Genomic DNA, 70,065 nt, shown 5'->3' with positions numbered 1-70,065 from the left:
CTGACGCATGTTGCACTCTATGGACTCTTTCCAATCATTCCTTTGGTCACTGTGTATAATTACTACCTGTATTTATTATTTTGCCAGTTAATTTATTCTTTCATCACTGTATATTTATTGAGAACATAGTTTATAAAAGGAAAACTGGCAGTGCTATAATAGAGAGAAATATATAAAAACTGCGTTCAAATACTTATAACCTAGAAAATAAAGCTAAAATTAAAGAAGTAATTTAATATAAGGCCTAAAAAAACACAGTAAGAGGAAAGAAACCTGACCCAAATATGTCAGGGAAGATTTATTGAAGGTGATTCTTGAATTAGGTCTCAAATGACAAATATGAGCTGGATGGGAACAAAGGGCTGTATTGGGCATTCTGTGCTGATTGACTCCCAGACAAGTGCAGGAAGATATTACAAGTCTGAGTGCAAATGAATACAATTCGCCAAAACTAGGATAGGGTGGCTCTTCAGATGGTATTGAGGTGCAGACTGAATAGAAATAGGCCAGAATTGTTTTGAGGAGGGCACCTTTTGGGATGAGCACTGGGTGTTGTATGGAAACCAATTTGACAGTAAATTTCATATATTGAAAAAAAAAGAGCTTGAAAAAAAAAAAAGAAATAGACCAGAATTTCTGAATGAACTTATGTATAAATATAAAGAACTCCCTCTTCATCTTAGAAGATGCAAGATAGTAATTTTAATAAAAAGTAAACAATATATTGTAAACAGACCTATATTATATTGCTGTCAAACTAGAACCAATGTAAAGAATGGACTAAAGTTTGGCAAAAGAGAAGGCATGGAAATCATTTTGAAGGCTATTGTAGTATTTTTTTTTAACGTTTATTTATTTTTGAGACAGAGAGAGACAGAGCATGAATGGGGGAGGGTCAGAGAGAGGGAGACACAGAATCTGAAACAGGGTCCAGGCTCTGAGCTGTCAGCACAGAGCCCGACGCGGGGCTCGAACCCACGGACCATGAGATCATGACCTGAGCCGAAGTCGGCCGCTTAACCGACTGAGCCACCCAGGCACCCCTGTAGTATTTTTTTAAGTGGATGAAAGTAAAATGTGGGATAATAAAGGATAAATGGATATAAATGTTGTATATAGAGAAAAAAATACTGGTTCATGATCATATGGTAGGAATGAGTTATTTGGTAGATTTTGGTTTCATCTATTGAAACAAACAAAAAGCAAAAATTCAGAAGGACCTCAGGAATAGTTTGTGAAACTAGCAGGTAAGAATAATTCAGTTTTTTTAAGGATAAATCTGAAGCATGTGTGTCCAGGGACTAGTGTATATTGGGTTCCATAGAGAGTTGTCAAAAGGGAAATTATTCCTAGAAAATTGGAAGGATAGCTAATGGAGCAAGGAGACAGAGAAAACATTTCTTAAAAAAAATAAAACTAGCAATAACCAAAAAAACACATGGCATGTTATAAGAAGAGTGAAAGAGCTTTAGTACTCAGGGCTCAGGTACCCAGCAGATGGAATGTGCTGTAGGGAACATAAGAGGCAGAGTTTATCAGGAACTGGAGAAGATGAGGTATTCTACTAGGAACCCTAAAGACTGATTACTTAGCAACATGATGGCCACCCAATTCCAGTTACTTTAGGCACTAAACATCAAAATACTTTTTTCACTTAGCATATCTGATGTCAACCTTCCTCCAAAATTCACGTGGCCCCCAACATATCTTGTTCCACTAATACAATTACAGTTCATAGTTTTCTCTGACAGACTTAATAAAGTAAGTAATTCCCTAACCACCTACAGTGATCACAGGAGCTTTTCCACTCTGAAACCATCTTCCTTCCATTTTCAGAAAGATAACAATGAAGAGCAGAACTGCTTTACATATCCTCATCTTGTGATTTATATATTATTCTATTTATAACATATTAGGTGACTAGTCTTAATATACTTCCCTCATTGTCCTAGCTCATCATGTTACAGTCTTCTCCTGGTCTCCTTTAACATCACTTAAACAATAATTGTCATCACCTTGGCATTTGTGCACACTTATTTTATTCTTCCTTTATACCTTCCCTTAAATCTTTCAATATCCTCAGAGACTTCATCCTGCCCAAGTATGCCAAGTCCTCCCTCTTAGATCACTTTCTCCTACTGCCTCATTTTAAAGACTCCTCTCACTTCAGATATTCATAATCCATCTTCCATAAATGGGTCTATTGGATGTAGATACAGGCACCCTGCTCTCAAGTAGCTACTCCTCTAGAGTCAGAAGAAGACTGATGACAGCTGTCATTCACTACCTCTATCACTTTGGACACATTACTAACTTCTCTGAGCACAAAACAAAACAAACAAAAAACTAGGAACTGTATTGCCTTACTTCAGAAAGTACTCAAGAAAATGTATCTAAAACGCTTGGCACAGAATCTGAGACCTTTGAGCTTAAGTGAAGAAAAAGTGTTAAGACCTTTGGGAGATACTTTGGGCTAAATGAAGCAAAATGTTAAGGGAGGTGCTGAAGTAGTGACAATCTTAAGCATATCAGCCAAATATAACAGTGACCCAAAGGCAGGTGTGACCGAGGGTGCCCAAGTTACCACTTATAAAGATATTACTCCTCAGGGTTTCTCTTGAGAATTATTTTGCCTAATTCATTTTTTCGCTCATAATATTGTTAATTGTGTGAGATACATGTGAGAATAAGATAGAAGAGATACACAAACCACCATGAGCATTATCATCATTTTAACATAATTTTTAGTTAATATTAATTTTTTTAGAGAACAGAGATTTCAGTACATGGGTTCCCATTATGTGCATTCTCTACACCTACAGATGAGTTTACAGTCCCAGGGCTCTTCTGAGCAGCCTTGAGGATGATACTCTGGCTCATTTTGGGGAAATGATACTCTGTACCTCTGACCTATCCTAAAACGGTGAATTCACACGTACAATGGCCAGTCTTACCTCTTGACTTGCTCTCCTACTTCCTGGATTCTTCAAATACATTAGGTACTAATCTGCCCATTTCTCTCACTTCAGAAGCCTTACTTTAGACATACCTTCAAGTGTAAACAGCCATTCACCCTGTTACAGATTTGCTGGGCTCCAGTCTGCCAGACCTGCGGACTTGTTGCAGGTAGACCAAGCCACTGAATATGGACATAAGAGAAGAATAAAAAAAACACAATAGATCTGAAGGGAGATAGTTCTTCAAGGAAGCATAGATGTCTGGGGTGAGGCATCCATTTCTCCCTCAGCAACTCCAGACCCAAGATAACATGTTTGCTTTCAGCATCTTTGACTCTGTCCAGCAAGCGCTTTATTAGCACTACACTTCTGGGCTTTGACTACTCCAAGCTGCACTCCCTTTCTTCACTAGCCATCCTCTCAGGGCCAATTTCTTTTCTTAATGCAAACTTCAGGGAGGATAATGTCACTGGAGCTTTTGTTCCTGCTCAGAGAAGGGAGATGATTGTGCCAAATTCCCAAACTGGGAGTTCAGATTTGGCAGCAATTGAGGCAGTATCCCTGGGATAATCTGATGGGAAAAACAATGGACTTGGTCAGAATAATGTACTAAAAAAAAGCCTGTGCTTTGAATAACCAGAGACAGCAGTTACTAGTTGTTGAATGGTGGGAAAATCACAGTAGTCCTCCCACTTTGAAACCCACTTTGTTGAGCCTCTGTGAGGAGTGCGAAAACTTGTGTGTAGAGTGTAAATTTATTATAACAATAAAGAGCTATGAGATTCATATATGGCAGTCCATAATACTTAACGCTTTTACCAGCAATCTGATAGAAGGGTAGACATCCTACTCTCTTCATCCAGCAAAATGTCCTATTTACTCTGGCCCACAAATCTGCCTCTGAACAATCCTGAGCTATTATATTAAATGGTAAAGACAAAAGTGTGGTAGAATACAAAAAGAGCTACACACCTATGTCCTCACTATCTAGCAAAGAAATGAAGGTCCTATTGTAAAAGGAGTTTTATCTGTTCATTCCAAAATTACATGAGCAGTAGACATGAGAGTAGAGGATGGGTTTGCCCAATTTCCACTGCTGTTCACCTTCACTACTAGGAAAGTCACCTCAGTTACGCTGGTGCCATCACCTGAGACCAATTTGGTTTTTCTTTTGATCATAACTCATAATGTATCTACCAACATTTCTCTATTCACAGAGTAAACTACCTCTCAGAATACATCATTTTGTTCCCATTATCTTCAATGTCAGATCAATTCAAGTAATTTCCAATAAAATCTCAATGGAGGGCAACATGACTTCATGCTGGTTTTTAGGGATGCCGTAGCTGCATCCAAATATATTCTTTATACTGCCCCATGAAATTCCACTTTTCCAAAATCTGATTTTTTGGTATCTTACTGCTCTAAAATGTTAGTGCCTATATAAGATTTTCCTAAAATGTACAATAAACCTCTATATGAATAGAATTAATGATCAAACAAATAAATAAAGTAAGCCTCAGTCAATTACGCTTGGGGCAAACGGCACATAATAAAATGTTGGTTACCAGGGGCTGGGAGAGGAGGAGGGTGTGGATAGGATAGATAATATTAAGGATACAAACCTGTTATTAGAGTAAATAGGATCTATAGGTCTTAATGCACAGTAGAGTGAATATAGACAACAATATTGTATCACAATCATCAAACTTGCTGAAAAGACTAGATCTTAATTATTTCAACTACACAAAAGGAATCATAATTATGTGATGTGATAAGGATACTATTACTACAATGAAAGTCATATTACATATATTAGTCATCAATATATTGTAATATGTAATCAACATGTTACAGAAAATGTCATGTCAAATATAATTATACAATGTTATATATCATATATATATACATATATACATATATAGTTAAGTTTATTTATTTTAAGAGAACGAGAATGGGAGGGGCAGAGAGAGGGGGAGAGATAGAGAATCCTCAGCAGGCTGTGCACTGTCTGCGCAGAACCCAACATGGGGTTCGAACTCACAAACTGTGAGATCATGACCTGAGCCTAAAGCAAGGTTTGGATGCTTAATAGACTGAGCCATCCAGGCACCCCTTTTTTTGTTAAATATATTTTTTAAAAAAGCAAACAGCATAAGGAACCCTGTACATTGTCATACCATTGCATGTAAACATTTATATTGTATGCCAATATTTCAGAGAAATCCAGCACTGACAAACCTATTTAACATAGTTTAACCCAGCCTTCTCCAGACACATTTTATCCAGACAGCACTTATTAAGATCTGAAATTTGTGTTCTGCAGAATTCAGTTGAGAATGGAAGTTGACAGAATCATTGATTTAAGGGAGTAATTCTCAACAAGAAGGAATTTTTTCCTAACAGGGAATATTTGACAATGTCTGGGGGCTTTTTTAGGGGTCAAAACTGTGGAAATGTTAATGATATCTAGCTTGTAGATGCTAGGGGATGCTTTAAAAACATCCTTCGATGAGGCAGGAGAGGCTTTAAAAACAAAGAATGTCCAATGTCAATAGTGCCAACATTGAAAACCCCTGTTTTAAGCAGGAGGCAGGTGGAAGAAAAGAGGGGGCAACAAACTAAACTAAAAATCAATATTCTGTGTGTAGTCTCAAGGTGACATAAAGGCAAATAGCACGGGCTCCAGAACCATGACTGGAAAGGTCATGGATTGGAGATCCAGAGGTCCTTATCTTTGAATCCCAGTTCCAGCACTTACGGACTATGTACCTAGGGGACATTGCTTAGCCATTTTGCCCCTGTTTCCTTATGTATACAAGGAGTTCATAAGATTTTTTTCTATCTCCTATGTTTTTTTTAATGTTCAATGAATTAACATATATAGCATTTAGAACATATTGAATACTCAATAACAGATATCAAAAATTTACTGCCTGTTCTTTTGATATATAATTGCTATTAAATTAATTATTCTTAGTATTCTGCCAGGCTACCATTTCTGTGATCCTTTATTTTGTGCCCTGAGATGAAACTTCTTTCAAAGACTCTTCAAAGGGTACATCAAATTTTGTAGCTATCAAATAATTAAGTCATAAGGCTAATTTGTCTGGATGTGATCTAATGAGTATTAGAGTGCCTTTTAACCACAATTTGGATTTACACATATATTTATTATCAGAAGGAAAACTGTCTTCCCTTTGGGAGGTATGCATCCAGTTTAGAAAAGTTGCATTCATATATTAACATGTTGGCATTCTAAAATATACATTGTATCAGATAAGTTTGGCTTTGGGATTCTGCTCTCTTGATATTTTATTAGTCATAAAATATTAATAAGATTGTTTTTTTCTGGAAAGTTGGAATATCTAGGGATAATATGAATTAAAAACAGTTGATAATCTGCTTAATGATATTTTTCAAGTTCTTTTCACCTGCGTCTAACTCAATGATAATTTAGTTTAAATGATGAGTTGCACTATTCACTCTTTCCTCTTGAAGATTAATCACTAATTCCATAGTCCCAGTTTTCCAGGCTACATCATTCTCCCAAATCTCAATCTCATTATTTATCACAAATCTTTACCATATAATCCAATAGTCACACTCATCTTTCTCTGAAATAAAATTTTATAGACCTTGTTGACTGAGCTGATGGGGGAGTAAATGGCGCAATGCCTCATTTCACAGTGAGGTTCTTTACCAAAGAAAAATATTTAGTGTATTAAGTAGAAGGGTTGATAGATTTGTTGTCTAATTTAATATCATCAAGACCTAAAATTTCCTTGCTATTAATTAATATTATAAGTAGAATTAGGATAATAGTATGTATATGTATGTGTGTGTGTGTGTGTGTGTGTGCACATCTGTATGTGCTTGTGTTGGGAAATCTGGGAAGCTTTCATTTTCCTAACACATGGTATATTCACAGAAACACAAGATCTTCATTGAACCTGATTCAAAGAGCCCATGTAGAGGATGTGTGAAAACTGACAATGGAGAGTGGTGTGGCTTAAGATGTGCAAGTTAATGAAAACCAGTTATTAGATGGGAAAGTATTTGAATTTTATATCCTAATACTGAGCATTTCTTAACCCCATCTTATTGGCTCTTGGGTAGCATTTTCTTTTCTGAATCACTTTATTGAGACATAATATAGACACCAGGTTCAGAGCAGTGGGAAAGAGAAATCATAACTTCTTTCCTCAAGGCACTTTATTTGGTATCTTTTTTTTTTATGAAATTTATTGACAAATTGGTTTCCATACAACACCCAGTGCTCATCCCAAAAGGTGCCCTCCTCAACACCCATCACCCACCCTCCCCTCCCTCCCACCCCCCATCAACCCTCAGTTTGTTCTTAGTTTTTAACAGTCTCTTATGCTTTGGCTCTCTCCCACTCTAACCTCTTTTTTTTTTTTCCTTCCCCTCCCCCATGGGTTCCTGTTAAGTTTCTCAGGATCCACAGTATCTTGATCAAGCATTCACTGAAATAACCTTCTGCAAATACCTAAAGTGTGGCACCAAAAGGAAAAAAAAGATGACAATGAAAACAGACATACATAACAGAGAATAATTGACATGTGAGACAGTCAAAGATTCCAAGATATGGTGAAGATACATGAGAAAAGAGAATATCACAGAACCAATATATGAGAGACAATGGCTGAGAAATTTCCATCTGAAACTAATGTTCTGCAGATTATCAGGAATTTATGTCTTTCTTGAAACCTCTATTTGAAAGTTTTATAGAGAGAAAACCCCAGAGCCAGAAGGCATCTTTAATGAATAGCTCAAAACAGAAAAGAAAAATAACAGAAATGCTACACCTGTGTTTCTAGAGAATATAAAAAGAAGGATCACTTCTTAATGATTTTTATGAGGCAAGTGTAACCTGTATTCCATAACCAGAAAATGACATCACAGAAAATAAATATTAAAGACCAAAATATCCTTTAAAATTGATTTAATCCAAAACAAAATATCATCAAATATAATCCAGTAATTGTGTGTGCACACACATACCACACAGTCCATGATCCTATTGGATTTTATGAAAATACATAATCAGTATTAAATTTAATCAAATATTTTTCTACCTCAGTCTGGAATAACAAATGATTTCCTCCTTTCGTGCATTTAATTCAAGCATCAAAGATGTTTTACATGCAAAAATCACACAGTGATTTATATATATGTAATATATACAAGTGAATATAGTATACATGTAATATAGTGATATGGTATATATGTAACATAGTGAATATAGTATATATGAAATATAGTATATAGTATATATGTAATATAGTGAATATAAGGAATAAATCATGTGACAATCTAGATTGATAAGGAAAATATATTCTACTAAATTTAATACTGACAATGCTTATTAAAACATTAAGCTAAAAACATGAGAATTTCCTTGATCTGGTTTTAAAAACAATAAACCTGAGGTCCAGTTTCCATTTTTCATGTGAGGAGCTCAGAGTCATCACTCTGTCATAACAATGAGGATAAACTGAGCAGACTGAAAATCAACATCTCCTCTTCTGGGATCCATGAGAAAAGAAAGGACATGGGGCACATTACCACCCCCAAGAGTGGAGACTCAGGTAATACAGGGAGTTGGCTCCCTGTATTACAGGGAGTACAGAGTAGAGGCTCATAAGCAAGATGGCGGTGGGAACTACCATTAAGGTAGGAAAATTTGAACTAAATTAACAGGTTGCTGGAGTCTTGGTGTAGACAAGTCTAAGGGTTAAAAAACCCAGGGGGACCCAACAATGGCAGGGTGAGGGAGGAGTAAGATATTGTGATATTTGCCTCCAGGAGCTTTTCAAAGCTCCCACAGTAAACATCTAAGAAAAATCCCCTCAGGCTCCTAGCAAGGAGAGGGGGAAAGGAACCATTTTGAAACATGTCATGGCACTCTGTTCCTTTTAACAAGGCCTCAGGAGAAACTAGCTAACCAGAGCCTAACTTGGTATGGTATTAGCACCTAAATGACCATAGGGAGAAAAAAAAAAAGCCAACTCCAGGCCCCTCTAGCCTTCCATGTGGGAGAAGGATATACCCACCCACAGTCCACTCTAGCCATCCTGTTTTGTCTAAGGGAGGAGAATTAAAACAAAACGACAAAACAAAAGTGAGAAACACTTATGGAGTTCAAATTCCAGGGGCATAGGCTCACCAAAAGATTGAAACTATAGGATGTTTCCCCTCCCCCATACCTTATCAGACATTAATAAAGCCCCATTTAAAGCCATCCTTTTACCTGATACATCATGTCCAGCTATTGGGGGCTGGTGTGTGTGTGGTGTGGTGTGGTGTGTGTGTGGTGTGTGTGAAGCATACTAAAATGCTAAAAATATCATTTGAAGAGACAGAGCAAGCATCAGAAGTAGGCATGACAGTGATGGTGGAATTATCAGATCAGGAATTTAACATCCCTATGATTCACATGCTAAAGGCTCTAATGAGTAAAGTAGACAGCATGCAAGAACAGATGGAATACCTAAGCAGAGAAAGGCAGATACTAAGAAAGAACCAAAAAGAAATGCTAGAGATCAGAAGCACTGTGATAGGAAAGGAGAATGCCTTGAGGGCTTTTTAGTACATTAGACATGGCTGAGGCTATAGAACTCCTAGAAGATAATATAAGAAAAGGTACAGGACCTTGGCTGTGGCAATGATTTTTAGACATGACATCAAATCCCAATCTTATGAAAGAAATAATTGATAAATTGGACTTTACTGAAATGAAAGTTTCTTCTCTATGAAGATAGTGTCCAGAGAAGGAGAAGACAAGCCATTGACCAAGAAATATTTGCAAAGACACATCTGGAAAAGGACAGTTGTCCAAAACACACAAAGAACTCGTAAAATACAACAATAAGAAAACAAACAACACAATTAAAAAATGGGGGCAAAGACCTTAACAGACACTTTGTCAAGTAAGATATACAGATAGCAATAAGTATATGTAACATGCTGTACATCACACGTCATCAGGAAAATTAAAATTAAAATAGTGATGAGACTACACATCTATTAGAAGGCCAGAATCTGGGAATGTCAACATATCAAATGCTGACAAGGATGTGAAGCATAGGAACTCTCATTCACTGGCCAGTGGGAATGCAAAATGGTACAGCCACTTTAGAAGACATTTTGGCAATCTCTTGCCATACAAGCCAACAATCATGCTCTTTGGTATTTACCCAAAGTTCAATATTATGTCCACAAAAAAAACATGCACACAGATGTTTATAGCAATTTATTAACTGCCAAAACTTTGAAGCCAACCAGGATGTCCTTCCTTAGGTGAATGGACAAATATTCTACGGTAAGTACAGACAACTGACATCCAAGATTTAAAAGAAATAAATTATATAGAAAATGAATAATATAGAAAAGTAAAATTAATAAAATATAGAAAGTTAATATCATGGAAATTTTAATAAGGTAAAAAATTATAATTAATAATTAAATAAATTTAATAATATATAGAAAGAAATATGATCTCTCTGCTTTTGTGACTTCATTTCATGTCCCTGAGCCCAGAGATTTCGGGTTCAGTATTTCCACAGAATAAATCTCACATCTTATGCCAGTGTAGATTAGTTACTCCAAAATCCACAGGCAAAACCTAACATTATTTTTTAACCCAAAAAACAGAGGCTGGGGGCACCTGGGTGGCTCAGTTAAGCATCTGACTTCCGCTCAGGTCATGATCTCACAGCTCGTGAGTTCAAGCCCCACGTCAGGCTCTGTGCTGACAGTTCAGAGCCTGGAGCCTGCTTCCGATTCTATGTGTCTTTCTCTGTCCCTCCTCACTCTTGCTCTGTCTCTCTGTCTCTGTCTCTGTCTCTCTCTCAAAAATAAATAAATATTAAAAAAAAACAACAACAACAGAGGCTAGGGAAAAAAAATTAGGGGTTGACTTTTTAAGAATTATCATTTGAATTAGACATTTGACCTAATGTCATTTAAAATTTTTGACACAAATAAGCTAAATATTCAGTTCCTATTATCAATTTATCCAAGTGAGAGCTTCCACAACCATTTCTGTCTGTGCATATACTCAATGCTTAGGAGTACAGGAATAAGAATTATTTTCCTTCTCCCAGGCTCACACACTGAGTTTGGCTTTCTACTTAAGACTTTAGAGTCAAAATCATTGCTACATCCTCTTACTTTACTCCACCTGCTTGCAAAAGGATGTCTCTGAGAATTTTATTTCATCTTGTCACAGGTTTTCTGGGAGAATCCCAGGATTCTCTACAAAAGCAGACTTTGAGGTAAAATTTAGTGTGCAATATGTATCATATGGAGAGTCCTCAGGATAAGCATCTTAATAATATATGGGATGGAAGTTGGTTTTGCCAGGAGAAATTGAGCTGTGAGTCGGGTCTGATGCCAGCTTTGTTCAATACCACAGAGAGTCCTGGAAGTAAAAGTTGTACGAGTGAATTGGTTTGCATTGGGCCGTAGGGTCAGGCCTTTCTGCCTATCACTGTGGTTACATAAGTCATATCTGCAATGGAGACAATCCTTGAAGGGGTGAAAGTCCAAGACTCTCTCCTGACAGCACTTCCAGCAGCTGCGGCTACAAATCCTTCACTGAAGTGGGATCTGGGCAGTTTGTGTTCATGTCCATTACAACCCATTTAGAGTCCTTTCTCTTCTTTTTTTTTTTTTTAAGTTTATTTATTTTGAGAGAGACAGTGAGAGAGAGAGAGAGAGAGAGAGAGAGAAAATCCCAAACCCTGATGTGGGGCTCAAACACACGAACCATGAGCTCATGACCTGAGCTGAGATGAAGAGTCAGACACTTAACCGCTGAGCCACCCAGGTGCCCCCAGAGCCATTTCTCTTTTGAGATAATGTGAAAGAGTTTGGGCAGGTCTCAACTTTCTCCTGGAGATGGGGAGTATATTACTAACACATGTTCTCTCTACAGTCTTGTTTTCTTCGTGCACCTCCCCTTCCTGGAGTACCATACCCAGTGTATGCTGTTAAATGCTTACAACCACTCTCTAGGAAACTTTTTAAAGCCCAGGTATGTACTGTTTGCCTATTTCTGTTGTGTAAATATTTCCATCATGACCAGTTTCAAAACATCCCAGTGTTGTACAGAACATGAATTTGGAATAAGATATTGTACAATTGGCGTTCATAAACTACAGAAGTTAACTTTAGCATACCACTTTCTTTCATACCTAGTCCAGCTAGGAAGGATTAATTTGAACCACAAGGCACGGCTAAAATGTCAAATACTTCAGTCCAATCTTTAATAACAAAATTACACTATTTATTTATTTCAGTGACAGCATCTGTTAACTACTAACATATCCTTTTACATATGTCTCCACTATTAAACATTAATTATTTAACATTAAGATCATGCATATTTTATATATCCACAGTATTGAAAGAAATAACTGCCACAAAGAGGTATTTCATGTTTCTCAGTATATTTTTCTTGGATGAGGTGAATAGGCAATATAATTTTACACTTAGAACTATTTTATGAGTACTCATGCTGGTTGGAGAGACCAGCCCCAGAGAGATGTGTTAGTGTAGCAGTGACCCCATGCTCAAAAAGTTTTCAGTACAGCTGAGAAGAAAGTGAATAGGTATTAAATACTAAAATATCACCAATGAAGGCATATGTATAAATCTTACCAGTGAAGGGAAAAAATAAGTAATGGGTTATTGGCAATGATGAAACTGACAAAGACAATGCTATTGAAAATCTACACAGACATGGAGAACAAGAGAGAAAACCTTATTAAAAGATAAGGATGGTTACTTTGCACAAGTCCCAACCCACTCACTGATTCAGACACGAAATTCTGTGCTATTGAACAGGGAATCTACACACTTGTCTAGATGTTAGATGGTCAGGCTTTCTAGAGCAACTCACATGTGTCTGCTTCAGTATTTGCTGATAAGTAGAAAAAAGCTGATAGATCTATCTGTGATAGATATGGCCAGGAGAGAAAAGAAACATTACTGCCCAATGATGAGGTGAAAGACTGGTCACATGGCCACAGTAGCAGTTCAAAGTCTGGTCAAAAACTCAAGTTCCAAACTTGCCCCAAGAATTCAGAAATCTTTTATAAATAAGTATGAAACTTTGGCATGAGAAACACATATAGGACAGATCAGAGACAGATATTGATTTCTGTTCACAAACATGAGAAACTATATAACAGCTATATTTTATAAGAAACTTATTGCTATTATTGTCATTCATACCAATAATTTAATATATTAACAAAATTGTATATTTTTCAAAAGAATCTTTTAGACACATTGTCTCATACATCTCATAATTATTTGGGGGATATAAAAGAACATTCTTATCTCAGTTTGGCTATGAAAACAAGGGTTGATGATTAACTGAGATCACATATCTAGAAAGTGAAATAATTATAGATTTAATCAGATGATCACACTCCAAATATTTTACTTCTCTTCTACTCAGATAGCTGCCCCAAGATTTTTTAATGGGAAACTTGAGGATAGAGGTTATTTAATGCCCCCTCCGCAGTCCAAACCTGCGAGAGAATTCTTAGAACGAAATCTGCTTTGTCTTGATGCTATAGACAATAGGTTAGCACTGGGGGGAAAAGCAGGTAAATATCAGCCATGATGATGTGAATTCTTGGAGACAGATGTTTCCCAAAGCGATGGACCATTGACACCCCAATTACTGGCACAAAGAAAATGAGCACAACACAGATATGGGATATGCATGTGTTGAGTGCCTTCCGCCGCTCTTCATGAGATGCAATCCCCAGCACAGCATTCAGAATCAGGATATAAGAAAGAAGTATGCAGACTGATCCACACCAAGTGTGGTAATACTACACACAGGCCATAGACACTGCTGATCCTTGCATCTGAACAGGATAATTTCAGAATGTCCTTGGTGCAAACAGAAGGTATGGGAAAGGGCATTGTCATGGCAGTAGTGATAATGTCTCAGTAGCAAAGGTGTAGGAAGTACAACTCCCATGCTTCTTAGCAAGCAGGCCAAACCAATCTTGCCTATTACACTGTTGTTAAGGATGGTAGTGTAGTGCAGTGGACGGCAGATAGCAACAAAACGGTCAAAGGCCATGGCCAGTACACCGAAGACTCCAGGAATGTGAATGTGTGGATGAAAAAGAGCTGAGCATAGCAAGCACTTGCCTGGATCTCCCGAAGCATCCAGCCATAACACAGCAAGCATGTGGGAAGTGTGGACATAGACATACCTAGGTCAGTCAGTGCCAAGATGGAAAGGAAAGTAGTACATGGGCTGATGGAGTGATGACTCTATCCAAATGACAGAGAGGATGGTACATTACCAATAAATGCTACCAAGTATGCAAGACAGAATGGGGACTGAGATCCAAGAATAGACACACTCCAATCCATGAAATCCCCTCAGAATAAAAATAGGCTCCATGGTGTCATTGTTATTCCAGACCACCATGGTGAACCTTGGCATACAGTGAAGAATCTTTTCTGTTATCCTTTTATTATCCCTCAAAGTTATCCCTTGTGAACATAAGCAGTGCAATCTGTATACAACATATCTTTCCTCTAACCTTACAGAGAAAGGAAGAGGTACCTCTTATGGTTCCTACATAAGAAACAGTTCCCAGTAGCAAAGAGCACTAAATTCCCAGAACAAAAGTGTGTACCACACACTGTCATCTGGTCATCTCTGACAAGAACTCTGATGAATTTGCCCCGAGGACACTAAAAATAGAAACAGTAAAAGAGGAAAAAAAGACATCTTTACCAAACGTCATAAAAATGAAAATAGAGAAAAGTGAGAGTAAATGCTATGGATTTGCATAAGCTTCCTGTCAGTGATGTTCTTGAGTTAATCATTTGTTGTTTCTAGGCTATCTCTTCATTCAGAGCAACCGAATTGTATCCAGGGACTCAACATAATTTCCTTTCATATTTAATTTTTTATTAAATACTTTATAATATTTAAAATTGAGCATATCTAATATTTTAATATTAAAAAAGTAAATACCACATTATATAAAAGGGGAAATGAAAAAGAGTCAAGTCCATAATCCTAGCACACGTGCGTATCTTTTAGCTGTTTAATATAGCAATTCTTCCTTAATCTAAACTCCTCACAGTAGTGGGGGAAGATATTTATTATGATAAAATATATCATAATGGTAACAATTTAACTATTAAAGTTATGCCTGCCCACAAAATAGAATTAAAACCATATATTTAAATCAGACATCTATCATTAATAATGGGTAATATCCACTTCATTTATGTTTATCCTTTCTTGCTTTTTTTTCTCAAAATGATGCTTATAATCACATTTTTAAAAATATTCAACCTAGGGCACCTGGGTAGACCAGTTAAGCATCTGACTCTTGATATCAGCTCACGTCATGATCTCATGGTTCATGGATTCAAGCCTGGCATCAGGCTTCACACTGACAGCGTGGAGACTGCTTGGGATTCGCTTTCCTCTCTCTCTCGTCTCTCTCTCTCTCTCCTCTGCTCCTCCCCTCTTATGCTCTCTCTCATCTCTCAGCAAATAAAACATTAAAAAATAAAATAAAATAAATTATTTTAAAAAATTTAAACCTAAATATTAGTTTTTTCCAATGTTATGACCATTTGCAACCTACCTCCATGAATCCACAGCAACCCCAGAAGTGTAGCCCTTAGCATCCTCCATCAGTGCCTTTTAGAAACAACCAATGTCTTTTTCCTTTTTCAAAATAGAGTTCTAATGTCTGGTTTTCCTTTCCCTGAACAATCTTCACTGTAATTGCCTCTGCTGATACTGGCCTTGGTATTCCCCAGGTTGATGGCATTGGGCACAGCTACACCCCTATGAGATTCTCTGCCCCTTTAGTTCTCTGGGTCCTTATTTTAAGCCTGTCTAATGCCATTGACTGTCCTTGAGAAAATTCTTCACTTACCCCACGTTTTAAAGTCAGATCTCTCCTGCAATATCTCAGCATCTCCCTCATTCTTCCTTAGAGACACATAGTCTCTGAACTCTTAAACGTCTAACACAGATTTTGGCTCTGGCCTGAAGTAAAGATCTTTCCAAAAGTAGCCCCAGATTGTTCATTGGCTCCGTCTGTCCAGCGTTGACCTTTTATTGTCTCTGTTTTATTTCATAAAAACTTTTTTTTAAATTTTCCCCTCTTGACTGATTCTGATCCCCATTTTATAGTGTGAATGCTGAAAGTTCTCAGACTGAACAATCTGTTATTCCAGAGAAGATTTTAGGTTAGAATCTACAGCTGAGAAACAGAAGGAAATATGAAGCTGTCTGTAATAAGACAGATCTGTCATTTTCTCCTTTTTCCTCCAAGTCCAGGCATCCCATCCTCTGGGAGTGGGGCACCTCCCTAGTCCTCTTCTCCAGTCCCAAGCGTTCCAAACTGAGCTTTTACTGGGGCCCTTATCCTGGAGAAAGCAGTCAGCAACTCTCCCCACTCTTCATGGACCAGGCAGAATATGAGTTCCATGCATTTCTTTTTCTTTACCCCCAAGCAACATTGTTCTCTCTAGTCTTCAAAATCTACTAAAGTCCCTGGGTGGCTTTCTTTTTTCTTCTTCATCACTCAGAAACGTTTGTTCTAATTTCTGTTCTAAAGCTCAGCTCATGAAAATACTCCAGACATTAACATTGAAGTATATAGTGCAAGAGGGTGTGCTCACACACAAGAGGTTGTGCTGTGGCCAAAAAAGAAAAGTAGTTTGCTTTACCCCATGCCAGGAAATTAGCCTATGCTTTATTTTTCAACCTTGATATAAATCACATTTTCCTTAATTCTCAGAGAAGTTACAGAAAATAAAGTAGGTCTCTGGTTTTCAGACATGTCTTTCTCCCTGATCTGAGCCTTCTAAATTCAGATTGCAAGGTTTAGAAAATCAGCTGCAGGACTGTGCATGGATTTAAAGCTGGAGCAGACAGGAATATCCCTATTTGTTATCTTTCTTGTCCTCTCTCTCACTGAGCATCTGTCATATCTTTCACGTTTTCTCATCCCTTTATGGTTGTCCTTTGTTCATTTTCTTATGACTCCATGTCATTAGCAATGATTCTACAGGGCTCTTGATTTATTTTAACATAATTTAATCATTGCTAATTGAAAAAGAAATGGTCAGAAGAGGCTGAGACGGATGTCAAGACGTTTCAAGGGCAGAGCATAAAAAGACTTCCATCACACACTCACATATTCCAAGGAATTAAGGAAGAGCCACTGAGGGTAAGGACATCATTTTATCTCTGTGGTCTTACCTGTAGTCCTCAAAAACTGCCTTCTGCCCACTGACTGGCCTATCTTAAAATTGTTGAAAAAAACATTATGATATTACCACAATTCTATATGTCATACATTTCAAATTGTTTACTTCTAAAGAAAATGACACCTACTTTATCCTCCTGCATAAACCGTGCATTGTCCTAATGATTTTACTCTCTTTAGCTTTTGTGTAGTAACGTACACTGTGCCAAAATCTACTAGCTGTTTATTTGTAATTTAAAAATGGACACTTACCTGAAATTTACACATAAGGCAGTTACATCATATGAATGCTTAATCATGCAATCAGTGGCCAGTTTCCCAAAGTATCCAGTTTCATGGGGTCTTTCTCTGCCTAAACTTTCCTACATTGTAGGTAAAGTCATATCCTCTGTTTCTATCTCCATGGCTATCTCTCTCTCTGCCACTTAATTTACTTTCTAAACATTTTTATCCTGTCTAATCTGTTCCCTGCTGCCATTTTCTTCTATTTTGTTTCACCTAAATTTGTGCCCTTTCACCATGTAACTTTCTTTTTTCCCACAGTCTTTTCATTGCCCCTGTCTTCTCATTTCTCTGCTTTTAGTTCTGGCTGTCTTTGATTCATCCCTCCCCTGAGAAGAGCTCCCATCTCCCTCTGAAGGTCACACATATCCTGATTACAAATGGCGCAGTTTTGATACTCCATGAAACTCAGGTCCTGAAAACTTTTGATTCCATGAGTAGTGAGGCTTGAATACTTCCACCTTTCTATAAACACTCCTGATTTATCTTAGGATAGAAAACTGGGGATAGGTGTCAGAGTCTGATGGGTCCCTGGAGGTGAAATTAATATAATCAACCTTTAATCACAGCTGTGCCAAGAGTATATGATTATGACCCATATGATTATGAGTCCCTACCTCTATCCACCATTCCCAGTCCTTTCCTTAAACTGTTAACAGTTTTCTCTTTTGGAATGAGCATGAGAATGAATGCATGATAACTACTCTAACCCAGAAGAATACTGAAACTGCAGCTTCATTAGGGGCATCCATGCAGAGCTGTGGTAATTAAATGCAGAGAGACCCCTCTGTTACAAGGTATTTGCAGCTTCTCACTGAACAGGATATTCATCAGTTATGTACTTGATAATCATTTATTAAGCAATAGCAGGGTTCACGTCTCCATACTAAATTCTGTAAAGGCAAAAATCATTATCTGGTTCATCATTACTGCCACTGTGCTTATCCTGGAGCATGGCTTCCCAATACATTCCTTTTCTTAGCTTATACCTTGGCTATCCACCTGTCTGCATTTACTTATAAATTTTATAGGCAGCTTATCAATTTCCACAAAGATATATGTTGTGACTTTCATTGTGAATGTATGAAATCTGCAGATCAATTTTGGGAGAATTTAAATTTTTAGGTTACCAGGTCTTTCAATCCAAGAACACAGACCTCAGTTAAACAAATCTTTATTTTTTTCTCAATATGGTTATAAACTTTTAAAATAAGAGCTATCATATATCTTACATTATATTTATTCCTAAGTATTTGATATTAATTCACGCTAATATGAATAGCATTTATAAATTAAAATAGCACTTTTTCTAAATCTTCGGTACTGATACATAAAGATCAATTTATTTTTTGTCTTTTGTCTGAGAAACTGCTAAGCTTATTTTTATTTATAATACATAATCTGTATAATCTTTAGGCCTTACTTGGTACCAATCACACCATCATAAGTAATGCTAGCTTCTTTCTCCCTTATTTCCAATTTTTATATCTGTTATTATATTTATTGATGTTGTGCTGGTCTCAGCCTATTATTGGTAACTAATGCTGTGTTTGACCCTTTGTGATTCTTATGATGACTGCAAGACACCCTCAGCAAGAACCATTAGGAAACTTTGAAGAAAAAAAATGGTTTATTATTTATTGGACCTGTAAATTACATGGCACACCTGGGACCACAGAGCAGGGTTGTTGGGTGGGCTTTAGGCCTACAGTAAAAACAAAAATCAAATAACAGGTGTTAAGGATGGAAATTGGGGATCATATAAAAACTTGTGAAACTCATGCAATTATTGAGGGCCTATTATAAAATAAGTCTATATGTTATGCTTTTGGTAAGTATTATAGCAGAGAGAGAGGAAGACAGAGAATCCCAAGCAGGCTCTAGGCGGCACAGAGCCTGACTACGGTCTGGAATTCACCATGAGATTATGACCTGAGCCAAAATCAAGAGTTGGACACTTAACCAACCAATCTGAGCCACGCAGATGATCCTACCATCCTTTATCTATTGCCAGGTTTAATTTGTTAATATTTTGTTTAGGATTTTTACATCTATGTTCATCAGTGAGAATGCCCTGAAATTTTCCTTACTTATGTTTTCGTCATGTTTTGCTATAAAATTATAGCAGAGTTTGAAAATAATTTAGGATTTTTTTTTCTAACTGGACGATTTTTCATATGGTTGGCATGATTTCTTTATTAAATGGCTATCCAGGGGTAGTTTTAAAGTATAGTTTCAATAGAACAATTAAAAGACACTCATATTTTCTTCTTTGTCAGTTTTGAGAAAGACCAACCAGACCTATGACTTCTATCACATCTTGCCACCAGGCTAAAGTTTAATTAAATTGTGAACCTGGTAGTAGGCCAAGATCATGGTTGGCACAGTCCTTACACCCTCTCTTTCACCACTCCTTAATGCCAAATATTGCCAAGGCAGAGAAGTATCAATTAAATATGGTGTCTTTCACAGCCATGAAGAAGATAAGGATGGGGACACAGCTACAATTCTCCACAGGAGCACCAGTGGAAATTTTATTGCCCTAGAAAGACCTGGTATGTTTTCAGAGTATAAGAGAAGGCAAGCCAATTTGACTTATTGAGCCTGTGTTTGCAAGGACAATGACTGGATGGTATCATGTTTAGGGAGTAGCAGTCCTTGAAAGAAGAAAGGGAGTAGCAGTCCTTGGAAGAAGAAAGAAATTTGATTAAGATCACTTGTCAGGAGGAAGTGATGTAGAGGCAGGGATCTAGAGTTTTGGGGGTGAGTCAGAAGTAATGAATACCCCTTATTGCCCCATCTATTTTCTATCCTATTTCCCCTCTCTTCACAGAGTCACTTTATTCTCTTTGGTTTAACTTCAGGAACTGGTGGAAATAGGAGGAGAGAGGCAGTGCCTTGTAAACCCTGTCCTTGGGGGCCAGTGCAACAGGTGTCTGTGTGGTTACCAGAGGATGGGCTCCTGCAGGGCAAGTCATGCAACCACATCCATTCACTTTGTGTCTTCCTCATTGCATAGGTAATTCCAGGTCTGGGAAGTTTATGTTCAATAAAGCCTGGTGTTTGAATCATCTTCTCTCAGTGTCTATGGGTCTTTGTTTCTGCTTCAATTTTTGTGTCTGTGTGAATGTAATGATAATTGTAAAACAGCTGTTATCAATCGTGATTTACTGTTACCAAACCCAGTCCTCAGTTTCCATCTCCATTACTATCAAATATATGAATATTATTAATTTCCTTAACTACAGAAAGAAACAGAGGCTTTTCAGTATTAAATGACTTGCTTAAAGCAGATCAGCTTTTAGGTAGCAGAGTTAATATTTGTACTCCTTTGTGTGGTTTCAAAGGCTATCATATCAGCTGAAATCTTGTGTTCTGTTTGTAAATCTCTGTGTTCTATTTATTATCTATCAAGTGATTTATTTTCTCAAGTTTTCTTCAAGTTTGAAACTACTTGTGAAGAAATGTAATTATAGATTATCTTTTTAAACATTTGTAGGGCTACTTGGATTTTCTATCTCTCCCTTTGCCTATTTTTAAACTATGTTAATCTAAAAATGTATATTTTAGATATTTGTTGACTAAAAGTTACTCACTACACATCTTTATGATTTTTCAAGTTGAGGGAGGGGAGAGAGCTCACTCCTACATGTGGGCCTCGGGTTCTTCTTTTATTGGGGTCAAGGGTAAGGGCCTGGCATTTCATGGGCTCACCCTTATCAGTAAACTTAAAACACAAGAGCTGGAATTTATAGAGAAGAAGAGAGTAGCAACCACAATAGTGAAGATGTAGATCAGAATATGAAAAATCTCTAAGAACCATACAGAAGAGTTACAGGAACACACAGAATGCTAAAAATGCTAAAAATGCTAAAAATATGTTTGTGAGCACAGGGCTCAACATAGGACTCAAACTTGCCAACCGTGAGAAAATGACTTGAGTCGAAGTTGGACACTTAACCAACTGAGCACCCAGATGCCCCTGGACTGCCAATTTCAGATATGGCTCCATCACTTGTGGTGTGACACATGTCAGTGATGCTGTTTCTGGTTCTCCCAGGGTGCACCTTGCAATCTGATAGGGCAGACTCGGATAAGTAGCCACCTGTAAGACTGACCCATTTCTCAAGTAAATTGAGTGCTGGGTGCTGATACATAGTTTACCTAAGAAACTAAATGAGTGACTTATTAATAAGATCACATGCCAAGTCACAAAAAAGTCTTAACAAATTTAAGAAGATTGAAATCATTCTCATTCCAAGTATCTTTTCCAAACACAACGAAACTAGAAATCAATAATAGAAAGAAAACAGCAAAAGTCATAAATACATGGAAATTAAATGCACTCTTAAACAATAGGTTTAAAAAAGACATTTAAAAAGCTGTAAAATAACTCCAGACAAATGAAAATAAAAACATAACACACCACACTTATGAAATGCAAGAAAAGAAGTACTTAGTGGGAAGTTTGTAGAAATAAATACCTATTTTAAAGAAGAAGAAAGCTCTCAAATAAACAACCTAACTTTACATCTCAAGGATCCAGGAAAAACAAAACAAAACAAAACAAAACAAACAAAAAAAAAAAAACCCTAAGCCCAAATTTAGCAGATGGTTTCTGAGAAGTCACATGTAATTCTTATCTTTGTTCCCATATAGGTAAGTTATTTTGTTCCTTTGAGTGCTTTAGGATTTTTTTCTTTATTTTTGATTTTTGTAGTTTGAAAATAATATGCCTATGTGTAGTTTTTTTGATATTTATCTTGCTTGATGACACTAATTTGATTTTAAACTTCTTTTGTTCTTTAGCTAAGGGTTTATGAATTCTGTTTATATTTTCAAAAAAGCAATTCCTTATTTTATCAATTTTTAAATTATTTTTCTATTCTCCATTTCACTAATTTATATTATAATCTTTATCATTTCAGGTTTTCCTAACACAGCACTGATTCCCAAGTTGATTTCTGCTAATGAGTCTCTGCTCCAGTAAACTGTGACTCCTTCTGTGCACTTTTCTGTCTTTCCAATTTGGTCACAGGGGTTTATCCTACATTCTCAACTCTCTTAGTGCTTCTACAAGAGCTGTTGATTTTTCAGTCACTTCTGTTTTTATTTGTTAGGGTGGAGAAGCAGTTTCCAAGCCCCTTACATGTGGAACCAGAAAACAGAAATCCCTGTTCTTATGTTTGTATCATTACTTTGAATTCTTTATGGACTATTTTAAACAGTTGAACAATATGTTTATAGATGTATTTGTTATTCAAAGAAATATAAGTATGTATATTAACTCCTGGCCTAGTAAAATTAGTGTATTTGTGTCCACGAAATTTCCTTTGACTGACTATATATTTACTTACAAGTTGTTACCACAGAGAAACTTCTCATACTTTTTCCTTAAAGTTGAGGATATACTGGGGTGCTTGGGTGGCTCAGTCCATTAAGCACCCAACTTCAGCTCTGGCCATGATCTCGCGGTCTGATCCAGGAGTTTCAGCCCCATGTAGGGCTCTGTGCTGACAGCTCAGAACCTGGAGCCTGCTTCGGATTCTGTGTCTCCCTGTCTCTCTGCCCATGCCCCACTCATGCTCTCTCTCTCTCTGTCTCTCAAAAATGAATAAAAGTTTTAAATTTTTTTTTTAAATTGAAAATATACAAATAATAGTCTTAATTTTATGACTATGGACATATACATAGTACATAATTATTGCATACCCATTTTATTTGCATAACTACTTAAATGTTCTTCAGTTTTTAAATTAATTTTCTCTTCTCTTTGAATTATCTTCCCTTAATCACCTTACATTGTTTAAAATTTTTAAGTACAATACAAATCTTAGATATCCACTTATTCCTCTAGATATTGCCCTATTAGAGCTCTTCCTAGTCTTTCTCCAAACTAGACTTGAAGCTTTCTAGCTCGTGGCACAAATGACCTCCTGGGACTTACTTTAATTACCTTATGGTTTTGCATTGCTTATTAGGGTTCATGTATTCTTCTATCAATTCACTTAGTTTACTGGAAACCATCCTCGAGTAACTTCTTAGGTTAAATTAATTACACCTAAGTACTTAGAAAACATTAACCCCTTTGTCTTCTAAACTCTTATCTAGCTATTGCAATATCTTACCCACATCTAATTATATTTGCTTTGTAGCAAACATATTATTTTTAGATGTTTGTTTTTCTCTAATATCATTTATCATTCTATCTTTATCATTATTCCTTTAAAATTTCACAATATGTTTAATATGGATTTTTAAAAATCCATAATTAGGTAACCCTTATTCCAGGACCTCCCATTAAAATGATGATATACGAACTCGTAGATTAGATTTTTTGTTTTTTTTAATGTTTTCCATCCTCATATTTTTTTTTGCTGGAGATTTTCTCATATATTCAATATATACATTGAATCAAAGGCCTTTATATGTACTGTGACATCCTCCCCCTCCCCACCCCAAAATAGATCACAGGGGTTGTTGTGTTTCTGTCCTCACATATGTGGACTCGGCAAGATTAGAGGTAGTGATTGCCAAGGCAGTGTAGTCTTTGTTACCATTGCATGGAATTCAAAGTTCTCTCCACTACTTCATTCTTTCCCCATAAGTCTTTAACCTGAGAGCACTCAACCAATAAACTCTGCGTACAAATATTCACCCCAGTATTTGATTCAAAGAGAACTCAGCCTATGATACCATCACTAACAAAGACAAATGCAAGTGACATAAGAAGAAAAATTATTTGCAAGCACATCAAAATAGAAGGCTATATTCTTTAATATAGAAAGCACACCCACAAACTAATAACTAATTTTTTTTAAAAGAGCATACTTGACTGGCTTCTAAAAATAAATTCAAATGCTCTTGAATGAGAAAAGAAGACTAATATTTATTTTAAGGTACAAAGTGCATTTACCAGCAGTAGCAAAACTGAATCTGAACACTCAATTACAGGCACAAACATAATGACCTTGGAAAACAAAATGTGACACTCTTCCAGAAAAGCCACTTACAGAGTCTCTAAAATTGCAGGTGACATAGGAATCAATTCTGCTTGGAGCAACAGGAGAGGCCTCTTAGGGCCTTAAACATAAATGGCTAATTCATATGCATAATGGGAATTCAGTTGAATGTTCCTTGAACTAATTCATTTAAGGACTTGTCTGGGGGCTTTTTAACCCTTCTGGATAATTTCCAGAGTTCTCATCCCCAGAGGCCTTTGTTATGCTAAAAGGGCATCCAGGTAGAAGGACTAGAATCAAACTGTCATGATCAACCCTTGTTGTGTCTATCAAATGGGATTTGGGTGACTTCATCCTGTGTTCATCTCTTTTTGAACTTAAAGAATAATGCAGTGGCCACACCTTGGTAACCTGAAAACCCTCATGTCTTATCAGTCAGTACCACAAGATGCGTCTCTAATCCTGGTAGCTATCATGATTTCACTGTTCAATGCCTGCTTCAATATCAGGATATAGTCCACCTGAAGCAGTCCCAATGACTTCATTGAAATCATTCTACCTTTAACTTAAAGAACATGATAAACAACCTTATTTAAAACTTCCATATAAACAGTAAACTTTATTCTAAATCCATCCTTTAAAGACATTCTGTATCTGTTACTTACACTGCATTTTTTATTTTTTGCAAAGTACAGAATAGGGTTGGGTAGGCCCTTCTGAGATGAAAACAACATACTAGAAATTTTTCTGTGCAGTGTTTTATTTTCTTGTAGACTCTTTAAAAATGTCACACTTCAAAGCAAATAAAATGGCTCTTCCAGAGACATATAGCACTTTCTAAAGATATATATATATATATATATTATATATATAAATTTAGGAGAAGTAGAGGTTGATAGTGAAGAATAAATAATGTGCTTGTTGAAAATGTTATTACTCCATTTTTTTGATTTATCAGTAAACAAGTTTTTTACATTAAGAGAACTTATAAACATGAAGTTATTAATGGGATTTGGTATGGAAAAATTAATAACTCAGATCTCAAAATGCTTAAATTGATTAAAAGATTCAAAATTATTACATGATTACTGTGCAAAACCAGTGCTAAGTTATTGACAACCTATGAAGTATGGGAGAAAGTTTGCTAGATAATCTAGGAGAAAATTGAAAGAGCAGAGTCCCTCTACAGCCCAGGAAGAAGTGCCTGCAGCAGGATGGAGACATTGGCAGGAAGGGTGCTGAAGTAAAGATGGAAGTAGGTGAGTTCAAAGACAAGCTAGGCAGAAGAGGGACGCTGGGCAGCAAAGCAACATTTCTCAAATGTCTCACTTAGCTCAACAAATCTGACAGTAAACATGCTTTGATGCTATCTGTCCTAAAGGGAATGATCCAATAACTCCGTGTGGTTACATAAACCAAACAAGCAAACCCCTTACACAATCCTTGTTAAAATAAAACTTCAGTTTTCATTAAACATTAATCTTACTCCTTCCAGATTAACGTCAGAAGCAAGTTTGGGGAATCTGAAGACACTAGGTCTAACGGATAGCCCTTCATTGGTTGTTGTGTGATTTGACACAACTGGATTAGTGTGTAGGCAGACAGCTATCACAAACTAGTCACTGAAAGTACAGTTTATTCATTACTTTACTATGAATTTGTATGAGAGTTTGCCAAACTCTAAAGTGAACAACATCCAAACACCTGACAGGTTTTTTACTTTATTAAAAAATGCAAATAATGTATATAATGCAAAACTTCCTAGGCATTTCTTTCTAATTGTCTGTCTCCTAGACATCTCATTCTTAAGGGGAATAAATGTCACTAAAATGTTTATAGACAACCCAGAAGTGGAAGTAATTTGGGTAGAGGAAAATAAATACAGGAAGTTGGAGGTGGGGTTCGTCCAGAAAACTCATTCAGAAGGCAGTGAAAGATCAAGAAGCAACAATAGCCTAGAGAAAACTGAAGGTGGATTACAATGCTTGGCATTTGAGATTATAGGAGAGATGAATTCCAGGGAAAAAAAATAGTTAAGAAAAAAGGGAACATGAGCTTTTAAGTATTTTCCATCATGACAACAGAATCATTGTGACAAAATGGTTGAAGATGTATGTAAAATAAGAATGGAAGTACTAAGAAATGGCCTAAATAGTTCAGATCTGAGAGACATTATCAAATTGCTCATGACAGAAATTGATGATGAAGCCTGCAATTAGCTCTAGTGTATCATTGAATAAATTAATACATTAACTCATTATTTTACAAATAGCATATGATCAAACAATTCTCAAAACTATTTTTCTTGAACATTAACAGGTTATATTTTTTAAATTGTATTGAAGTTTTGATGGAGAATTTTATTCAATAGGTATAGTGAGCTAAATTTGGTATGTCAATTTCCATTTTACTCTACACACATAGTAATAATAAATAAAAGATAAAAAAATAAAGAGATACTGCCATGCTCCTTAGATAGACAAATACATAGAAAATACATGATAATTGATAGATGTTAAATGATAGATGGATGATGATAGATGACAGAGAGAGAGAGAGAGATGAGATGCCATGTAAAATACATAATTATGTGTTGAAGTTGAATCCAGAAACCAATGTGGCTCCTGGTCTAGAGGCATATTGGTGGTTGGCAGCTCAGCATGTGCATGGGACTTAGCACGACAGTGCTCTATATTTGACAAGGGACCAGTCTAAGTTACCCTACTTGGGACATGAAGCTGTTAATCCACATGGAGAGTAGAAATAGGTGTTGTCACAGCTCAAATCTATTCCCCATAACAAGCCAGGTCTTGAGATAGTTGAGGGTGGGAGATGGGAAGGGCAAAACCGTCCTCAACTCTCATTTGAAACAGTATCCTTTAACCGTTATAAAAAGACTTAGTACAGTTGACAACCTTAAGGAAGTGAGGAAGAGTCAACTGCCACATCTAAACATGGGGCATGAACAAAATAAATCATCAAACAAACAAGGAAATTTTCACTCAAGGTGCGCTTACAAGTAAAATTCTGAAACATGTATGAAGACTAACACTGAAAAAGAAACTCTACAATTTCAATAATAGCATTCACTGATGAGAAAAGAAAAACTAAAGCAATTTATTTTTTTTTATATATACGAAATTTATTGACAAATTGGTTTCCATACAACACCCAGTGCTCATCCCAAAAGGTGTCCTCCTCAATACCCATCACCCACCCTCCCCTCCCTCCCACCCCCCATCAACCCTCAGTTTGTTCTCAGTTTTTAACAGTCTCTTATGCTTTGGCTCTCTCCCACTCTAACCTCTTTTTTTTTTTTTCCTTCCCCTCCCCCATGGGTTCCTGTTAAGTTTCTCAGGATCCACATAGAGTGAAACCATATGGTATCTGTCTTTCTCTGTATGGCTTATTTCACTTAGCATCACACTCTCCAGTTCCATCCACGTTGCTACAAAAGGCCATATTTCATTTTTTCTCATTGCCACGTAGTATTCCATTGTGTATATACCACAATTTCTTTATCCATTCATCAGTTGATGGACATTTAGGCTCTTTCCATAATTTGGCTATTGTTGAGAGTGCTGCTATGAACATTGGGGTACAAGTGCCCCTATGCATCAGTACTCCTGTATCCCTTGGATAAAATGAATTTTGAAGCAGCCATTCTTAAGATCCTCAAAACTTGAAGGTGGCATAATAACAATAAAATGAATGAAAAATTATGGGGGTAGGTAGATATAAATTGAAAATATAAATATGAATTATAAAAGAAAATAGAGTAATTGAAATAAAACTCAATAGTTGAGATACATTTGGGACCAGTAACAAATGAAAACAGAATTAGTAAATAAGAAGTGGTACTAAAGAATTCACCAAAATGCAACAAAAACAAATGAACAGTTTGAAGATATGAAGCAATCTAAATAGGAAGTTAGATTGGGAAGTTTCAACAAGTTCCAACTAGATATATTTTAGTAGGCAATGTTGAAAATCATAATGGCAGAAGATATTCAACGCTGAAAAAACATGGCTTTTCAGGTTAAGAATACTAAATTATAAGCAAAATAAGTTAATTGCAAATCCCCATCCTGCACCGCAGATAACAGCCTAAAGACGAGAGGAGGTGAAGAAAATCTTAACTAAAAGGAATGAAAGACCATGTGCCAGCAAGACACAGAGACACATGAGGAAGTCAATTGAAGAGGGTTTACTGAAGGATCTCTTTACAGGTGTGTATATATGGCCAAAGGTGCAAAAAGAAGATGAGGAGACACTCAGGACTCTATGGTAGGAAGGAGGAGACAAAAAGAGAATGGCCAGCATAGACAGGCTTTAACAGGCTTCTACGCCAAAAATCTGCAGTGTTCCTCTATGTGACCAGTAATCATTATGAAAAATAGAAAAGTAATAGAGAATAAATGATCTTATAAATACTCTTATAAATAATTGCATAAGGATTCTAAAAAATTTTTTTACAAAAGATAAGATCTTTGTGGAGAAAATTACCAAATGTTTCTGAAAGACATAAAAGGAAATTAGAATAAAGGAAAAAACCTATGTCTACGTTAGAAGACATTGTATAAAATATGTTATTTTATCTCTGAATTTTATGCACATTAATTGAAATATTAACAGTATGTAAAGTATAATATTTACATTAAAAAGTGAAAGTTTCAAGTTCTCCAGTTGGAATATAATTATCTTAGTTGACCAACCAGCTCTTGTATAGAACTTATACCTATTATAACCTCTGTTGTAATGTTCAATTTTGATATAAATTTGTTTTCCTTCTCTCTCAGTTTTGTTTTTAATGGACATTGATGAATACTTCTCTTCCTAGGTTTCTCCATTTAGGTTTATACCTAAGAATTATGTGCATATCCCTTGGATTCACAATACCTCAATGATTCCAAAATGGTAGAGTCAGGCATCTGAGCCAGTCTATTTGCAGCACTTCAGGAAGCCTCTCCCAAGCTTCTCATCTTGTTTCCCTCATTCACCTGTCATGTTCACCGTCAACAGCTCTGAAACTGAAATTTCTACCTTCTTCCTGATTGGGATCCCAGGGATGGAGCATGCCCATATTTGGGTCTCCATACCTATTTGCCTCATGTACCTCATTGCCATCCTGGGGAACTGTACCATTCTGTTTTTCATAAAAACAGAACCATCTCTGCACGAACCCATGTACTATTTTCTCTCCATGTTGGCTCTCTCTGACCTAGGACTGTCCCTCTCATCTCTCCCTACCATGCTAAGGATATTCTTGTTCAATGCTCCAGGAATTTCCCCTGATGCCTGCTTTGCCCAAGAATTTTTTTCATGGATTCTCAGCTATGGAGTCATCAGTTCTTCTCATCATGTCCTTTGATCGATTTATTGCCATCTGCAACCCTCTGAGATACACTTCCATCCTGACCAGTGCCAGAGTCACCAAAATTGGGCTTGCTTTTTCTTTAAAAAATGTTCTGTTGATCCTCCCTTTCCCTTTGACCCTAAAACATCTAAGATACTGTAAGAAGACCCTCCTTTCCCATTCCTACTGCCTCCATCAGGATGTCATGAAGCTGGCCTGCTCTGACAACAAGGTCAATGTCATCTATGGCTTATTTGTGGCTGTCACAGGCACCCTAGACTTAGGATTTATTTTCATGTCCTATATGATGATACTGAAAGCAGTATTGAGCATAGCATCACAGAAACAAAGGCTCAAGGTCCTCAACACCTGCGTGTCCCACATCTGTGCTGTGCTCATCTTCTATGTTCCCATTTTCTCTCTAACTGTTATCTACCGGTTTGCCAAACACAGCTCCCCAATAGTTAGGATCTTCATGGCTGATGTTTTCCTGTTGGTACCTCCATTGATGAATCCCATTGTATACAGTGTGAAGAGCCAACAGATAAGAAATATGGTTTTAGGGAAGCTGTGTCAGAAACACAGCTGACAGCGATGCTTAACCACAATGCAAACTCAATCACTGAATGACACAGAACAAGCAGAATGAATCAACAAGGAATCACACCATATATTAATTGCTTTACAAGATCATCTTTCCAACATGTTTATTAAGATTGAAGAATCAGCCTTGCAATGTTTTTGGATTAAGATTTAAGAGTACGGCTCATATATAAATATAAAATTGTATTCTGTGTCCACTTTCACCTAGCTTGCTTTAACCAGCCTCATGAACACAATATATGCTTGTCAATTTCATCATACTTAAAGTGATATCCTATATATTCATTTGATAATTAACAGTATACATTTATTTAACAATTGGATAGCAATCAGAAGTGACAGAGGATTGCCTCTTCATTTAAAATAGTGCTCTCCAGGGGTGCCTGGGTGGCTCAGTCATTTACATGTCCAACTCTTGATCTCAGCTCAGGTCATGATCTTGTGGGTTCATGAGTTCAAATCTCACATTGAGCTATGCACTGTCAGTATAGAGCCTGCTTGGGATTCTCTCTCTCTCTCTCTCTCTCTCCTCTCTCTCTCTCTCTCTCCCCTTTCCCTGGTATCCCCCCCCACCAAGAATAAATCGATAATCTTAAAAAAATAAATAAAATAGTGCTCTCCAATTCATAGTTTTGACTTTTATTAAATATGCCTATGCCCTCAGGAACTAAAATTGAAATGGACAATGATATCAGCACACATAGAACCAATAAAACAAACAATAAACACATGCAGTGTTAACAAAAATATAAGAAGAATTTAATTCATTCATCCATTTCATTTGTTTCAGTATTTGCTTCCTGAGCATTAAAAATATCACTGTCTATGTTATACATCATAGAAAGTTTCCTGTCTTCCCAGTTTCTGTGGGAGTTCTAAATGTCATAACTCCTTATAATGTATATGATTTGCCTCTCTCTCAGGCACAGATATAAACCCTGACTAAGACCAATTTTCAGGGGTGCATGAGTGGCTCAGTCAGTTAAGCATGTGACTCTTGATTTCGGCTCTGACTCTTGATTTTGGCTCAGGTCATGATCCCAACAGTCATGAGATGGAGCCCTGATTGGGGTCCACACTGGACATGGAGCCTGCTTAGGATTCTCTCCCTCTCTCATTCTGTCCCCCACTCATGCCCATGCTCTCTCTCTCTCATAAATAAATAAATAAATGAATAAATAAATAAATAAGGCAAACAAGCCAAGGTGCCTGAGTGGCTCAGTTGGGTAAGCATTGAACTCTTGATTTTGGCTCAGGTGATGATCTCACAGTCATGAGATTGAGCCCCTGCATCAGGTTCTGCTCTGGGCATAGAGTCTGCTTGAGATTCTTCCTCCTCCCTCTGCCCCTCTCCTTCTCATGCTCTCTCTCTAAAAGTAAATAAATAAACAGATAGATAGATAGATAGATAGATAAAATTTAAAAGGACTAATTTTCAAAAAAGGTAAATAATAGTTCTCACAATGGCATAAAATGAACATCCATTAGAGATCTAATTTAACTTATTTTTAATGAAAGAACCAGGCAAATAATACAAAATGTTCAAAGGAGATCCCATATAAAAGATAGATTTATAGATAGGAATGTTGACATTATTTGGCAAATGACTACAAATAGTCTCTTTCACTTTGTGAGACATGCCTATTGACCCTCCACCAGTCAGAATTTATTTGCTGGTCTACCTACCTGAATTACTTTGTTGCTGTTAGTATCTACAACTTACAGAGACTTACAGAGTTGGAAAATAGCTCAAAAGCATTGAAAATACCAAGTCCCTGCATATCAAAATCAGATAACCCATCAGAACATGCTATAAAAATGTAGCTTCCCACGGAAGCACACGTTTTCCTGTATAGTCTCCCCCATTTTAAATAAAATATAATTTCAGGGGTGCCTGGGTGGCTCAGTCAGTTAAATCTCTGACTTAGGCTCAGGTCATGATCTCACAGTTTGTGAGTTCAAGGCCTGCATTGGGCTCTGTGCTGACAGCTCAGAGCCTGGAGCCTGCTTCTGATACTGTGTGTTCCCTCTCTGTCTGCCCTTCCCTTGCTCACACTCTGTCCCTTTCTCTGTCTCTCAAAAATGAATAAACATTAAAAAATTAAATTAAATATAATTTCAAAGAAAGATTATTCTTGATTGGGCTTTCATTAGATTTTATCTCATTATTTACACAGATGCAGAAAGAATGATGATATACCAGATGGGCCTTCTTAAGTTTGCAGTGCTAGAGATTTCCATACAGAATCAGATTAGATGTTTCAAAGCTGCTATCATACGCTATATCCAGAATAGGGAGCTATAACCAAGAAATTGTCTTCACCAAATTACTCCTTCAGGTATGTATACATTTGGGCAGTATTTCCTTTACTCAGATCCCCAAAATGTCCCAGTATCCTGTCCTGTCATGGAAGTGATCTCCCTTACCAGTTTTACTGGCTATGCCTATAAACCAAGTAACAGGGTGATTTATTTGAGAGGGCTTTGTCAGCACAGATTTTATACAGTCAAACTTCGTTCACTAAAAGTCACTAGTCATACTTGATTAAATGAGCAACATTTTCAAATATGACATTCTAGGAAAGGACTTGGTTGCATAACCAATCCTCCAAATCATACCTTGGTGAAAAGAGGACAGGATCTTATTGCATCTATGCAAATACACGTAGTATGAAAAGCAAAGACACTCAGTAAAAGTTCCTGAACACTGAGGATTCAATGAGAATCTGTTATAACTTCAAAATGTTTCATTGCATTTTACAAAAGCAGAGTCTACTAGATTATGATTGGTTGGACATAGCTTAAGAGAAAGAAAAATCCTCCTTATATTCAGAAAATAGAACAAGATGATAACATCAACAATATTCCAAACAACATATTAGGATGCTACCCATCAGTTCAGCCAGTCCTATGCAATGAACTCTTCTGTTGGATCTTGGGTTAACAGTCTCATGAAATATTGTCTATTGAATGAAAAGAGTTCTGGAAATCACAACTCAACCCACTGAAAGTTACCTAAGAGCCTGTCCTTTGAAGTTTGAAGTATTGGGTGCAGGCCTTTTCCTCAAGCTCTGACTGGGTCCTTTTATATTGAAGATAAAACTCTGGACTGTTGCTAACTGTAGAGCTTTCATGAATGCATCAGAGTCAAACAAAAACTATTGTTTTAAGATATTGATTTTAGGGGCACCTGGGTGGCTCAGTCGGTTAAGCGTCCGACTTCGGCTCAGGTCACGATCTCACGGCTCGTGAGTTCGAGCCCCGCGTCGGGCTCTGTGCTGACAGCTCAGAGCCTGGAGACTGTTTCGGATTCTGTGTCTCCTCTCTCTTTCTGACCCTCCCCCGTTCATGCTCTGTCTCTCTCTGTCTCAAAAGTAAATAAATGTTAAAAAAATTTTTTAAAAAGTTAAAAAAGATATTGATTTTAAGCTAATGGAAGAGTGTACGTTTATCTTAAAATGCTCATTGTTAATTTTACTTACACCATTCAAATATAAAAAGTCTAATGAGAGCTCATAGTACATATAATGCAACTGACAATTTCACTTTTACAGTGAAAACAATACTCATATACATAATAATCATAGGAACTACACATACTATACGAAGAAAATGCAAGACTATACCATGAATATCAAGTAAAGAGATTCAGTGACTCTAGAGTAGGCCTAGAAATCTCTATGTTTATAAAATTCCACAGTGAAGTCTGAATGCAGTTGCAAACTACCATATTTGAAAATACTAGATGCAAATTTAATGTTCAAAACCTTGTCACTTTGTAGAAGGAACACACATAAGTTTAAGGGGGTAAAGTGTAGTGAAGGAGGCAGACGCATACAGGCATAGTTATCAGACACTGTGAAACTCTTCTAAGAGTATTCACATGATGCTCTTGATCTTTGAAGACAGGAGCATATTCTGCCAGAGGGGGCAGAGGAGGCTTAAGGGGTGTTTTGCTAAAAGGATTAGTTCATCTCATTTACAGGGGGTTGAATGACTCTCCTGGGTTCTTGAGGTTTCACCTCCAGGGAGTTTTCTTCTTCTCTGGGTACAGCCTGCTGAGCTGGAATCCCCAACACTTTTTGGGCGAATAGGAAAGCAGCAGGAAGGCAGGACTAGACTCTGCAGGTCAGGATGGACTGTTGTGCCTACATAGCAGTGAAATTCTGGTGACTGCATGCCACCTCCATTTCCTCTTTACTCTGCCATGTGGGTACAACCACTTACCAACTTACCAGTAAGTTTCCAAATGTTCATAGCTGCCACTTGCCTTTGTACCAGCTCAAGCAAAAATTTCACACGGTATCTGGCTGGCTGTGGTTTCCAAGTGATTAGGATGGACGCCATTACCCTAACCCTCTAAAAAGTCCAACAATTCTGTAAATGCATGGTAGAAGTCCAGAGTCCTGCTAAATGATAGCAACCAGTAAAGTCTAGGCCAGAATCACTAACCTGGCACAGAGAGAAATTCAGAGGCAGGTACTGGAACCTGGCTGGCTGTGGGGTGACATGTTTGCTGAATGGTAAAGTTATTGCCTCACAGGTTAGTATAGGTGTTTCTGGGTGCAGACATGCAAAACTACTGAGTTTGCAGGGGCATCAGTGAGAAGGCTATAGGGACCACTAGGAGTTACTTGCTCTATTGTCTGTCCTAACTCAGCATGCTTCTTTATAGGTTTAAATATCTCTTTACATTTTCTCTCTATATATGAACAGAAAGGAACTGTACAATTCTAACAAAAAACTATGAGTTCACAGATTTTTAAGCAATGGTGTGAAGGTGGGTTTTGTATAAAATTCATTTTATGATTTAATTTATACATATAATTAAATTTATAAATTTAATTTATACATACCTCTGCATTGAGGGTATAACTTTTCATTCATTTAGTGCACATCAAAACGATATCTGCTTATATGAGATTCTATGAAGCCAGAGGGAAGACAAAGAGCAGGGGTGACCTCACAGACAGCACAACCCCAGATGACAAAAACTTACCACCTAAGTTTCCTTCAAAGACATTTATTGTTGTAGCTCTTTTTTGATTGAGCTCTATAATGTGTTTTGAGATAACTTTTGCATAAAATGTGACATACAGGTCTACCTTCATCTTTTAGATATGGATGTTAACCCTTGCTAGCCCCATTTTTTGAAAGAAAACTGTTTTTAAAAATTAATATTCATTTATAACTATAAATGCAATTGTACTAAGTGACATCCTTCTTTGATCCTATATTTCTCCAAACAGGTTTCAAACTTAAAGGCATGACAATCCTTAAAAAGATGGCTACAGAAGCTGTGAAATTTACTGCTTCCTTCTTGTATAATGAGATCAGGAAAAGCATTTAAAATATTTGAAATATCTATCTGCTAGCAATTACTGCATATTAATCTATATTCATGTTTCTTTTCATATCCTATCTATATGAGTCCTGCTATTACTCCTACAAGTATATTATAAAATATGTTGTTTTAGTCCAAGAATTCTTATACAAAGAAAAAAAAAGTGCAATCCTAAGATTTCACACCAACATTTTAAAGCATACGCTAACCTATTTAGGCCATTTCAGGAAGGTTCTTCTGAGATTCATATTATGAGCCCCTCACATTCCTGCAATGTCAGTCTTGGACACCTCTGAAATGGAAATCTCTACCTTCTTCCTCATTGGGATCCCAGGCATGGAGCATGCTCACATTTGGGTTTTGATCCCCATTTGCCGCATGTACCTCCTTGCCATCCTGGGGAACTGCACTATCCTCTTTTTCATAAAAACAGAGACCTCTCTGCATGCTCCAATGTATTATTTTCTTTCCATGCTGGCCTTTTCTGACCTGGGACTTTCCATCTCCTCCCTTCCAACCATGCTGAGAATCTTCTTGTTCAATGCCACTGGAATTTCCCCCAATGGCTGCTTTGCACAAGAGTTTTTCATTCATGGATTCTCAGTTATAGAGTCATCAGTTCTCATCATGTCCATAGCACTTCATAGCCATCTACAGCTCTCTGAGATACACCTCCATCCTGACCAGTGCCAGAGTCTTTAAAATCGGCCTCATATTTGCTGCATTATGTATCATGTTTGTCCTCCCTTTCCCCTTTATTCTGAAGAGGCTGAAATTCTGTAGGAAAAGCCTTCTATCCCACTCCTACTGCCTCCACCTGGATGTCATGAAGCTGGCCTGTTCTGACAACAGGGTCAATGTTATCTATGGACTCTTTGTGGCTCTTACATCCTTATTGTACTTGGGGTGCATTTCTGTGTCTTACATGTTGATCTTGAAACTTATTCTAGGCATTGCCTCACACAAGGGTCGCCTCAAGGTTCTCAACACCTGCATCTCCCACATCTGTGCTGTGTTCATCTTCTATGTGCCTTGGCCGCCCTTCATCGCTTTGCCAAAAATGTTTCCCCAGTCATTAGGGCCATTATAGCTGATATTTTCCTTCTGGTACCCTCTAATGAATCCCATTGTGTACTCAGTGATGAGTCAGCAGATTAGAAATCGGATCCTGTTGAGAGTGCTGAATGGATAAAGAAATTGTGGTATATATACACAATGGAATACTACGTGGCAATGAGAAAAAATGAAATATGGCCTTTTGTAGCAACGTGGATGGAACTGGAGAGTGTAATGCTAAGTGAAATAAGCCATACAGAGAAAGACAGATACCATATGGTTTCACTCTTATGTGGATCCTGAGAAACTTAACAGGAACCCATGGGGGAGGGGAAGGAAAAAAAAAAAGAGGTTAGAGTGGGAGAGAGCCAAAGCATAAGAGACTGTTAAAAACTGAGAACAAACTGAGGGTTGATGGGGGGTGGGAGGGAGGGGAGTGGTGCTGGGTATTGAGGAGGGCACCTTTTGGGATGAGCACTGGGTGTTGTATGGAAACCAATTTGTCAATAAATTTCATATATATATAAAAAAAAAAAGAAAAGAAATCGGATCCTGGCAAAACTATGTGATAACAAGGTTGATGAGCATTGTCAGCCACAATGAAAACTCAACTCAGCAATTTCTGAACAATTGTAGGAACCTGAAGATAGTAATGACAGAATAGAGACTGAACGCAAAGCTACACTGCCTATACTAAGTAGGCCCTCAAATGTCAAGTTATTGATTGATTTAAGCAGCAACAAAATCTAGATAAGATGTCTTAGACGTTAGGCGTGGGGTTATAGTCTTCTTATATCTAATTGTCCCACCTCTTTTCTGATTGCTATTTCTCTATGCAACCACCTATCTATCAACCTTAATAGCAGTGCAGTCCTAATTAGGACTTAAAAGATTTTTTTTTCAACGTTTTATTTATTTTTGGGACAGAGAGAGACAGAGCATGAACGGGGGAGGGGCAGAGAGAGAGGGAGACACAGAATCGGAAACAGGCTCCAGGCTCCGAGCCATCAGCCCAGAGCCTGACGCGGGGCTCGAACTCACGGACCGCAAGATCGTGACCTGGCTGAAGTCGGACGCTTAACCGACTGCGCCACCCGGCCCCCTGGACTTAAAAGATTTTAAAATATGATTCTAAACAAAAATAGAAAAAAATAAAATAACATGTCTGTGGCTTTAATTATCACAGGCATAATCAGCAGTGACTAAAATGTGCTGGAAGATTAAGCTCACACACTTACCCACAAAAGAATCAGCAAGTTCTGAATATCTAGTGTGTATGTGTTTGTGTGTGTGTGTGTGTGTGTGTGTGTGTGTCAGCAATTCATATAATCTATTAAAAATTCTCTGCCCTATAGGACTGTGAGATGTGTTTGGAGAGGTAAGGCTCACATACATAAAATAATTTAAATTAAATTCAAAACATAGATAAGCAGATATTTCACTTATTTATATTTTCAATAGTTTGCAATAGACTCCACAAATGACCTCCTTTAAGTGTATATTGGTTAACTATGCTTTACCTAAGTCTGCACAACATTCTTTGTCTACTACTGTTATGATACTAAACAATAGTACTTTTAAATTTTTAAATTTAAATCTAAATTTTTAAACAGTATTTTAAATTTATTTTAAATTGTCTATATTTTTATCAATGTATGAGTGACTTAAGAAGCAGAGTTTCATGAGGTGCCTGGGTGGCGCAGTTGGTTGGGCGTCTGACTTCAGGTCATGATCTCATGGTTCCTGAGTTCAAGCCCCGTGTCTCGTGAGTTCCAGCCCTGTGTCAGGCTCTGTGCTGACAGCTCAGAGCCTGGAGCCTGCTTCAGAATCTGTGTCTCCCCTCTCTGTACCCCCCCCCACTCACATTCTGTCTCTCTCTCTCAAAAATAAAGAGTAAAAAATTTTTTTAATAAGTAAAAAAAAAAAGAAGCAGAGTTTCACTTCTGTCTTTGTCAATACCCAGCAAAGGGCCTGGAATATCCTAGTTGTTCTTGTGTTTATTAAACATTTTATGTTAATAGCAAATTTTATTTGACAAAGCCCTGCTATGGGATCTAGATGATTTTTCCGTACCTGTAGAAGAGGGAGTGGCTTTATAGCCTTAGAAATCACTTTAATAAGAGCTATATGATAAATCACTAAATACAAGTATAAATATTTTTATGTCTATCAGCGTTCTTATTTGGAAGTGTGCTTTCACTATCTCCCTTGATTAAGAGAATAAAATAGTTCTAAGTGTTTATGAAGGATGTGCATGCTTGCTCTAGAGGTTCTAGGAAAAGCAGGCTCCTCTTAGATAGCTTGGGAACACTGGTAGCCTTAAGGGGACTAAATCTACACATCCTTTAATGAAAAAGATACAGTTGAATTACTGTTCTGTTAATATACAGAAGAACAACAAATAAGTACATGCAAATACATGTAAATATTTACATACAGAGATACCTGTACATGTGGTTGTAAGCCTAAACAGTGGATTTGGCCATCCTTATATGATTAGGTCAAATGTGAATATGTGCCTTTCATACTGTATCACTGTGAAAAAACCATCAAACTGCTGTACTTTTCCATTTTTACTGTATTTCATTTGCAATCTACTTTTTCATAAACTTTGTAATACTTAAAAAATAACATGGTTCTAATCATGTTGCAAATATGAATAAAATGTATGATAGTAAATCCAAAGAATCAATTAAACTATGTCTAGGGAACCCTGTTAATGTGAACTCACTTATTCTACAAATTAACTAACTGGGACAGAAAGGAAAATAAAAGCCATGTAAATAGTACTTAGACATCATTTTTAAAATGGAGTAATCTGGGTATCATAATCCCAGATTTCAAAATATACTACAAAGTGGTAGTTATCAAAACCTGGGTGTTGTATGGAAACCAATTTGTCATAACATTCATAAAATAAATAATAAATAAATAAATAAATAACATTAAAAAAATTTAAAAATAGGTACAGTTAAAATAAATAACAAATAAAAATTAAAAAAAAAAAACAGTATGGTACTAGCACAAAAATAGACCCATAGATCAAAGTAACAAAACAAAGAGCCCAGAAATACAACCATACTTATGGGGTCAATTAATACCATAATGAAAGCAAAAATGTACATGAATAAAGATAATCTCTTTAACAAATGGGTATTGGGAAAACTGGACAGCGATATGCAAAAGAATGAAACTGGCTGCTTTCTTACACCATACACAAAAATAAACTCAAAATGGATTAAGGGTCTAAATGTGAGACATGAAACCAAAAAAAACTCCTAGAAGAAAACATAGGCAGTAATTTCTTTGACATCATCTATAGAAACATTTTTCCTACATATTATCCTCATGGCAAAGGAAACAAAAGCAAAATTAAACCGTTAGACCCTAATCCAAAATAAAAATCTTTTGCACAGTAAAGAAAACTATCAATAAAAAAAAGGAAATGTACTGAATGGGAGAAGATATTTGCAAATGATATGTATTTTAAGGGTTTAAACAGACAAAACAGATAAAGAACTTATAGAACCCAACACATAAAACAAATAATCTGATTAAAGATGACCAGAAGGGGCGCCTGGGTGGCTCAGTGGGTTAGAGGGACCAACTTCAGCTCAGGTCATGATCTCGCGGTCCGTGAGTTAGATCCCCGCATCGGGCTCTGGGCTGATGGCTCAAAGCCTGGAGCCTGCTTCCGATTCTGTGTCTCCCTCTCTCGCTGCCCCTCCCCCGTTCATGCTCTCTCTGTCTCTGTCTCAAAATAAATAACCATTAAAAAAAAAAATACCAGAGGACCTGAAGAGACATTTCCAAAAAAAGACATACAAATGGCCAACAGACATGTGGAAAAGATGCTCAACATTACTAATCAATCTGGGAAAGGCAAATCACAACTACCACGAGCCTTTACCTTATATCCACCAGAACAGCTAAAATCAAAAAGGCACGTAATAACAAATGTTAGCAAGGGATGCGGAGAAAAAAAGAACCCCTGTGCACTGTTGGGTGGGGATGTAAATTGGTTACAGCCACTGTGAAAAAAAAAGTATGAAGGTTCCTAAAAAATTAAAAATAGAACTCACCATATATAATCCAGTAATTTCGCTGCTGCATATTTACCCAAATAAACAAAAACACTAATTTGAAAAGAGATATGCACCCCTATATTTATTGCAACATTATTTGTAATAGCAAAGATAGGGAAGCAATCCAACTGTCCATTAATAGGTAAATGATAAAGAAAAAAACATATATATGTATGTATGTATACAAAAGAATATTACTCAGCTATAAAAAGAATGAGATCTTGTTATTTGTAGCAAGGTATAATGCTAAGTGAAATAAAAAGTCAGATAAAGACAAACACTCATATATGGAATTTAAGAAACAAAACAAACGACCACACATTAAAAAGGAGATAAAACAAACCCAGATTCTTAAATACACAGAACAACTGGTCACTACCAGAGGAAACAGGAATAAGTGAAATAGGTAAAGGGGATTAAGAGTACACTTATCTTGATGAGCACTTTCTTTAGAATTTAATTTTTAAGGGGCACCTGGGTGGGTCAGTCATTTGAGCACCTGGCTTTTGATTTTGGCCCATGTCATAATCCCAGCGTTGTGGATGGAGCCCCCTGTGTCCGGGTCTATGCTGAGTGTAGAGCCTGTTTAAGATTCTCACTCTCTCTCTCTCTCTCTCACCCTAAAATAATTTTTTTAAAGTGTTGAAAAAAGAATTTAATTTTTAAAATGGAGTAATATCAAATATATATAAGATCTCATCAGATCTATAGGATCTCACTAAAAGTTCCCTGCTGAATTTAAACCTAATTCTAATATAAATGAATATCATTAATCCACACTCAACTCTGAAAATCAAAAAGCTTGCTTTAGTGAGGTACACACTCCAATACAAGTGACAACAAACCAGATAATATTATCTCAAAAACAAAACATTTAGATATTAAAATGGCTCATGGATATGGAGTAAAAGTTATAGGAACCTGCAAGGGGGGTGGCTACAGCATACTTCAGTGCAGGAAAGAGGTCATTAGCACCACTAACTCTAACTGTCTTCACCTCTCTTTCTACTTTGTCAGTATTCTGAATGAAGCTAACCCCATGGTATGGTAAGTGGTCACAAGCTGGATAAACAAGCAGTGGGGACACTTCTTACATCTTATCTAATAGAGGAGAGAGAACTCATATTATCATCTCCACTTAGAGATCTAGGGAAGGGGTTGAATACTGCTTTCTTAATATCCTAAAGAGAATGGACACTATATCCACGGAGACAAGTTTAATGCCAATGGCAAAATTAGTCATGTATAAAATTAGTCCTATGCCACTACCTCAAACATTGTGATTGCAAATATAAAGTAAGGATTTCTCTTTCTAGAAAAGTTGCTGAAATGGACTGGAATAAACCAAACAAAAACAAATAAATGAAAAGAAAGCAAACAAACCCAGTAGATGTCTACTAGAACTGCCAAAGTTGGCAGAATGATATCAGTGAGAAATAATATGTCAAAACCATTACTTAAGGAAAATGATTATTAAAATATACATGAGAAATGAGCTCATATGATGGCCTATAGGGATTGTAGGGGTAGTTCCCAGAAAATACAAACATCATTACACGAGTAATTACAACCATGTATTTAGTAATAATCGTGATCATTATGGAAAAATAGTCATCTCTGGAATCTTATGCTTAAGAATAGAGACAGGCATCCAGGTGTATGTTATCTTTTTAAAAATGTTTTTAATGTTTATTTATCCTTGAGAGAGACAGAGAGAGAGAGAGAGAGACAGACAGACAGAACGTGAGTGGGCGAGGGACAGAGAGAGAGGGAGACACAGAATCCAGAGCAGGCGCCAGGCTCTGAGCTTGTCAGCACAGAGCCCGATGTGGGGCTTGAACCCATGAGCTGTGAGATCATGACCTGAGCCAAAGTCGGAGGCTCAACCCACTGAGTCACCCAGGTGCCCCTAGCTGTATGTTATTTTCACTGACAGCACCTATCCAAGAGTCATGAAACCCTCTTCCTGAATATAACTGAAGTTATATCTTTGTTTTTAACTGTTCTTTCCTAATAAATGAACTTTACCTATATGTTTCCATTGAGGGATTGCTTAAGCTGTCCCATCTGTTTGACATGCATATTTTTATTAACATTTGGTGCACAGAGCCAAGAAACTTCAATTAATCTGTAATGTCTTTTTATTATTAAAAAATGCTTTAAACTTATATGATCAAATGTTAATAATTATGATATATATGCATAATTAATCCTATTGCCTATTAATATTCTATCTTTGAATAATAATCTATATGTGGATAAAACTTTCAAAATAAGATTATATAAATTATGCATGCAAAAATATAAATAATGCCAGCTTACACAGTAAAAGTCCATATGAACAGATGTTAGATTTACCACAATCTATCCTTTTACTTCATAGCAAGCATAGCCAAATGGGAAAGATACTAAAGACAACGAAGTTAAAAACAGCATATGATTTAAGATGCCATGTTTTACAATGCAATTCATTCATTAATTGATTCAACAAACATCTACTAAGCTACCACATGCCTTTCAACATGCTAGGGACTGGACATATCAAAATAACAATAACAGATGTGATAACTTCCCTGTTGTAGCTTATTAATACTATCATAGAACAAATGGAATCAGTCTCCAAAGTTGGGCAATAAGCCAATAGACATATAACACCATTATTGCAATTGTGACACACACAATAATAATAAAAACCCAGATGCACTCTGCCATCTCCTTTATGAGAAGGAACTGGAAAGTTGAGATACAAAGCAAGAGTTGAAGATGGAGAATTCCTGACAATATAGCCAAAGGAACTTTCATCCTCTGAGGAGGATGAAAATAATAAGACCTGTGTAAAATAAAGTGACTTTCAAAAAGTTAAAGAGAGGTTATTGTAGGGTTATGGTAATACTTTGTTATACTTCCTCTCTTTGATCTACTCAATATTAGTTCTCATCCAAGCCTCTGTATTAATGGAGGTGAGTGTATATATAAATACATTTTTTGCTTCAAGAGAATTTTCTCTGGAATCCTTTAGTATTTTCTTTGTTGAAAGGTCAACAAATGTGAGGTTACATGTTCCATATAATCCCTAGAATTAACTAATAGGCAGTTTAGAGTGAAGAAAATACTATAAAATTCTACCATCCATTTGATCCATAACTCCATAAATATTGATTGGCCATCCCCATTGCATGAAATATGCTTAGTTATCTGGAATCCAGAAGACCTGAGTTCCTACCTTACCTCTACTGTACAATGATCTTGGAGAGACTACTTGACCTCCTTGAGAACATTTTCTTCATCAGTAAAATGAAGATAATAAGTGTACTTGTCATATTTAAAAGCTCCAAGGACTCAAAATCATCATCAATAATGAATGAAAATAAGTGGAACAGTTTAAATTCTCAACAAATGTTGGCTATTGCTATGAACAAAATGTGAGTGAGAAGAGGTTAAAGGGCTCAGATTTGGGGTTTGTTAAATATTAAGCATAAAGTCTTCTTATAGAGATAGCTCCCTAAGAGGAGATCAGAATTGGAAAAGGAGACAATGAAGTCTATTGGATAAGTTGATTTTAAGGGATATTTAGTTAGTGATGTCTAGGAGTAAGGATCTAGAAGGATGGATACAGGCTCTGGAGTTAACCAGAAGGCTAAAAATGTATATCATAAGGTGTTTGTCCTACATCACTTCCTTGAATGCACTGATTTAACTCACAGCATTTCTACTTTGACACTTTTCAGAACAGAGGAGTAATATCTGAGCCAAAAACCCAACGGAAGTGTCAGAGACTTTTCACAGGATTTACCAGGTCTTTACCACTCCTGGTTATTAAAGGCCTCTCTCCAAACAAAATGGCCCCTAATTCAAAGTCTAGATACTTATTTCACTTCTTTGGTATTAACCATCTCTGTGTATTTATTGCATCTGCACAAGTTTATTCTTATTCTCAGAAAAGACTTTTCCTGGTTGGAATTCCCCAAGGGTTCAGTGCCCCTTGGGCAGGTACAAGACTGAGAAAGAGAAAAAGAGGCAAGCCTTTATATATAAGGAAGTGCCTTGGGTAACTTCTGAGACTTTGTTGGAATCCTTCAGCTACTCTCAGAAGTGTTCTCCAAAATGTCCGTTTTTTGGTAAGTACTCAGATATCCTCATCTATTTTGTTTTCACTCTTTTTTTTTTTTTTTTGCAATCAACCACATACAACTTCATATACAAAAGGAAGAAGACTCCAAAGGCCATATCTCTGGGAAAATTGTCCTTTGGAGACTATGTAAATAGGAAATCATTCTTCAACAGAATTCAGATTCTCTTAAATTGTGATACTATATCATTATTATCATTCTTCTGTCAACACTACACAAGTGATCACAAATTCCAGGTCAGGAAAACATGAGACATAATACATCAATAATCTCTGCAGTAACTGCCCTTACAAATATATACAGGATTTGGAAACAGTGGGAATTTTTAAAAGCATTTTTAAATAACCAACAATTTTCAGATGGCAGGGAATAGAACTAAGGGTAGTTTGTGAAAGAATATTTTTGTGGAATAGGTAGGAAGATACTGGGTTGTGAGATTCTTTTGCCTTCATAGTGTCATTTTAGAAATCATATATTTTACCCAACTTCTTACCTGTAATGTGAAAGCAAGAAATGGGGAATTACACATTACTTGACTAGAGTTTACTAATATTTTAAAGGGAAAATGAAATTAAATTAATATCTGAATACAAAATGAATTTCTAGTTTTTCTATAGGAAAAATATGGCCAAAAGAAATTTTCTTCATGTATTCTACAGGCAGATTTTAGTCTAAATTGGCATCCACTTCTCACTATGATAGTCACATAAATATTGTATTCTTCCAAAAGAGAGCTTAAAAAGAGCCAGAAATTTCAACAACTGCATTTTTTTCTAGCAAATTTCCAGATATTCATATTTTACCAACTCAAGAATCTCTGTTTCATTGCAGAGTCCTTTAAATGTATGATGTCCATTATTAATACATCGGATGTTGAAATCACCACCTTCTTCTTGGTTGGGATGCCAGGGCTGGAATATGCACACATCTGGATCTCTATCCCCATATGTAGCATGTATATTTTTGCTATTCTGGGAAACTGCACCATCCTTTTGGTCATCAAGACAGAGCCCTCTTTGCATGAGCCCATGTACTACTTCCTTTCCATGTTAGCCATGTCTGACATGGGCCTGTCCTTCTCTTCTCTACCCACCATGTGGAGGATCTTCTTATTCAATGCCCCTGAAATTTCTGCCAATGCCTGCTTTGCCCAAGAATTCTTCATCCATGGATTTGCAGCAGTGGAATCTTCAGTGCTTTTGATCATGTCGTTTGACCGCTTCCTAGCCATCCACAGCCCTCTGAGATACAGATCCATTCTTACTCCTATCAGAGTTGTCAAAATAGGAATAGTGATATCCCTTAAGAGTGTCCTCCTAGTGCTACCCTTCCCCTTCACTTTGAGAAGTTTGAAATATTGTAATAAAAGCCAATTATCCCATTCCTACTGTCTCCACCAGGATGTCATGAAGTTGGCCTGCTCTGACAACCGAATTGATGTCATATATGGCTTTTTTGGAGTACTGTGGGTTATGGTAGACTTTATGCTTATTGCTGTGTCTTACTTCCTGATCCTCAAGACTGTGCTGGGAATTGCATCCTGAAAGGAGCAGCTCAAGGCCCTCAATACTTGTGTTTCACACATCTGTGCAGTGATCATCTTCTATCTGCCCATCATTAACCTTTCCATTGTCCATCGGTTTGTCCGACATGTCTCCCCTCTCTTCAATGTTCTCATGGCAAATGTTCTTTTACTTGTGCCTCCAATGATGAATCCCATTGTGTACTGTTTGAAAATGAGACAGATTAGAGTAAGAGTTGTAGCAAAATTATGTCAGAAGCAGATGTAACAATCAGACAATGTAGGATGCATACTGGGGAAATTTCTTATATAAGAGATCAAGGTCAGTTTGTGAAAAAGCTAATATTTGCCACAAATAATCATCAATACACTTTTCTTGTTTTATCAGCAGATTTATTTTATTCAAACTGGATACTGAACACGTACATAAAACAGGAAACAAGAAGTATATTCTGGGATTCTATCCCAGTTAACACAATAATAATAGATACCTTATGATGTCACCTCTGATAAAAACAACAAATTTCAATCAATATAGTGAAATGGTAGTGTCTGTCTACCAGGAGTGTACTCCTCCTCCCTGCGTTCAATCTATTTATACTAAGTCTTAGTTCTTTCGATTCTAGCCTCAAATTATGTCTTAATTTTCTCACCTCATTGTTTTACTCATCCTAGCACCTCACTAGCATCTCTTTAGTAAAATACTGCAAGAAACTATTTAGTTTCTAAATGTTTACTTTTGCTGCTTTCTAACTGATCATCTGTGCGAGTTATTTTTAAAAAAGAAGAATAGAATGAAGTAATGTGTCTTTTAAATATGAACTTGAATTTCTTTGGGACTATAATTAATATTTTGAATAATTAAATCAATAAAGTACATAATATAAAACAATACATGCTCTAGACCGTTTCTGTCTCTCCAACATTGTCGGATAATCAAACTACAACCAAATTGGCCTTCTGAAAATTTGTTGGATTTACAAATTTTTCTATTTCTTGTAAGTTTTCATTATCTGTCCCCTTTTCTTAGACTGCTCTTGACTTAAATTTCATATAACTCATTTCTATTCACTTTTTTTATAATTTCCTCCTAGATTATCTATACCCTCAATTCAAAGTGTGACCCTCTCTTTATGAAATTGTTTTTTTATTCTTTGTACATTATACTCATTATATGATTTGCAATGAGTTTTCTTTTTTCTTCTTCCAAAAAAAGAGTCTGTTATCAGTGAAGGAAGAACCATATCTATTTTCTTTATGTCTTTGTGTCTAATATGTAGGATATTTCTGGCACAGAATAGATCTCTGATAAATAACTATTAACAAATGAATGTGGAAATGAGGCCATGTTTTATAATGGGAAATTGTTTGTTAAAGAGTTCAAAAGTACTCCAAGATTGGACAAAACTTTCTTAAGTTGTTTATTGCAAAAGTACGCATGTTACAGATGCTCACAGATTTTGAAAGTAGGAAAAAATTATATGGGATTAGGGAGGAATTTTTGCCTTAGGTTTGGTGGGTGATGAATGGTTCAATGGTTCTCTTCCTAATATAACCTAAAAACCTTGTGGATTATAGAAAAGTTCTTACATTTTCTTATGCCCACTCATTGACCCAAGTCCTCACCACAAACCAGTTACAATCTTTTGCAAATTTATCCTCAGGTAAATCAAGAGACAATTTCCAGCAGTGTCATATGCTTAAGAATAATACTCAGCCTGTAAGGAGATAGTATCTCGCAACTAATGAAAAGCTTTCACAGATACATGCATTGCATTTGAAATGCTAATATATGCAAAATTTACCGCTAGGCACACTTTCTACTTTGATTCTCATGTATCCAATTTTATTTATCATTCTTCCTATTTTTTCAGTTGTTGAAGAGATTGAAGCTCTGAGAAATTGTCTTACCGAATTCGCAAAGACAGAAAGTCAAAAGTTGGGAGTGACACCTCATCTTTTATACCCCAGGATAGTACCATTGGGCTACATTTTAGCCTTCACATTCAGCATTGCATCTGTCTCCATAATTCTATCATCAGATCAGGGTGCTACGTGCTTCTGTGCCTTGCATAATTTTCCCATAACCTTACAGATGTAGCCATGGGCACTGAGGGCTGTAGCACAACAAAGCACAAGTTAGACATACTTTATTAATTATAAGAAATGGAAGCTCATATTTTTCCAGTGTGAAGATAGGCATCACAAAGTGAAGGCTTCAACAGTGTCTATTAATAAGAGGAGGGATAATAACATGGATTTGAGAGGTATTAAATTCTCATGGGTTACTGTACAGCAATGTCACACTCTGCACTCTCGAAACAATCTCAGGTTGTTTCTGTCCTCTTCAATAAACTAAAACAAAAGGAAGATGAAGCTACAAAATGCCAGTAGGGATGGGGGACTTTACAGTCACCATGATTATTTCCACATGCTCCTGGAGGAATGAAAGCCGAACTCTGGGCCTCCTAAAACAATGGTACCCAACTGGGAACAATTTAGCTACCAGGAGACATTGGCAATATCTGGAAACAATTTTGGTTTTTGTAACCTGGGAGGGAGGTATGTTATCAACATCAACTGGGTAAAGGCTAGGGATGCTGCCAGAGCATCTTACATGACACACCCTGCATGCACAGTACACTCTACAAAAAATAACCATCCAGCCCAAATATCATAATTAGAACACTAGTCTAAATGTAATTGTCAAACTAAATAGTTAATCCCATGGTTATCCAGATTGCCTTGAGTTAGGCTATAGCTGGGGATAATCTGATGTCGGGGAAGTCCCTCAGAAAGGCATTCAGTGGAAGACTGATAGAAACCTTCTGGGAAAGTAAAAGAATTCACTAGTAAGGTATTAACAATATTTAATCACAAGTGAAAAACAGCAAAGACATATGGAATGCATATAAATCTGATCACAATAGTTTAAACAGGACTTAGAAAATATGTATTACAGATTACCAACAAATGGCTTAGCCTACATTTATTAAAAATAAAAAAGAGGGGCGCCTGGGTGGCGCAGTTGGTTAAGCGTCCGACTTCAGCCAGGTCACTATCTCGCGGTCCGTGAGTTCGAGCCCCGCGTCGGGCTCTGTGCTGACTGCTCAGAGCCTGGAGCCTGTTTCCGATTCTGTGTCTCCCTCTCTCTCTGCCCCTCCCCCGTTCATGCTCTGTCTCTCTCTGTCCCAAAAATAAATAAACGTTGAAAAAAAAATTAAAAAAAAAAATAAAAAAGAAAGAGAGAAAAGAAAAAGTTTACAAATCATTAGGAAAAGACAAATAATCCAATACAAAATGGACAAACAGAGTAGAAGACCTTGGAGGCCATATTCAAATTTAACAGCGATACACATCAACTCTTGTTCTTGGTTCAGTTGCTAGCATATCCTGGAAAAAGTCAGCTAGGTGTTCTAGAATCCCAAATCTTGAAAAAGATCAGCCATCAATATCATATGTTAATTTTCTGCTAACTTAAAATCATACTCCTGTATTCATATATGTTTATTGGGCATTTCTATTTTCTCATTTTGAAGCATCTGTTCAATCTTTTGTCCATTTTGTTTCTGCCCTTATATAAATATCTGATAAGTGATTAATATCCAAAATATGTAAAGAACTCATACAATTCAATAACAAAAAAAAAAACCTGATTCAAAAAATGGGCAAAGGAACTGAATAAACATTTTTCCAAGAAGACATACAAATGGCCAACTAGTACATGAAAAGATGTTCAATATCATTAATCATCAGGGGACTGCAAGTCAAAACTGCAAGTCAAAATTGCAAGTCATACTTGTTAGAATGACTGTCATCAAAAAGCCAAGAGATAACAAGTGCTGGTGAGGATACAGAGAAAAGGGATCACCTGTGCACTATTGGTGGCTTTGTAAATTGGTGCAACCACTATGAATAATAGTATAGAGGTCCCTCAAAATATTAAAAATATAACTAACATCCTACTTCTGGGTACATAGCCAAAGGAAATAAAAACAAGATATAAAAGAGACATCTATTCTTCTGTTTGTTGCATTATGCACAATAGCAAAGATATAGAAAAAGCCTAAGCATCCATCAATGGATGAATGGATACAGATGTGCTACATACACATACATGAATTATTTATTCAGCTAGGGGAAATAAGGACAGTGTGTCACTTGTAACAAAATGAATGGTTTTGGGGGACATTATGCCAAGTGAAATAAGTCAGAGGGAAAAAGACAAATACTGTGTGATATAACTTATATATAGAATCCAAACTGAACTTATAGAAACAGAGTAGAATGGTGATTACCAAGGAATAAGGAGTCAGGGAAATGGGGAGATGTTGGTTAAAGGGTACAAACTTACAGTTTGAAGAGGAATAATTTCTAGGATCTAATACACACAGTATTGTGATGATAGTTGACAATAATGTATTATAACCTGACTGTTCTTAAGACACTAAATCCTAAATGTTCTCACCACAAAATGGCAACAGTAATTGTAAGACATGATAAAAGTATTAGCTAATGCCTCAGTAGTGACCCTTTTGCAACATGTAAGTGTATCAAATCAGTGTATCATATACCTTAAACTTACCCAATGTTGTATGTCAATTATATCTCTGTAAAGCTTAAGAATATAAATACAAAACACAAAGTTGAAAAAAAATTATTTTCTGTTTAAAGCGTCTGAATAGTGATTTAAAATGAACATAATTTAGCTAATGCTAATGAAATCAACACTGTAACAGCTATCCTGTCCCTTTTCACAATGACTGAAAAATGTGTAATAAAAAGGGAATACACTTATTTTGAATAGGCAATTATTTAATCTTTTTGAAAAATCATGAGAATGTAGCATGAAATCTGCCTTCAGTATCTATGTATGGTAAATTATCACCATCACATACAATGTTCTTAAGAGAATTCACCTACTTTAGAAGTAGATATTAATTTTTTTTCTTCTGGTTGTTATGGGATCAATTCTATCAAGTTAGCCACTATAGTGATGTCACACATTTGCAAAGATTTTGCTCAAGTTATGAATTCATTATCAAATTTCCTAAGAAGCACTAACAGAGAATTTAAAAAGTATGAACTTTAATTTTTGTAGGATCTTTGCTGCCAGTGGGCTTATTAAAAAATAGTTTGTCAAACAATGAAATAAGTTATACGATTACAAGAAGTGATAAACACTAAACATTCATCAGTCTTTATTCCTTGAACATTTTCTTTTCTGGATCACTTAACCAAAGTATTTCCTATTGATCCCAGGCTGCTGGCAGCCTCATGACTTCATTTATTCCACAGGCTTTCGCACAAGGAGTGACACAAGTGGTTGGCTCCAATAAAAAGCATCTGGAAGTGGTGAGGCACCTAGGTGGCTCAACTGGTTGAACATTTGACTTTGGTGCAAGTCGTGATCCCGTGCTTTGTGAGTTCAAGCCCTGCATTGTGCTCTGTGTTGACAGCTCAGAACCTGGAGCCTGCTTTGGATTCTGTGTCTCCCTCTCTCTCTGCCCCTCCACTGTTCACACTCTATGTCTCTCTTTCTCTCAAAAATTAATAAACATTAAAAATTTTTTTAATAAAAAAATAATTTAAAAAAAAGCCTCTGTTAGGGGGATCATTGTCAAGTACCATTGTCTAAACCTGCAAGGAGCCAACTGTGTCTATGGGCTTGCATGCCAGTAACGACCCTTCCTACTGTCTTTGCAGCTTTACTAACATTACTTTGGGAATGGTCAAGAAAAGAGAGATGGGTCATCTTTCAGATTTAGAAATGAGTTAAAGTAGGATCACTGTGGTCACTGCCCATGTATTGCACAGGCTATTAGATGAATGTGCAGCAGAAACTTGGAGTTTGAAGTGGAGGTCTACCAACCCATTCCAGCTTGTTTTCCCAAACTGGTTGGGAAACCAAATCAATAAGTGTAAATTAGGCCCATTCTTGGCAAACTAGAATCACAGTTACCCTACTAATTATTTTAATAATTGTGTTTACTGAGTATCCATTAAGTATCAGCTGTTCTGTTCAGGTATTTGTTCCCTCTAATTGTTTAAATCTATGCTGGAAAATCTCCTGATATACATATTTGTAGTTAAAATGGGCTAATGAACTATTTTAAGGTATTAAGCTGGTATTTGGAGTACAAGTTTCTGAATTATGACCCAAACCACACGTGTACAGTGGAGAATACACAGGAAATGGCCAGTAGTAATTAAGAAACACATAGTTTATGACTTAAGGCCAAGGTGGACCTTTTCTTCTCCCTAAACTCAATCCAAATTACACTGGCAGATGATTCTAAAACATGCCTGATAGTACTAGAGTCTGAGTAAAAAAAAAAAAAAGAGGGAAATTTTCCAGTTTTAGAACATAAGGAAATGATTTCTCTGGGACATTGATTTTTCCTAGGTTACATGGTCACATGGTCAGAAATTATCAGAGATTGGAATCAGTTTTATCTTTTTATCCGAATCAAAACACTCTTTTTTGTAATACTGTACTCCAAGCCTAGCTATATCTTGCTTATCTCGCTTCAGAAAATGAAATCTAGAACTAGAAGCACCCTAACATCTTGAAGCTATCCCTTGCCCACATAAAGGACTGGGATTTCTCAGCCTCTCATGGCTTCTGTTCTCAGCTAAACACCTTGAGAACTCTTTGGGGAATTCTCAGTCTCAGCAGAAGTCCCTGAGCTTCTCCCCTAGGGAGAAGCTTCTGGACTCTTCAAAAAAGCCCCTGTGTTTTAAGAAGAGAGTATTCTCGTAGCTGTTAGCACTCACCCTGAGTTCTGCCTGGTGTCTCCAGCTGTTGGTACACTCCAGTGTATATTGCCAGAAGATCTGCAGATGGTCACCAACACAAATGCTAAACATCCTGAACAGCTTGTGTACAATTATATGAGGAATTAGAGGGAGTGAGAATGTCATTGAAATTGCTGTTCAGCCCATCTCTGCTGTTCTCTGCCATAGACCCTAGGATGACATCTCTGTAATGCTAATAAATTAGAGTTGAAGGGAGGGTCAAGGATGTATGCATAGTCTAGTGGAGGAACCAGCTGACAGTTCTTCCATCCATTAATCTGGAGGTGAGTGACTTGGAGAAGAAAATGCAGTCACTGCACTAAAAATTCTGTTTAATCCCATCTCATCTGTTTTTTCCAACCGTTCACTTAGGCATTCATTCAGCAAACTTTATTAAGTTCCAAATCTGTACCAGGATTCGAAGTCTGTAGTCAGTCTTACAGCAATTCCATTTCTCTAGTGCTAGTTAGGGCTTTCATAATTTTTTCCCTCCCATACCTGGCACACTTGCCTCTTACCCGTACCCAAAATATAATATGCAAGTAATATATCTGGAAGGCAAGATAATAGCAGCGTGGTTTATGACAGATGCAACTTCTCACTAAGCAGCAGAATGATCCTTCCCTGCCTGGAGATACGGGAGTGAAATAAATCACCTCTAAACGTTTCTTCTCTGTCACAAACTCTGAAATGGCTGGACGAAAATGGATGGAAACCAGCTTCACTGTGAGTCTGCTGGCTAAAAAGCTGCACATATATTTAAACTCTTGTTTGAGTCTCCCCTTAAATGATGGAAAATTTTCCTTTTTTTATCATTCCTTTTTAAAAACTATATTGCCATTTTCTGTCTTTTTAACTGTTTGAAAAATGTTTATTTTTGAGAGAGAGACAGAGCGTGAGCAGGGGAGAGGCAGAAAAAGAGGGAGACGGAAACCGAAGCAGGCTCCAGGCTCTGAGCTGTCAGCACAGAGCCTGACACAGGGCTTGAACTCACGAACCGTGAAATCATGACCTGAGCCAAAGTCTGGCACATAACCGACTGAGCCACCCAGGCACCCTGCCATTTTCTGCCTTGATATCAGAGTGAGAGTGCCTTGTCCTCATGTGTCACCCACAGCATGCTCTGCAAATGCTGTGATATTCCCTTTTCCTTCACAGCTCGTTACTTTCCATCTCCACTTCTTTCCTCCATTCGCATTACCTCCCCACTTTTCCTTCAGAATCAAAAAATAAGAGGGGTTTTATTATCACATTAATTATTGCATCATGATCTTACTATTACTTGCTTTGATTTGAAGCATGAATAGTGAAAGCTGGGTAAGAACTTTTCTTCTTTCTTTATTTTCACCCCTCCAATGTCCCTCCATCTTACTGAGAAAAAAAATAATAAAAGCCTTTTGAAAGAGGACCCTGAACTCCCCATCTCCCCTCCTCAAAATATCCTGACATCTTCACTCACTCTGTAGATTTTGTCTTAGAGGAAAACTACAAATTATATACACTTTTTACTTATTCCTTCCCACCTACTGATAATTTAAGCCCTTATAATTTTTCTCCAATCTATTGAAATATTTTCTAAAAAAAAAAGAAAGAAAAAGAACAAGAGACAACTGACGATGACCTCGCTATCACAAGTGCAATGCCTTTTTAGAAACCCTCATCCTACTTTATCTCTTTTTTGTAGCCACAGTGGTGAGATGACTTTAGTATTATAATACACTACTATTTTCTTCCTGTTTCCCTGAGTCTCCATTCTCTGTCTCTTTTAGCTGTTTTAAGCTTTTATATACATAGAATCCATTATTGTGCGGCTTGAAATAAATGTAACTGAATAAAAGTTCTGAAGAAAGATGTTAAATAGAGCCCAGTTCAGGTATTATAGAGACAGATCTATACCTGTGTGGCATATTGATCCAAACCCCAAAGGCATAGCTTACTCGGAAAGCCTGAAGATTTAGTTTCCTCATTGTAAGCTAAAGATTAGAGGTTTCTCTAGACCATTTTAGGTTTCTCTTCATCATTTCTGTTTCATATCTGATGCCTACCTCCTCTGCATCCTCATCTCTACACCTGGCCCCAGCTTAACTGCCCTGATGTTGGAAACTTATATCTCTTTTCATCTTCTCAGAACTAAGCCCTAATGTACCCTTTTCTAGAATTATTTGCTTTCTGAAGATCCTGCTTCTTCTCAAACATTTTTAAGTTCCAGATTTCAGATTCGCACAGCACAATTTGCATCCTTGGTCACCAAAGACTTTTATGTAGATTCAGGAAAGGCATCACTCTGGTCACAAGTTACAAGTTCAAGGATTTCAACAAGCATTTGGTCAGTGCTTGTCTGCATTCCCTTGCAAGCTAGGCATTGTGGAATAAAGCACAATCCCCAGCCAATTTCAAAATACATTTGAAGGCATATGATATGCACTTGATCATAGTACACAATTATGCAAAATGGTGTATAGTGCCAATTCCTCATAGATATGATACAGATTCTGAACGCTTTAGTGATTAAATTAAAGATATTTTTCATGGAGTAACATATGAAAAGGTGCCATCTGAAGTGACCTCGTTAACCCACTGAGAGTCCAGCACTGACAGATATACCACCATACAGCTGAATCATATAGCATTCATAGACTATAGAAATCCCTGTAAAAGTCCCCATCCTAGACCTTCCAGAAAAGCCTTATAAATCAAATCTCTCAATTCTTTCTTTTCTTTCTCATTTCATCTGCAGAACTTCCTGTCTCACTGGTCCTAGGATGCTCAGGTGAGTGAGAATTCAGTTCTGTCACTCTCCAGGAATCCCGTTCTAGATTGCAGGTTGGTGAATCCAAGACCGTAAAGCCATGACAATCTCTTATAATGGCAGCCTCCAAAAAGCCACTTTCTTCCTAACAGGCTTCCAAGGTCTGGAAGCTCTCCATGGCTGGATCTCTATTCCCTTCTGCTCCATCTACTTGACAGTTATTGTAGGAAACCTTACCATCCTCCACATCATCCATACCGATGTCACCCTCCATGAACCCATGTACTATTTCTTGGCCATGCTGGCCCTGACAGACTTGGGCCTTTGCCTATCTACACTGCCCACTGTGTTGGGCATCTTCTGGTTTGATGTCAGAGAGATTACCATCCCCGCCTGCTTCACTCAGCTCTTCTTCATCCATACCTTGTCACTGGTAGAGTCTTCAGTTCTACTGTCCATGTCCATTGACCGCTATGTGGCCATTTGCAATCCATTGCGTTACTCCATGGTCTTAACACCTGCACGTATCATCAAGATGGGGCTGAGCTCAATTCTTAGAAGTGCTCTGCTCATCCTGCCCCTGCCATTCCTCCTTAAACGCTTCCAGTACTGCCGCTCTCATGTGCTGGCCCATGCCTATTGTCTGCACCTAGAGATCATGAAGTTGGCCTGCTCTAGCATCACTGTCAATCACATATATGGGCTCTTTGTTGTGGCCTGCACTGTTGGTGTGGATTCACTGCTCATCTTCCTCTCCTATGCCCTCATCCTCCGCACTGTGCTAAGCATTGCCTCCCGCCAGGAGCGACTTCAGGCCCTCAACACCTGCGTCTCTCATATCTGTGCTGTGCTACTCTTCTACATCCCCATGATTGGCTTGTCTCTCATGCACCGCTTTGGTGAACATCTGCCCCGTATTGTACACCTCCTCATGTCTTACGTGTATCTGCTGGTCCCACCTCTCATGAACCCCATTGTCTACAGTATGAAAACCAAGCAAATCCGTATCCGCATTGCTAAGAAGCTTGAGATTGTAAAATCCCTTAAGTGTTTTCGATAGGATTAGGTTAGGATGAAGAGAGGGAGCTTTGGGGCATGAAGCCTATTGATATTTTTGGTTTTCAGGGAATCCATAGCAGATTACCTCCTTAAGCAGCTTCTAGAAACTTTCGGTGATTCTAGCTGGTACCCCGGCTGACTCTCCAGAAAGCCAACAGTAACCCCCATAGGCATTCTTGGAAAATGTCATCAGTCTTCCAGCAAGTAGTTCTCCACCAATCAGCCTCATCCTAATTGTGGACCAGCTTTGGCCCAGAACAACTTAGTGAACTTTGTCATTCAGTGAGCTTCACTCACATGTTGGTGGACAACATCCAAATGCCAGCCTTGAGAAAGATTCTTCTCTTGAAATCTTGTTTCCTTCTTAGAGACTTTCCCTCAGCCCTAGAGTATCCTCTATGGTTCTTTCTTTCTTACTCTTAGTTGATTCCCTGTTACTATAATCTCTTGTTAATAAATGTTTATATTAAACTTTTCTGTTAAATTATTCTGTGGTTTCTTTCTTCTGACTGGACCCTAACTAACACACCACTCAGAGTAAGTTCTTTGTTTTATCATACCTACCCCACATTTTGGTCTAGTACCTTAAAGGAACCAGTTAGCATCTAGAAACTGTGACTTGCCAAGTGAGTCCTATTTCTGTATGAAAGTCACACTCTCTGGGTTTCAGATTCATCACTTCCATCCCTCAGCCAGCTGAAGTTGAAGATTTTCTGCAAAGTCTTCCAGAGGCTTCACGCCGCCCTTGGACTAGCATCTATTGAAGAGTTCTTACAAAACTAAGTTTCAGAAGGCAGCAGGAGAGCAACTTAAAACTGAAGTTGATTTAAAAAAAAGTAATAACATCTCGTGTTGATACCTGGGTATGTGTCCAAAATTCTGTGAAAGGACATAGGACAGTTGAGGATCTGGGAGCATTCTCTAATACGTATACATTTTAATTTCAAAGTAAATAAAACACCTGTATTTCCTCCCTACCTCCAATCTTACTGATTTCTTACAGAAATCTTACAGATAATCTTACTGATTCTCTGGGAAATATGATAAAAAAATAATAGTGACAATTATGGCAATAACACCCAATAATTATTGAACATTTACTATATACTATAGAACGTTTAAAAGCACTTACATGCAATATCCAATTTGACTTTCCTTTGTAAATTAAGATGACAGAGTCAAATTTTTAAAATAAGATTTTTCTAAATTTTAAAAACTTACTGTAGGAAGGTATTCTCCAGGTAGCAGCTAGCTGACTGTTATATGCTGATTATTTGATTATTGATACATCAAAATTATGAGCTTTTTTTAATGCAGAACTATAACCTAAGATCCATCCCAAGAATTGCCTTCTGTTTATTTGTGAAGAATGGCCTCCCAAACACTTCAATAGGGTAGAAAAGACCGCAGTAGGAGTGAAAAAGGTATGCTTACTTCAGGAATGTTAATTGAAAAGCATCCTTATAAGACACATTTTTAAATGGTCATGATGTTTATGTACTTACTACAATACTGAATATCAATCATTTTGTTGAAATTTTAATTTCTCAAACTATTTTCATTTAGTGCTATATTACCATTCAAGATAGCAAGTTCTCATATAATTCTTTTAGATAGGAAGTTCAATGAGGTAAGTTACTATAACCAACATCACATGTAATAAACGGAAAGCCCCAAACTACATTAAGCTATGTTGGATCTCAAAACATTAACTTTTGGCATTGTGCTGTTGAGACTTTTTGAACTCTAGTTTTCCCACATATACTAACACTTTAATGCCTCAGTGGCAACAAAGGAAAAAAAAAGTAGATCTGAAACAGCATGGGATATTCCTGGGAAATATACATTTTAGGTGTTAGGTGAATATGGATGGGCATCAAATTTACTCACACAACTAGGGTGTGCAGGGGGAAAGATGTTACTTATCTTATTTCTAATCATCTTTCTTATTCATAAATATCTACCAACTAATTATCACAGGAAAAATGCAATAAAAACTATTTTAAAACCATACTTAAATTAAAAAAAACTAATTTTTGCATCAGTTTGTCTAAATCCAATCCAATAATATTCTTTTAAGGTCCTTTCAGTTTCTCCTAGCTGGTGTCTCCTCAAGGCAGCATCTTTTCGTACAAGTTATTCCCTTCATTCTGCCCCTACCTTGTTTCTTTTCCTATTCTTTTCTGTGATAGGAGATATGAGTTTTTATTTCTTTTGTCTCTCCCCATATCATGTCCTGTTTTTCTCCTCACAGAGCTGAATAGTTAAGATTTAAAGCATGTAGGATATCTTCCCTGTAATAAACTGTTCAAAGATTAATTCCCTCTCTCTGTCTCTCTCTGTCTCTCTCTCTCTCTTCCTCCCTCCCTCCCTCTGTTTCTCTTCACAAAATCTGAGATTCAGACCTATTTTCTTCCAAAACATATCTAACACTATCTCTCTCTTCTCAGTGCTTGGACTCAGAGATGGTAAATAAATATTGCTTGTGTATTTTTGTGGGGGAGTGTGTGAGGAGGTATTATTTATGTTATAAAACATTTGTTAAATAAGTGAAAAAGTGGGTGATAGGATGCATGGATAAACAGATGCTATTGGCTGAATTGTGCTCCCTCCCCCAATTTATACTGAAGTCCTAACCCCCAGTTCCTCAGAATGTGACTGTATTTGGAGGTAAAGGCCTTTAGGAGATAGTGAAGTTAAAACAAGGTATTTAAGGTTCGCCCTAACCCAATATGATTCATGTCCTTATAAGAAGAGCAAGAGACATCAAGGATACTCATGCACAGAGGAGAGGCCATATGAGGACACACAGAAGATGGCCATCTGCAAGCCAAGGAGAGAGGCCTCAGAAGAAACCGAACCTGTCAACACTTTGATCTTGGGCTCTGCTGGCCTCCAGAACTGTGAAAAAATAAATTTCTATTGTTAAAGAGCCACCAGTCTGTGGCATTTTGTATTGGTGGCCCCAGAAAATTAATATAAAAGGTAACCGTGTTTTGAAATGGATTCCAGGTTAAAAGTGATACATTTTTTTATTATAGAGGGAATAAAATATTCTGGAATCAGAGCTGAAAACAAATCATAAAGACAAGGATATATAAGAATTCTTAGACCTTTGTGGTTTTGACTAATGTCAGTTTCTGATTCTGCACTACAGGGATGAGGCCCAGAAATATGCATTTTAATAAGCATTACAGGTGGTTCTGATCCTGATTATCGGGGGACTCTGATTTGAGAAATACTGCTACATAACACTCAGATGTGTCTACAATGTGTTTGACCAAAGATTAATGGAATGAAGCCACAAGAGGAAGCCCAGCACATTCCAAGGGGGCCCATCAGGCCAACGAATTGGAATAAACCTCTTATGGTTGGTGTGGGGATCTGGGACATTCCTTAATATTTATACCTTTGTATTCTCAAAGTAGAGTCAATAAGCTGGATACTAATTACGTGGGTAATGAAAACACTGAAATGGCCCTCCTTTCCTCTTTCTAAAATATCTTTCCCATCAGCTTTTAAAGTCCAAAATGGATGATTAATTCTTCATATCTCTGTATTGACACATGAAACTCCTTGGTTTACCTACGCTTTTCAGGGGCTCATGTTGCCCAAAAGGTACAAAAATGAATTCCTTTCTGAAGGTAGCTCCTTAACGTCTAGAAACAAAGGGCTGAATTCTGTGTCTGTGTGGATCAGAGACAGGAAGAGGAGATGGAGTACAGACAAGAGTCCCTGAGTATAGACAGGAGTCAGCAGCATATAGGGTTACTTGGGGCACCAAGAATCAACATTATCACCATATTTCCAGGAATGTGGTGCTCCTTTCTTCCCCTTTTGATGGGAGAAGAATTGAATTAAAAATGCCCTTTTAATGTTATATATACCCACCGTATACACTGTCACTTCTGATATGCATAACTATATGGTTATGATACATCATATATAAAACATTATCAACAACACCCACTCTGGTTTCCTAAAGTTGTGGAGCTGTTCAAAATATTTCACGATATCTTCAAAAAGTAGCTACAGTGTGTAACATCTCCTGGGATTCCCATTTAGATATCTCACAAAGCTATTCCCTTCTTTTCTTTTTTTTTTTTTTTAATTTTTTTTTTCAACGTTTATTTATTTTTTTTGGAACAGAGAGAGACAGAGCATGAACGGGCGAGGGGCAGAGAGAGAGGGAGACACAGAATCGGAAACAGGCTCCAGGCTCTGAGCCATCAGCCCAGAGCCCGACGCGGGGCTCGAACTCACGGACCGCGAGATCGTGACCTGGCTGAAGTCGGACGCTTAACCGACTGCGCCACCCAGGCGCCCCTCCCTTCTTTTCTTTCCCTTATCCCCAGAGTATGAGATAATGAGGTCCAGAAAACCAGTCCTCCTAGGGAATTGATGAAAGATTCTTGAAATGGTCTCAATGGGGACCTTGGGAAGTTTCATAAAAATCAAGGAATTCAACATCCATCCTTCAGTCTCTCCATACCCTCCAGAGTCTCTGGTTTTAACTTTCCTTCTCCCCTGTCACAAGAACTGAAGTCTCTGCACCTAGCCTTGATAGGTAAGTCAGGTGTCTGGTGCTCAGTTGTGAAGCCAAGAAGAGGTCCTAGAAGGCTCAGTCTGAGCTCTGGAGAGGGAGAGGAGAGAAGGGACTTTGAAGCACAAGAAAGGCTGTAGAAGATGCCTGCAGAAGGTGGTGACCATTGCAGTCAGATCTCACTAACTTCATGGGATCCCACGTCTGGTTTTAGCACTAGCTTAGTAGGGAGACAGCAGCTTTCTCACACCCATTCACTTCATTGACTTCTAGCCCAGAGAGTTGCCTCATATGTGGCAACATAAGAGTATTACTGAGACCCACAGAGACAGACAAGTTAGGCAAGCGAAACCAAGATGCAAGAGTGAGATTAGCTATAAGTTCAGTCTCTACTCCTTAGCCTCAGACACAAGGTTAGCAGAATCAGGAGTTAATTCCAAGAAGCAGAGACAGAGGGGTAGGAAGTCAAGTGATCTTCTGAAAGAAAAGCTTGTCTGTGACATGAAAGGACATTTTCCTGAGCAACCACAGAGTCTGAGTGATAGAATTAGAAGCAGCCATTGAACTTGTGCAAGTACCTCTAGGAAGTGTTCTCCAAGAACAATTGTGAGCAAGCCATTTGTTAAGTTTACCACTCCCCTCTACACTTGAACTGGTCAAGAACAATGAAATCCTCACCAAATCTGAAAATGGATACTCTGAAGACCTTTAAATAAGAACCCCTTAGAATAGTTACCTTACTAAGATCTCTCTGGCCAACAGGCTAAAGGTGGTCTTTCCCAGGCAGATATCTCTTGGCTTCACTATTCTGGATTTTCTTTTATATCCAAGTCCTTTCCTTCAACTTATTCTCATAACTCTCTCTCTCTCTCTCTCTCTCTCTCTGTCTGTCTCTCTCTCTCTCTCTATCTGATTCTTACTCTGCCCTACTCCCTTTAAAATGTGAAGCACAAACTCTGAAGAGAGTCTATCTTGAGGTAAAAGAAGGTGGGGAAAAAAGACTTTTGATATTTCCCTCTATTTTTGTCATTCAATCTTCACTCATTTCAGGCTGTCTCAGCTTAAAAAAACTACCCAGCTATATTAAACTAAATGTTTCCAAACTTTCAGAATGCTCCTTGGAGCTCCAGAGATTTCAGTTTGAATTCCAGCTGTCACTGATTGATAGTATGATTTTATGCACATCATCAAATTCTGTAAGCTTCTCTCCTCATTTGCAAATCGAGGTAATAATATTAACTTGCAGGGTTTTTCTAAGATCTAAATGCTATTTCTTTTGCAGTGCTCCTAGTACAGTGCCTGGAAAATAATAGATGTTCATCATGTATTATAAATTAACTTTTATATTATTAAGTAATATATATTCTTTCTTCACTACCCTACTTCGTTTTCATGTCAAAACATTTTCTGCCTTAAGTTTTGTGCATTATATCGTTAATCACCAGGTAGCTTGCCTGTCCCCGACAGGTAAGTTTATCACAGCTCTTCTGAATTCATTTTGATGAATGATGTGGTGACCACTGATCATGGCTGAAGTAGAAGCTGAGGAACAGCACAAGAGCCAATCTGACCTTCAGGTGGACAGTGAGTTAATGACACTGGCTATTAATTTCACTGGTGTTTGGAGTGAGAGAGGGTGTGTATTTCTCCAGTCACTTTATTAATTTAGCTAAAGAATCAGTACTTTTCTGAAGGTCTATTAAGCCCTTGATATTGTGCTAGCTGCTTCTAGCTGACAATGAATAGTCCTGTATGTGGGGAGAAAGTATAATGTTTGTTGAGAGCCTGGAATCTAGAGAATAACTGGATATTAGTTCAAATCTCATTTTGGCCATTTACTGTATCTTTGATCTTAGATATATTAACTGTCTCTAATCCTCTATTTCTTCATTTATAATATGGTACTATTAATAGAACTTTTTTCACAGGATTAAAAAAATTTTTAGTGTTTATTTATTTTTGAAAGAGAGAGAAAGAAAGCACGAGTCAGGGAGGGGCAGAAGAGAGGGAGACACAGAATCCAAAGCAGGCAGTCAGTACAGAGCCTGACACAGGGCTCGAACTCACAAACTCTGAGATCATGACCTGAGCCAAAGTTGGACACTTAACTGACTGAGCCACCCAGGTGCCCCAATTCATAGGATTTTCTTTAAGTGATAAAATATGCACTGAGTTACTAACAGCTAACTAAATAAATTTAGCTCTTAACCATGCATAAAACAATTTCTGAGTGCCTACTGTATACCATAGCCATTATAAGCACTGTCTTTACAGAAGGAAGCAAAGCCAAGCCTCTGCCATTTTTGAGCTCACATTCTAGTGGAATTATTAACTGGGAGTGGGCAGATCACTGCTTTGAAAGTCAGGAGTCTTAAATTGGCATAAGATTTCTGCCCAGTGACTGTCCTCTCATGAACCTTCATTGTTTAATCTAAGGAAGAATAAGTCCTACTGGCATATTTCATTCTATTCTGTGGACTCTCACGGACTCTGCCTTGCAATTGTGGATGTGGCCATGGTTGATGGTGCTTCAGCCTTTTCTCTCACCTAGGTTGATACAAGTTGAACTCTAGATCTCCAGGGAATGCAGGTTACTGACTCACAGGAGAACCAGAGCTTTGATATGGCACTTCAGCAGTCAAGAATAACTTTACAGACAGCCATTCATTCACTCCCCAGTCCTTACTGGAATTCTGTGAGCTGAGTAGCACATGTGAGCTATCTGGATCAAACTAGGCTTCCACAACTGGAAGACCAGAGGAGAAGGTGAGTGAAGGATTAATCTGTGTCTAAGGTTAGCAATTATATGTGGCTGATGAAGATAAGCAAGAGGGAAGAAAGAAGGAAAGAAAGAAAGAAAGAAAGAAAGAAAGAAAGAAAGAAGAGAAAGAAAGGCAAAAAATGAAAGAAAAAATGAACAAAATAACAAAAGAAAGAAAGAAAGAAAGAAAGAGGAAGGAAGGAAGGAAAGAAGAAGAAAGAGATTGGAAAAAAGGAAGAGAGAAAGAGAGAGAAGAAGGAGGGAAGGGAGGTAGGGAGGAGAGAGGGAGAAAGGAAGGAAGAATGGACAGTGACAAAGGAATAGCAAAGGAAGTAAGGTAAGAGAAAGGAAAGAAAGAGAAGTTGAAAGAAAGGTTAGAACATTAATGAGAGTTCTGGCAGAAAAGAGGCAGGTGAGGAGTGTTTAATTAAAGATCTCCTCAAAAGAGGTAGGCAAAATTAGTATAACCAACAGGAATAGTGTAGATGCTCAGACCTCTCAGCCTGAAGGAGAAAGGAGAAAAGAATTCAAAGAAAAACATTTTTCTAAAACAATGTGGAAAGAAGGCCAGAGACCAGAAGGAAGTGACCTCTGGAGGAGATGTACACTTCTAGGTCTACTTGATTCTCATGTTTTTTTTTGTTTTGTTTTGTTTTGTTTTGTTTTGTTTGTTAGTTTTTGTTGTTGTTGTTTTGGTTTGGTTTGGTTTGGTTTCTAATTTCTTCCCAGGTTCGACCTCTTGCTTTTTTTCTGAATTCATTTCAGGAATTTGGAAGGAATCCAATTTTCCTCTTCCCTCCACACACAATGTCTTTGGGACCCTTGGAAAGCAGCAGCAACATTTCCTCCACCTTTCTGCTGAGTGGCATTCCTGGGCTGGAGCACATGCACATCTGGATCTCCATCCCATTGTGCTTCATTTACCTGGTTTCCATCCTGGGCAACTGTACTATCCTTTTTATCATTAAAACAGAGCCCTCACTCCATGAGCCTATGTACCTTTTCCTGTCCATGCTGGCTGTGACTGACCTGGGTCTGTCTCTTTGCACCCTCCCTACAGTGCTAGGCATCTTTTGGATTGGGGCGCGAGATATTGGTCACGATGCCTGTTTTGCCCAGCTCTTTTTCATTCACTGTTTGTCCTTCCTAGAGTCCTCTGTGCTGCTGTCTATGGCCTTTGACCGCTTTGTGGCCATTTGTTGCCCCTTGCACTATGCTTCCATTCTCACCAACACAGTCATTGGCAGGATTGGCCTGGTTTCCCTGGGTCGCAGTGTAGCACTCATTTTCCCATTGCCTTTTATGCTCAAAAGATTCTCCTATTGTGGCTCTGCACTTCTCTCACATTCCTATTGTCTCCATCAAGAAGTAATGAAATTGGCCTGTGCAGACATCAAAGCCAACAGCATCTATGGCATGTTTGTCATTGTTTCAACAGTGGGTGTAGACTCACTGCTCATTCTCTTCTCCTATGCCCTGATCCTGCGTACTGTGCTGTCTATTGCATCAAGGGCTGAGAGATTCAAAGCGCTCAACACCTGTGTTTCCCATATATGTGCTGTGCTCCTCTTCTACACTCCCATGATTGGTTTGTCCATCATCCACCGGTTTGGGAACAAGGCACCTCATCTTGTCCAAGTGATCATGGGCTTTGTGTACCTTCTAGCCCCTCCCCTGATGAACCCCATAGTCTATAGTGTGAAGACCAAACAGATCCGAGATCGTGTGGCCCATGCCTTTTGTTGTTAGCTGGGTCTAGTCTTAGAGGTACTATTTCCTTCAGTATACCCTTATTCCTCTAGCCTTTATAATATCTAATGTGTATGAAGTGGAGAAAACAATTATTTATTTACTCAACAAATACACACAGAAATGATCAAGAAGGCACAGCTCTTACAGAACTATCATTCTGGTGGGGGGAAAACACAATGCAGTATGACATGGCAGATTGTATTTTACAAAAATGGCCACAGAGGTATTTCTAATCCTACATCCTCTTCCAGAAATTTGTCATTCCCCCATCAAGAGAGACAGTCTGTTTTTTTTCTTCCCCTCGTAACAGGGTAGGACTTTGTAACAGGTTCAATGAATTGAATGTTGTGGAAGTGATCTTGCAAGACTCTCGAGGCTACGTCATAAAAGATTATATGTTTTTCATTGGTATATACTTCCCCAAACTCATTCTTTCTCCCTCTTTTTTTTCCCTATTTATATATCCACCCCTATCTCACTCAATGCTTGCTTTTTGAACACAGCCACCACACTGAGAAGCTGAGACCACATGGAGAAGCCACATATAGATGTCCCAGACCAAGCTAAAGTCTAAGCCTTAGCTGGAAATTTATCAACTACTAGTGAGTGCAAAAATCTTCCTATTATTCCAACCCCCATTTTTCCTGCATTTCCAGGTGATATCCAATAAAATAATCAATCGAACCCAGCCCACGCTGCAGATTTGCAAGCTAAATAACTGTTTGTTTATTTGTTTGTTTGTTTGTTTATTAAGACACTAAATTTGGGGGTGGTTTATTATACAGCCATATGTTAACTGTGTTGCTCAAAGTAAAAAAGAAGTTAATATAGAAGCAAAAAGAGAAATATCTTCTTCCACGTGGGACAACAGAGTGTCAAGAAAGATTTCCTTGAGTTGATACAGTAGCCAGCCTGACAGGATATATAAGAGTTAGGCAGTCAAACCGGAAAATTATGGTCTAATCTGAAGGAACGGTATGTGCAAAGCTGAGGCAGAGGTGAGAGAGAGAACAATATATCCAGAGAAATATCTGAAGTTGTTTTTGTTGTCATTGTTCCTAGCAAGTCAGGAAAAAGTAGAGAAAATTAGGGTGGAAGCAGGGGAAGTGATAAGTAGAAAAAAATTGAGGGATTGAAGATATTGGAAAGGTCAGTGAACCAAAAAGAGATAATTCCTTATACCCTCTTATCTGTCCATTACAATTTTGCCACCACATTGACCTAGAAAAAAAAATTATCTTTTAAGACCTAAATGTGAGACCTGAAACCACAAAAATCCTAGAAGAGAGCACAGGCAGTAATTTCTCTGACATCAACCATAGCAATGTTTTTCTAGATATGTCTCCTGAGGCAAAAGAAATAAAAACAAAAATAAACTATTGGGACTGTATCAAAATAAAAAGATTGTGCACAGCAGAGAAAGCAATCAACAAAACTAAAAGACACCCTATGGAATGGGAGAAGATATTTGTAAATGACACATATGATAAAGGGTTAATATCCAAAATATATAAAGAACTGATACAAATCAACAGCCAAAGCCCAAATAATCTAGTTAAAAATGGGCAGAAGACATGAATAGACATTTCTCCAAAGAAGACATACAGATGGCCACAGACACATGAAAAGATGCTCAACATCAGGGAAATACAAATCAAAATTATAACAAGATATCATCTCACACCTGTTGGAATATTTAAAATAAAAAACACAAGGTGGCTCCTGGGTGGCTTAGTTGGTTGGTCACCCAACTCCCGATTTTAGTTTAGGTCATGATCCCAAGGTCATGGGATCAAGCTCCACATTGGGCTCTGCACTGAGCATGGAGCCTTCTTGGGATTCTCTCTCTCTCCCTTTACCCCTCTCCCTTGTTCTCACTCTCTCTAAAATAAAAATAATAATAATAAATGAATAAAAAACACCAAAAACTGTAAGTGCTGGAAAGGTTGTGAAGAAATAAGAACCCTCTTACACTGCTGGTGGGAATTCAAACTGGTGTAGCCACTTTGTAAAAGAGTATTGAGGTTCCTCAAAAAGTTAAAAGTAAACTACCCTATGATCCAGTAATCACACTACTAGGTATTTACCCAAAAAAGACAAAAGCACTAATTCAAAGGGATACATGCACCCTTGTGTTTATAGCAGCATTATTTACAATAGTCATACTATGGAAACAGCCCAAGTGCCCATCAATAGACAAATGGATAAAGATGTGGTATACATATATATACATATACAATGGAATATTATTCAGCCATAAAAAAGAATGAAATCCTGTCATTTGCAACAACATGAATGGAGCTAGAGTGTATAATGCTAAGCAAAATAGGACAGTAAGAGAAAGACAAATTCCATATGATTTCATTCACAGGCAGAATTTAAGAAATAAAACAAAAGAACAAAGGGGAAAAAAAGAAGAGAGACAAACCAAGAAACAGACTCTTAATTACAGAGAACAAATATGGTTACCAGAGGGAAGGTGGTTGGGGGGCAGTGGGTGAAACAGGTGAAGAGGATTAAGAGCACAGTTATCATGATGAACACTGAGTAATGTATTGAATTGCTGAATCACTATATTGTACACTTGAAACTAATACAACATTCTATGTCAACTATATTGGCATTAAAATTAAAAACTTAATTAAAATTATCTTTTGAGTAATGTATGTCAATATAGTATTATTAATTTTGCCTTTGAGGTATCTGTGAGGAAAGCAGCCCAGGTTAAAATGCTGCTAAGGAAGGTTTTGAGCATCTGGAGGAAAGATTGAGGGGGTCATGTTTCTGCACAGTGCAGGGTCAAGAAGGGGAGTGGCAAAGGGCCAAAGACAAAAACCTCTACTACAAGGTTTATGTGGAGTCAGTTCTCATTTGAGGTTGGACTTATCTGAGGCTATCTGGCATATCTGACATTTAACTCTTGACAGGTTATGCCTTCTCCCACCAGTGCCTCATTCTGTCTGACATGAGAAAGCTGTTTCTTCAGTGATAAGGTATATGTGAACTTTGGGTGTTACATGTGGAAGATCCAAAGGTACTTATGCAAAACAAATAGAATAAAATAGAGGATGTGTGTGAGTGTATTGGGTGCTGCGTACATGCAAAACTTCAGGAAAACCATACAGCCACAGCAAATTCCAAAGCATGCATACAGCTCTACAGCTGGAATCTATATCTATGCTGTGTACTTGCAATTTTAGTCCTCATATGGGAGTCATGTTTTCTTATATCTTATAGCAAATTTAAAAGTTTTTGTGATACATTAGAAAGTATACTACACTTGGAGTCAGGTTTAGAAAGTTCTACGTTCTGTGTGACTTAGGAAAATTATTTTCCTTATATGAGCTCAATTTTCAATTAAAATGAATCTAACAACAACAATGCCTAACCCAAAAGGATCTCTACACAATTTAAATATATGATATATATGAAAGTTTCAAATAAAATTATTAGCATGTTTTTCAGCTCACAATAAACTTTAGTTACTTTCATTCTTTTTTTTTAATTTTTTAATGTTTATTTTTGAGAGAGAGACAGTGTGAGCCAGGGAGGGGCAGAGAGAGAGGGAGACATAGAATCCAAAGACTCCAGACTCTGAGCTGCCAGCACAGAGCCTGATGCAGGGTTCAAAGCCTCGAACCACGAGATCATGACCTGAGCCGAACACAGAGTAAAATATATCATGGAAAATTTGTTATAAGGAAAAGAGGGAGCCCTGGAATGGCCCTGAGGGGATGGAGAACCGTGGATAATTTTCCAGAGGGGCTGACTTAGCTGTCTTAAGGAACAAGGAGAAGTTA

General features: G+C 37.3%; 5 protein-coding genes and 1 pseudogene across 5 annotated transcripts; 5 read left to right on the top strand and 1 right to left on the bottom strand.

Annotated features, from left to right (window-relative positions):
• Positions 1-13,536: 13,536 nt before the first annotated feature.
• LOC115526261 lies at positions 13,537-14,445 on the bottom strand (annotated as a pseudogene).
• A 15,067-nt stretch (positions 14,446-29,512) lies between these two features.
• Positions 29,513-30,452, top strand: LOC115525938 (olfactory receptor 51A4-like). The gene is given in 2 exon segments (XM_030333366.1): positions 29,513-29,826; positions 29,828-30,452. Coding segments are annotated over 2 exon segments (939 nt in total).
• Positions 30,453-36,083: 5,631 nt separating this feature from the next.
• On the top strand, positions 36,084-37,002 carry LOC115526260 (olfactory receptor 51A7-like). Its single transcript, XM_030333718.1, is given in 4 exon segments — positions 36,084-36,445; positions 36,447-36,841; positions 36,844-36,919; positions 36,921-37,002. Coding segments are annotated over 4 exon segments (915 nt in total).
• An 8,924-nt stretch (positions 37,003-45,926) lies between these two features.
• Positions 45,927-46,871, top strand: LOC115526048 (olfactory receptor 51A4). The gene is given in 1 exon segment (XM_030333512.1): positions 45,927-46,871. A coding segment is annotated over 1 exon segment (945 nt).
• A 9,379-nt stretch (positions 46,872-56,250) lies between these two features.
• On the top strand, positions 56,251-57,210 carry LOC115526259 (olfactory receptor 51G1). The gene has a single exon (XM_030333717.1). The coding sequence runs from the start codon at positions 56,251-56,253 to the stop codon at positions 57,208-57,210; it is 960 nt and encodes a 319-aa protein (XP_030189577.1).
• An 8,110-nt stretch (positions 57,211-65,320) lies between these two features.
• On the top strand, positions 65,321-66,262 carry LOC115525597 (olfactory receptor 51G2). The gene has a single exon (XM_030332842.1). It carries the CDS (start codon positions 65,321-65,323, stop codon positions 66,260-66,262), a length of 942 nt encoding a protein of 313 aa, XP_030188702.1.
• The last annotated feature ends 3,803 nt before the right edge of the window (positions 66,263-70,065 follow it).

Source organism: Lynx canadensis, chromosome D1 (genome assembly GCF_007474595.2).
Source record: "Lynx canadensis isolate LIC74 chromosome D1, mLynCan4.pri.v2, whole genome shotgun sequence".
Taxonomy (NCBI): domain Eukaryota; kingdom Metazoa; phylum Chordata; class Mammalia; order Carnivora; family Felidae; genus Lynx; species Lynx canadensis.
This window is presented reverse-complemented; position numbering and strand designations above follow the sequence as displayed.

Bases quoted from the DNA above. Each gene is read 5' to 3' on its own strand.
- LOC115526259 (XM_030333717.1), top strand. From the start codon at position 56,251: ATGACAATCTCTTATAATGGCAGCCTCCAAAAAGCCACTTTCTTCCTA.
- LOC115525597 (XM_030332842.1), top strand. From the start codon at position 65,321: ATGTCTTTGGGACCCTTGGAAAGCAGCAGCAACATTTCCTCCACCTTT.